The sequence below is a fragment of the Agelaius phoeniceus genome, chromosome Z, assembly GCF_051311805.1.
Source record: "Agelaius phoeniceus isolate bAgePho1 chromosome Z, bAgePho1.hap1, whole genome shotgun sequence".
Taxonomy (NCBI): domain Eukaryota; kingdom Metazoa; phylum Chordata; class Aves; order Passeriformes; family Icteridae; genus Agelaius; species Agelaius phoeniceus.
In genome coordinates this window covers 41,306,330-41,377,236 of record NC_135303.1, presented here as the reverse complement: position 1 = coordinate 41,377,236, position 70,907 = coordinate 41,306,330, and the positions used below count along the sequence as shown (strand labels likewise).

Below are 70,907 nucleotides of genomic sequence, written 5' to 3'. Positions count from 1 at the left end.
TTGTCAATGGCGGGCAGAAAACAGTATGCATGGCACTGGGGACAGTTTTAAGAGTGCTGCATAAGTGAAACTCTTCCCTGATCTCTAGCCTAGAGGAAATTGAGGTCACCCAGCAACATTTTAAAGCTTGGGGATTATGACACCAGTGAGGCGCAAATGTGCTGTCTGTAGATCCAAAGGTGTTCCTCATCTAATCAGAGATTTCTTGAGAATTGTCCTGACTTTCAGTCTGACACGCAGAGGGAATCTGCATCAGGACAATATGCAGCCTCCCACACGTCACATGTGGTGCCTGACCAGCTGCTCACTCCGCTACACTTGCTGGGCTCATGCCAGTGGTGGTCCTGGGGCTGGGAAACACCTGGACTTGTGTAGAGCCCTTCCAAAATGCTACCATGGCTGCAAAAGCAGGCAAAGAGCAAAAGCCCGGACCTTTCTCCATTCTTTTTAGTTTTTAACAGAGAAAGAAAATCACTGGTGGTTTTCCAGGCACTTGCTGCTAATGCTGAAGCAATTATTTGTAGGAGGGAGACAAAAACTGGTTTCAAGGGCAGAGGAGAAGAGGGGGAAAGAAGCTTCCGAACTTTGGAAAGCTTGTGGTGGCTCTGTTTTCCTGAGCCTGCCTTCCTCAGGTGTGCCCACCAGCTGGACCACCCATTTGGTCTCTGCCTCATAACTCCCTTTTAGCTGGGACTTGCCCATTTTGGTGCACTGGTTTCCTCCCCCCACCAGCTTCTATGTCGTCCCACATTGGGATTTTACGTTCTTTTCCTTCTTCCTGTGCGTCCATTAGAATCATATCCCTGTGACTGCCAGATGCCTACTGCAGGGAAGCTGCCAGAAGTGAGGCACAGGCCCCAAAAGCTTCTTTGAGGTGCCGTCATTGTGCAGCAGCAGTGTGCTGCATGTGCAGCAGGTTGGTTACTTGGCTTTTTCTCCCCACTCAGGTGTCATTCTTCCTTCAGCGAGCCCTACAATTTGCTGGTTGATGTTAGCCATGCAGCAAATGGGCAGGAGAGACAGACAATGGAGGGAAGTCTCCGGGATACCAGCAAAGCACAATTTCATCCAAAGAATTTGAGCAATTGTTCTTGGTTTTAGTCAGAAATGCTGCTGGGCAGAAGGGCACGTGGCCTTTGGTTTCCTCACATCCTGGCTCTTTCTCAGAGTCCAGCTTGGTGCACAAGGTGTATGGGCTTGGTGCCTGTTTTGTGTTACTCTTGGATCTTTTCAGCTGTGGGTTACGGACTGCAAGGGGGTTTTGTGCTGCTTTGGGACAGAGAACTTTCTGGGCTTTTCTTTTGCGTTAGCTGTAGAGAAGGTTTGGTTGCTATGCATGAATTCACAGACCAGCCCAGAGCAGCTGCTATTGTGATGTCAGCAGTGGGCTGCCACGTCACAGCCTTGTCAGCAGGAGGTTGTTCTGCTGCCTGCAAGGCCTCAGCATCCAGAGCAGCTCTTGGCACGCTCGGTGCAGGAGGATCACCTCGACTGAGCTGTTCTCAGCTTACAGCGGGTGTTCTTCTGCTTCTGTATTTTCTTGCACAGCCTGTGGACTCGTGCAAGTGTCCTGTTTTTCCCTTTTTCCCTTGCACAGTCTTAAGACCTGTGCAAGTGGGGTTTTGTTTCCATTTTTGTTTCCCGGCCTACGGACTCAAGCAGCACTGCTCAAGCGATGGAGCGAGTCCGTAGAGCACTCAGCAGCGCCTTTTCATTGGCGGCTTCTCGGAAAGCTTTTCATCGTTTGACTGGTAAATAGAAGATTTTTTTCCTTGTGGCAGCGTGTTGGAAAAACAAGGGCATCAAGATGCCATAGGTTTGGTAAAGTTCCTGTCAACAGCTTCAGCTGAAAAAGGGTGTCTCTGGCCCAGCAGGGTGTAGGAACTTCCAAAATGCAGACTGGGAGAGTTTGCAGGCGTCCTTCTAAAAACTGCGCTTCTCTGCAGAGCTGAGGAAAAGCATCTTTTTTCTGCATTCCCCCCTTAAAGGATGTGCCTGTCTAACTGGGCCCCTCTGTGTGCTACAAGAGCCACTGGCTTTGCACTGAAGGGCAAAGTGCCGAGCAGTTTGTGTGTGCTCCTGAAGCCTGGAGCTGGGCCTGTGCTGTGTCCCAGCAGAACTGCAAGCGCTAAGAGGGGTTTGCTGGAAGCTTTTGTGGGGAATTGTTTACAGCAACCATGAGGGACATGCTGCATGCAATGTACAAAAAGAAAAAGCAAGTCTAGGAAAGAGAGAAGAAAAAAGCTGCTTTAGCTGTAGGCTGGACAATGAGCTCCCATGCAGGCACTGACTGCTAAGGAACAATTTACATCTTCATGACCAAGTTCCTAGTTCCTTAGTGGCAAAGCCGAGCAAAAGGTAGACACAGCCTAGGGTATTGGCCTGCTGTCCTGCTTGCTGTGCTAAAGAAGTGTTGCTCCTGGAGGGATGTTGTGAAAGGAAAACACTCTCTGCTTGGGTGGACTTGTTCTGTGGGATTCCTCAGCAAAAACAGTTTTCTAACAGTGCCTGGTTCATTTTCCCTTGCCCCTGGCAGGTTGCATCAGGCGTGGAAGGAGTGAAGTCCAGGGTTCGGTGAGTGGGAAGGGCACCCTTCACATTCCTGCTGTCTGAGGATTTGGAGAAAGCTGTGGGCTTGGCCTGGCAGGCCGAAGGAAAGTCCTCATCAAAGTCTGCATGAACATGACCAGAAGGATTCCATCAGTTTCCTCCTTTTCCACTGAAGAGCTTTGAACTAATGAAAGTCAAGCTTTGCAGACAGGAGGCTGCATGCTAATTATAGCCTAGCTAAAGTATCTCCTTCAGAAGCATGTGCAATCCTGTCTAAACATTCGTCTCATTAGCCCACTTGAATTGTGTTTTAATGAGTGAGCATCCCACTTTTATCCAAATTCATGACTTCTCTTCAGGACATCTGGGGATAGAGCTCAGGAGAAGTCAGGTTCCAAATGACAGGTTCCTCCCTGTCCCTCATGCTGCTGCCTGTCTGCAGAGCAGCACCGCAGCAGCAGAACCTGCTCTGGCTCGCTCTCTTCCTCCAGAGGCTAAAGAGGAGGCAAAGGACAACAAAGGTGTTGTCAGTCCAGGGCCTGAGCATACTGCAGCAATCAGTGGCAGCTTTGGTTGGTTCAGTGCAAAGCTTTGGTGCAGTGCAGGGCTGCAAGTTTCTGAGCAGGCAGGACTTGCCCTTTGTGGCTGAGGATGCTGTGGGCTGGAGTCCTGCCATGACCTAGCTCTTCAGCCCAGCCACGGACCACCCACGTGAAATGGCATCTGAACTTTCACATGCAGGCATCATTGTCCTGGCATTCTCACAGGGACTGTGAACTTCCCTTGGTGTCAGATATGCGGTAGCATGATGTCCTTTAGGGCCACTGCTGTGAAAGGCAGCCCCTTTGTGCCCAGAGTCTGTGCAGGCTCCCTGCTGTCAGCAGAGAGGTCCCAAGGCGCAGTTCACAGCCTTGTGGGGTGTGGAGGAGCCACTGTTGCCTGCAGGGACCTACCCCTCTCCACGCCCTATCTAGGTAGCTACAGGCACTGCTTCAACTGCACCCTTGACTTTGACGTGACCCAAATTTGTTGAGAAGACTCCTGAGCAGCTCTGCGTGGCAGAGACAAAGTCTGTCTGTGAAGGGCTGGAATGCAGTTCCTATTGGCTGCTCTCTAAGGCCTGAAATCCTGAGGGGAAGCCACTTGAGCAGAGCAGAGCAGGGAAATGTTCCCTGCTTCTACTCAGACACTTCCAGAGCAACTCAAGGGTTAGTTGGGACATAAACACCACATAAATACCACATGAACAGCCCCACACATGAGCTTTTGCCTTCAGGTGAGCTGTGTCACTGCTTGCTGCTTCTGCCAGCTCTCAGGAGCCAACTTGCCTGCTCCTTATTGCTTGTTTGTGCTTTTTCCCCGCCCATTCCTTGCAGGCCCCACTAGGAGAGGTCCTTGCCAGTCAGGACTCCTCAGCCCAGGCAGGAAAGGTGGAGCGGCAGGAGAGCACGGATGCGGTGCGCGGCATCCAGGAGTTCAGGTGTGTGTTAAGCTTTCTCGCTTTCTCTCAGCAAGGGTGGGCATTGCTGGGCTTTAAGAAGCCAAGTGTCAAAGAACAAATTTGGCTTTCTCATCCTTTGACTTGCTCAGCACAGACAGCAGAAGGCAGCCCAGGGCAGGTCTGGCTGCTGACCCAGCTAGAGCAGAGCTGCCTGCTGGGACTCACTTCTTAAACCTTGACAAAAAGCATTCTGAACTAGACCAGAGTAAAAAGCAAGGGAGGTTCAGGCTGCCCTTAAGGACAGCAAAGCATTGAACTGCAAAGGCAGTCATGCAGCAGAACAAGCGCCTCAGAGAGCTTGTGCAGATTCCACCCCTGGAAATTCAAAAGTCCCAGATGGACAGAGCCTTTAGCAGCCTGTCCAGATGCTGACCTCAATTGCTTGGAACTGAAGACTGGGCTAGATGCTTCCTGGGGTCTCTGCCAGCCTAAACCATCCTTTGATAATTGGATTGGAAAATCATACCCACCTCCTCCCCAAGTTATAGCTTGCAGGCTCTTTCCTTATTTCACTAGTGAGAGCAATAGGAATTGTGGGAGTATTCATCTGGACTTCCCAAGTGTGTCTTAGCCAAAGAAAAGCTTTTGCAAGTCTGGTAGCCACTGTAATCAGAACGGAGCAGGCAGGAAGCTCTGTAATCAGCAGGCAGGAAGCTGCTACGCTGAGAGTACCTGAGCTTTCTGGAAATGTTCTGTGGAAGCTTGGTTGACTTCCTCAATGGTAACTCTTTCACCTGCACAAAGGACAAAGAGAGATACTGGTCTAGGGAGGGAATTGCAGCATTCTCTTGAGGTGGAAGTAGGGGGCTGTTGGAAGCCCCTGAGACTGCCTTACGTGGGACATGGTATGTAGTTGTGGTCTTGCAAGGAGACCGTGTTGCAATTAAAGGCTTGTTTGTCTGTCTGCTTGTCCTAGATGGAAGGAGTTGGCTGCATTTGAGAGAAAGCGCCACTCCTCACTAGAGACAATGTCTGAAGTGGTGGCACAGATGGAGGAGGAATGGCAGCCTCAGAGGGATCTGCTGAAGGAAGCCGTTCCTCTGGCAGTGCCAAAGGTACGCTCCCCTTGCTCCTAGGCAGCACTTGTGGGAGAGGGATTTGTCCTAGCAAGACCCCCCCCGAATGCTGCTTCTGGCAGCAAGCTGAGACAGAGACTGTGCTGTTGTTGTTGCTGTTCCTCTTGAAAAATGGTGCCCCCCCACTTCCAGGTTTGCCGCCCACAGCAGCCAGCCCGCAGGGGTCTGGAGAAGCTGCTCCAGGAGTTCTCTCGCCAGGTGTGCAGAGAGAAGGCGGTGCTGGCGCAAGAGAATGCTGCCCTGGAAGCCCGACTGGCAGCCACAGAGCGGGACCTACAAGGCCTTTCAGAGCAGCTGGCAGAGGCCAGGTAAGGGCAGGGAGGAGACCCTGGGTGGGACATTATTGAAAGTCTGTAATTACAAAGATGCTGGGCATGATGTCGGGATTTACAGCCTGCTGTGTGCTCTCCAGATGGTTCTCACATGGAGTATAAAGGAGACACAAGCAAAAAGAAAAGGATACTGTGATCTGAATGTTATTTTTCTGCCAGCTCAAGCTCTCACAGATCTTTTTGAGTACCTGCTTGGGAGCCCTTGCACATTCCTGTGACAAGTGCAAAGCAAGCCAACTTGGCACTGCATTGAGTACCAGGGAAACCGTGCAGATGTTTGCTAAAACTGGAAGTTTCCCTCTGTTTTGCTTTCTCCTTGGGTGCATCTGACCGTCAATCTTTCCTTGCCAAGTAGTTTGACATGGGATTTTTGGAATTCAAGGCTCTTCCATGTGAATGTTGTGAGTAGGGTGCTGATGCCTCAGATGGAGCTGGAGGGTCATGCTGAAAATCTTGAGACCCTTCAGAGCTCACTCCTGTGAAGTATAGTGCAGGACCTAGATCTGCTTACAAACAGCAGCAGCAGCAGATGGGAAAGGTCTTGTGACGTCTTGACAGTGTCTGGGGATTCTTGCTGAGCACTGATTCTTGCCCACTTGTCCATCCACCTCTGAAACCTGTCCAAGTCCCTTTGGCTGCTGCTTCTTCCTTTTTAAGGAGTGCCAAGATATTTGGGCACTGCTGGCTTAGTTAGCCAAAAATAAAGGTAGCGAGTGGTCTTGTTCGTCAAATTGCAGTCATTTAAATGGCAGGAAACGGTTTCTACCCTGAGATAGTTCTTCTTCAGATAAAAACCTAATTTGGCTTCCCTACTCATGCTGCTGAAAGCCGGAGGCTTCACTATATCGTTTGGTGAATTCCCTTAGTCCCTTTTACTCAGAGAGTGCCTGGCAAACAAAGTACCGGTCCGTATACTATGAATGGCACGAAACATTGACGAGTCAGCCAGGAGAGCACTGTTCTGTCCCCCTGCAGAGTGACTTGGAAGTACTGATGAGCTCAGGGCTGTGAGCAGAGGCTGGGCTTTTGCTCCTTTGCAGATACTTGGTGGGCACACCCATGTGTGATAGGTCAGGCAACAGCAATTTGAGCTTTGGCTGCTGAGATCAAACTCAGGGGGGCGTTCTGTGCTGGTCTAGGTCATGAGGAAAGGCTGCCCAGTCACCTGAAGAGGCCTGCTTTGCTATGTGAAGTGGTAAAATAGTCCTGCTGTATCTGAGTTGCCATGCAAGACGTTTTCCATACTAAGGTGTAGGATCTTAAGGCACAGGTTACTGGAGAAACTGTCCCTGTGTGCCAGGAACAATTGCTCTTCATCTTCACCCCTTGTAGGTCAGAGAAGGAGAGCCTGCAAAGCAGCCTGCTGGAGGCTCAGCAGCAGATATCGGAGCTGGAGATGGCCAGGAGCCGTGTGCAAGCCCAAGTGCGCGCAGCCACGCAGGCCCAGGAGGCCATACTCGGTGAGAGCCTCGTGCGCTTTGTTTCTGCTGATGGCCCTGCCTAGTGCAGCTGCTCCCAAGCCAGCTCTGTCCGCAAGGCTCCTGAGGAGTGAAGGAGCTGAGGGCAGGTCCCTCCTTGCCTGAAACGGAAAGGGCTTCACTTCAGCACATTCCTCTGCTTGTGGAGTCTCTGACTCTTGCCATGTGTCATGTTTGCAGAGGATGTGAGGGGCCTTCGTCGTGAGCTGCTGGCTCTAAGATCTCTCAACCAGCAGCAAAGTGAAGACGTGGCTCAACAGCTCCGCTGGGCAGAGGAGCAGTGCAGGAAGGCTCTGAGACTCTGGCAACCTGCTCAGAAAGTGGAAGAAAAAAAGCTCGTGCAAAAACTGGTAAGGAACAATATGCACCTGAAGGGTGCACAGAGCCTGGCACTGTGCTTCCAGGCTCCAGCCCTGAGCACCAGGAAGAAGAGCTAGGATGGAAGGGCTAGAGCTGGGTGGAGAAGCAGAAGGAAGTGGCTGAATAGAAGCGCTTTTGGGACTGGCAAAGAGGAAACCTGAGCGTGATGGCAGGTGCCAGTAAGATTTCTCTTGATGGAATATCAAGGACAAGCTGCAGGCAGAACTGCAGGAAGCTCAGAGGAAGATGAAGGCAATGGAGAAGAGGCACCAAGAAGAATTGCAAAGGATGCACAAGGTCCTGCTGCAGTACAGTCTGGCTGAACAAAAGCAGGTGAGTGAAAGAGCAGGAGGCAGTGCACTCATGCAACAAGTGGTCTCTGCCCTTGTTGCCTTTCCCCTGCAGAGCAGCAGGTGGATGGGGAAATGTCTCTGAGCGCCACACTCTGTGGTCTCCATGGCAGCTGGTCAGAAGGACACTTACTGGGCCACTGAATCTCAGCTGCTGCCCTGGGCAGCAGGGCTGGTGCCTTGGCCGGTGGGCCAGCAATCCTGTGCATGTATTTCTGCTGGCCTCTTAGAGCTTGCTTTGTTTTTTGAGGGGTTTGTTCAGGTGAGCATGGGGAGCCACACAGATTCTGAACAAGTTGTCCCTGTCCATGGTGAATGCAGTCTGCAGAACGGGGTGAAATGTACAGTCGTTCTTTCCCTGTCACAGTCTCTCCTATGGCTGGCTGTGACAAGCTGTAGTCTCTGACTGCTCTTTGGGTTTGACTTGAGGAGGAAGTGTTGACAGCTCAGCTTACAGCCTAACACCAGTGTTGTTCCTAAGGGCTTGCCTTTGAAATGTTGTGTCTGGGCCATCTCTGCTAGGCACCCTTCTGACACAAACAAATTTCTTGTCCCAGAGGGACGCAGGATCTGCCATCAAAGCTGCCGCAGCAGCAGCATCCTCTGAAGAAGCCTCCTCTCCGCAGCCTGAAAACCCGAGCGTAAGCAGTTCGCCCCGCTTGAGCCAGGAGAGAGAGAAGCACTTCCTGAAGCTGCTGAGTACGTCCTGGGGATTTCTTGTGCAATCCAGCAGTGTATTATAGTGTGTGTGCCTCAGCATGAGCTGTAGCACATGCTCCTCCTCACTCTGGTGTCAGACTGATATTTTGGACTCCCTACAGAAGCCAGTGTTGTGCTTGGGGGCAGCCAGGGAGCACTTGGAGGCATTCCTTTTGCCTTTGAGGCAAAAGGTGGGAGTGGGTGGGCTTTGCCTGAGCTTCCCTGTGCAGTAAAGACAAGAGCTGGGATTGTGTCCCGAGCAGCAGAAGTCATTGACTCAGTGAAGGTCATTGAGTCAGTGAAGGTGTGTGTGCTAGTCCTGCCAAACTGATGAGAACACTTGGCTTCCTAGATTCCCTTTAGACTCCTGACTTGTCACCAATCATTGAAGACTAAATACTTCAGCGAAATTGATTGGCTGTGCGGCTGATTTAATGCTGGTGTTATTTTTATGACTTTCAGTACTTCTACTATTCCTTCTATGGTTTGGTTTGATAAGAATTCTACATTTTGGTCAGCCTGACCTCCTTGAAGAGAACATCAGGTGACAGCATAAATAAGAGTGGAAGAGGTCTTTTTCAGTATGCACTACAAGTTAAAAAGTTCCATTCTTAGAACAATCCCAAGGTATCTGAGAGGAAGAGTTGTTTTGAAGTGCCCCTAAAGAAGAAAACCAGGACATTTTGTTACAACCCCTGTTTGATATTTTAGTTATGTCCTTAGGAAGACACATCAAAGAGACACATCTATGTGGCGTGGTCAGATAAAACTGCCCTGCAAGCAATTCTCAGGAGGAAGCCTGCAGCCCCTCTGTTGCATGTTCTTCCTGTACCAGGCACTTTGTCACTGCTAATGCCCAGCTGGTAAATATTCTTGGAATATTGAGCATTGGCCTCAATCCCGGCACAGATTCACGCAGTCTAGGAAAGCACACCAAGGCTTAGTGACTCTGCAGTACAACTGAGTTGCTTCTTACAACTAGTAAGAGCTGCCAGTGCAGCGCTGTCAGAGAATAACCGGTCAGGTACAGAACAGAGCCCAGTTCACTCAAGTGTCTGCATCTCCTGGGGAAAAGCCACTTGGGTAAGCATTCAGGCAGGCAGTCAAGTCCACACACACCACACTCACCACGGCAAGCTCAGCACACAGAGGCAGAGAGGCCTTTTATAAGGTCAGTTCCAGACAGGCTTTTTTGAACATGCCAAATGGGAACCAGAGGCAAAAGATGAGCCATGTCCTCTGCACAAGGTTCCAGTAGGGGCGGGTACGAGGGCGGTACCAAGGGGGAGGGCAAAGGGAATTGGCTCTCAGGAAGAAGGGGCCATCCACCAGGGATATCACAACCAATGAGGAAACAAGGAAAGAAGAAACCAGGGAAAGTTGGGACCTATGGGGAAAGGAAGTGGGATGTATCGGTGTTATGCAAGAGTCCATGAGGAAGAGTTTTCTGTCTGCCCAGGTGGGGTGGAACTCCATTGTAAGTATTCCTCCCTTCATGGGAGTGCTCTGGGGATTTCCCTGAGGGCCAAGGAATCAGAGGATTCCACAGTCAACAGCTTGTAACACAGCTGGCTCTGGCTCTGGCTTCTTCACAGTGGCTGTCAGTGGCCATTGGTGGGCTTTGCCCAGCTTTTTGTCATACCTGCCCTGCCACTGACAGTGGTGTGACTGCAGAGGCTGCAGCCTTCCTTAGCTGTGAGGTTTCAGCTGCCTTCACCTGGACTCGTGAGAGGATCAGCATCTCATTTGTGCAGGTGTCTGTGTCACGGCAGCGCCTGAGGAGCGGCGCTGTCCTTGTGGCCCGTCTGGGCTGTGCCCTGTGGGAAGATGGGGCCCGTGGGTGGTTTTAAGGGGCCGAGTGCGGTGCTAGTGACTGCTGCTGCCCAGGCTGAAGACAAGGCCTTGTAGTTCTTCACTACATGGGGAACGGGCAAAGTAGTCTTCAGAACTCACAAGAGAGTGTTTCTTGCCAAGAAAATGAAGGGTCCAGAGTTTTCAGCCCTCCTTCCCGTTTGTAGATGACAACCACTTGCCTTGGTGTCCATTCTTTTCTGGTCTCTGTCTGTTCTGATGGTTTTTCCATGGGCTTAGTTTCCCTTCAAGGCAACCCTCCAAAGGAGTGTGGGAGAATCAGACTCTGTGCAGGCCAGAGCTGCCTGTCTTGCTGGGGCTGCTGCTGTTGTTGTTGTTGTTCTTGTTGATGTTATTGTTAGCCAAGCGACCAGAAATTGCTCAGAGCCCCAGAGAGTGGAGCTGGGTTTCAGCTGTCCTGGAAGTCAGGATCTCTGTTTTGAAGTTTGCTTCTTGCAATTTGTTTCTTTCAGGGCGTGTTGTGAGTGTGGGAGGTCCGGAAAAGAAGTACATGGGATGGAGACCTATTGGCAGTGGGTGAGTGCAGCCAGGCTTACTTCTACAGAACCATGGGCCAGGAAGTTTGGTGGTGCAATATCCCATGGAAAGTCAGGCAAGCTGCAAGCATCTTCAGACTCTAGCTTTAGATTGTCCCTGTCTCAGTGCTGAGGCAGTACAAGGCATCATCAAAGATAATTGGATGATGACAATGTCTTGGCTGCCTCAAGGAGCAGGACCTGGAAGCCCTCCTGTCCCTCCAAGATGTGCCACCAGATTGCCTGTTTTTCTGGGAGACATGGTTTTATATGATTCCAAGTAATATGGCCACATTCATGAAGGAGGAAAACCTGAGAGAGCAGTTTCCCACCTGTTAGCTGTCAGATAACAGCTCTCAGTAGCATTTCTTAGTAGTATTTTGCTGATAAAAATATTCAGTGGTTGGGAAAATAACAGAGGCTGTGTGGTGTTGCCTGAGTTTGGCAGGTAGGATCAAAAGAGAGTGGCGAGAACACCCTGCAGGCCTGTGTGTTTCATTGGCTGGACAGGCACGCCACAGGCACAGACACGAGAAGGAAAAGGCAAAGAACACCCCTGCATGCATAATCTAGTGTGTACATTTGAGATTTGTAGCAGCCCTTTTCCTTCCTGTTGGACTCAGCTTTTCTCTGGGACACTCTGCATGGCAGAGGGCTGCTGGGCTGCTGGGCCATTGGCTGAAGAGCAGACAAAGCCCGGTGTTTTAGAGGCACTGCAGGCAGCAGAGAGCTCCTGCCCTGGGCTGCCTTTTGCTTCTGAGCACTGAACAACTTCTTTGTTCTTGCCACTGCTCTGTTTCTAGGGGTTTTGGAACTGTTTATAAGGCCTTCAACGCTGCCACAGGACAAGCGGTAAGTGCCCACGTGGATTTTGCAGCTCTTGAGTGCTTTCCCTTGGGATGTGATCTGTGGCCAGAGCTTTGGGCCGCCTGTCTTTGCTGCAAAGGCTGTCCCGCAGAAGCAGCCTGTCTAGAGGCAGGCTGCAAAATGCATTTTGGACAGACTTTGTCCTTCCCACCTACCTGAATGAATGCAAGGATGGCAGTAGTGTCTTTCAGAGAAGGACACCCTAGCTTGGACCTACTGGATAAATATGCATAGATTAGCTGATAGAAGGAACGAGCATTCCGGCCAAATTCAAACAAAATATCAGTTCCGACACACAGATATTTTGTTTTTTATCATATGGTTCAGTTGGAAAATATCATGCAAGACCTAAAGAAGGAGAGATCTTGTGCGGAGCACAGTCTTGCCTTTCAGTCCTAGGGAACCTAGTTCACTTACTCACTCACATAAGCACACACACACACACACACGCACACACACGCATAGATCAATGAGAAGAAGTTGATGCAGAGCCTTAAATAGTACAACCTCGTGTTGATCCTGTGTCAGTGACATTCCACTAGAGAGATGCTGTCTGTACCGCACAGACATGGCAGTGTCTTGGAGCATCCTGCGGCTCTTTGGGGCTAAAAGTTCCGAGTTCTGAATTCTGGTTTTTGGCTCTCAGCACATACATTTCATCTTTCTTAATGGTAAGGAATTAGATAAGGTAGTTCCTTATCCACCTGCAGCACTGGGCGCAGGAACTGCACTTGGAGGGAGGTCTAGGAGGCATCCAAAAGACCAAAGCCCTGTGCTTATAACCTGGGGCGCATCCACAGTGTACCACAGCAAGGGTTATTCATTTTTAAACCCATTAAATAATTTCAAGTCTTAACCTTCTTCAGGATTGTTCTTCAGAGTTGCAAAACCCAAACTGAAGAAGTTAGGATGTTCTAGGATTGTAACTTACTTTGAGTCGCTTTGGAGTTCTTCTTTGGACAGCACTTTCCCTGTCATGTATCTGTGTGTTTACTTTGGCACACAATGGAAATGGCAGCCGTCTCTGAAAGGCTGGTCAAAGCCCCTAGAAATGCTACCGTATTTCCAGTGGTTTCAATTTGTCTTCAAAGGAGTAAAATTATTTTTGGCTTGCAAGATGTGTGTAAGTGATGATAGTAGTGCTAAACAAAGTCTCTTAGAGAAGTCTGTGGGTGCAGAGAGTGCTGTTAGCGCTTTGTGGTTGATGGTTCAGAGTCCCTTTTGACCGAGGTGTCAAGGCATCCAGGCCTGTGAGTGCACGGAGAAAGAGGCTCTGGTGATGTCTGTCCCTTATGGCTTTTGATGTCATCGTAGGTGGCCATAAAGCAACTTAATCTCCAGCACCAGAGTTGTAAGAAAGTGTTGAAGGAAATCCTGGTCATGCGGGAAAATAGAAACCCCAACATTGTCACCTACATTGAAAGGTAAGTGGTTCTGGCAGAAAATGGATCTTTCAATTAACATCAGTCCACTCCTGTAGGAGGCATGGGAGGAGATTGCATTTTGTCCCCATCAGTGGTTCCTGGCATAAACAGCTTGAAGATTGATCTCAGAAACCTGGCTCTCTTACTAAGCCAGCAGCCTGTATGTTCACTGGCTGCACATTGTTTTGCTGTTTTGGGGCGTGATTTTTTCCAAGTGTTGGAGGAGAAGTGCTGAGAAAGCATCCCAGAGATGATTTCCCTTGCACCATTCCCACTATTTTCCATTGCCTTGCATGCCAAAAGACAAGGTTAGGAGGCACATAACTTGCCAGGTTTGAAATTGTTTTTCCTGTTGGTGACTGTCCTTTCTGCAAAGTTTTCCAAAGTGTGTTGGCAGTGCTGGACACCCACATGCCCTGAGTGAAAGCTGTGAAAACTGTGTCTCCTTGCTGCTGGAGCTGATGGTGCAGTTTGTGTATGAAGATGATGAAGCAGCTGCTGGGATGTGTCCGCTTCCAGATTTATCTTTGCCCTCACCAAACTGCCTTTTTCCCTTCTTGCCACCTAAGCCGTCTCGTTTTCCTCATTGAGGCAGCACAGATGGCAGGCACTGGATAGCCTGGGTGGAGTGTGTCTTCATTTGATTCTGTCTTCATTTCCCAGTGACCTGGAAACAAAACTCAGCTGCAGTCTTTCCTTCCATACGGCAATTTAGCTGTGCACATTCAGCTCCACGCTGTTGCTTTCATCTTGCAGCTACCTTGTCCATGACACTGTCCTGCTGGTGTTGGAATACATGGATGGAGGCTCCTTAGCTGATGTGGTCAGCCTGGGAAGCATGGCTGTAGGACACATAGCAACAGTGTGTCGGGAGGTAAGGGGTCCTGCTTGTGCTTGGGATGGCTTGGACGGGCTCAGTGAGTGATTCCATGTTCAGAGCTTTCTTTCTGTGTTGCTCTCATGCTTCAGAGAAGAAGGGGCATCTGCACTGAACTGCCTGCCAGTGTCCCTGCCCTTACTGTAGTCTGTTCTTTACTCTGAGCTACCGTTGTTGAACTCCCTGTCTCTTTTTCATTTTTATTTTCTGTTCTGCCCCGTGCCTTTCCAAGCCTTTGCCCAGAACCTTTCTGCATTGCCTTCTTTGCCTGTAAGTGCAAAGGTGCTGGTGTGCAAGTTTTCAACCAGCGGCAAAGCCAAAGAGAGACTCACCTGTCACAGGTCTCCACTTCAAAGGATGGCACAGCACCAAGCATGGTGCTTGCCGCTGAAAACTGACCAATGAGCTACTTCCAGGTTCTGTCAAGGCAGCCGTATAACCCTTGTCCTGCAGCCTCCCGCCCGACAGTGATCCCATTGGTACCCAAGGCAGGGACTTTTTCTCTTTTAGCAAACCCTTGTTTGTCCTCCAGATGGGGAGAGTGCATCCGCTGCAGCAGCGGTCATTCTGACTGCCTTTGCAGGGGACAGTCTCCAGCAACGACTGATGTTTCCCCTCAAAAGCTAATATGCCTCCTTTGGAAAGATCCTGCTCTCCTAGTGTTGCAGCAGCAAGCTCTTCCTCTTTCCTGCACTCGCTGCCCCCTTGATGTCTGTGAACCTTCAGGAGCAGCCTCCATTTGCGTGTGATGCAATCAGATCAGGCTGACTTTTGGCTTCCTGTTTCTTTTTTCTCTCGCAGTGCCTGCAAGGCCTGGCTTTCCTTCATGCCAACCAGGTGATCCACAGAGACATCAAAAGTGACAACATCCTTCTGGGCCGGGATGGCTCCGTCAAGTTGGGTGGGTATTCCTGGTCAGGCGCAGCGCTCCGGGGAGGCGGTGTGGGGCTGCTTGGGAGCGGCTGCCGGGTGCCCAGCAGTGGCGCTGGTGAGAGTGCAGGGAGCACTCTGCAAGCCCAGGGCGCAGCTGGAGGGTGCTGGGTGGTCTAGAGGGCAACAAGGTGCCAAGAGTAACTCTGGTTTCTGTGTGTGTTCCTTCCAAAGGGAGGGAGTTACAGTGTAAACGTCCAGGGGAATGAGGAAAAGCCAGGGTGGGAATGGTGGGTGGGTTGTTAAGTGGACAAATGTCCTTGGCTGCAGCCCTGAGGAAAGAGAGCCCAGCTGCTTTTCCAGCTCGATTCACCCACTTCATTCTGGGACTGAGAGTGAGGAAATCTTTTCCTTGGTTTCCTACTTGAAGCAGTGTTTGTTTTTCTCCTCAGCTGATTTTGGCATCTGTGCTCTGCTCAGTCCTGAGCAGAGTAAACGGAGGTCAATGGTCGGCACCACCTGCTGGATGGCACCCGAGGTGGTGAGAGGAGAGCCCTACGGCCCCAAAGTGGACACCTGGTCCCTTGGCATCGTGGGAATTGAAATGGCCAAAGGAGAGGCTCCTTATATTCGGGAAAACAGTGACAGGGTAAAGTGCAAATACGCTCAGATAGCCGTGTCCTTCTGGTCCTTGTCTATTAGACAAAATCCCATTCCCACAGCCTGAAGTGCTTCCAGCAAGGCCCACTTCTAAAACCATCCCTGGGGCTCCCATCAGCTGTCAAGGCTAGACCTGGTGCAGCTTGGAATAGCTGCGGCTGCACTGGGACCTGTCTTCCTTTGGGAGAGAAGGCTCATGTCTAACCGTCTGCTAAGGCAAGAAATTGCCACTGTAGATCGCAGCTTAAAAGATGGGGTCTAGGTGAGCACTGAAGGCTATGGAAGAATCACGTAGAATCTCCTGTTTCCTTTCACTTCAGGCCAACTACCTGATAGGCAAGATCGGGGTACCAAATCTGCACCAGCTCAGGCTACCCCGTGGCTTGTGTGAATTTCTGGGCTGCTGCCTGCAGATGGATGTGGACAGGCGAGGCTCTGCCAAGGAACTTCTGCAGGTACAAGGCAAAGGGGCTGCAGGCCAAACAGCTGTTCCCTGTCAGGGTTTGCTCCTTGGCAAAACTCCAGGCAATCAGATGGGCCCCCACATAGTAATCTCTGCTCTGGATGCTTTTCAAATGGAAACCAAGTAGGATCCAAGACTGCTTGAGGTTAGAAGGGACCAGTGAAGGTCATCTACTCCAAAGCCACGGCCCCTGGCAAGGACATCTTCAAGTAGATTCAGGTTGCTCACAGTCCCATCCAACCTTGAATGTTGCCGGGCTTGGGGCTCCTCCCAGCTCTCTGGGCAGTCTGTGCCAGTGTTCCAGCATTCTCCTCATAAACAGCTTCTTCCTTAGAGCCAATGTGAATTGAGTGTCTTTTAGCTTCAAACCGTTGCCCCTTGTCCTCTTGCAATTGGCCCTGCTAAAAGATATGTCCCCATCTTTCTTAGAAGCCCCTACAACTATGGAAAGGTGTCCTTGGGGCTTGCTCTTCTCCAGGCTAAACAAGCACAACTCTCACAGCTGTTCCTTAGAGGAGAATTCCCACCTTCTGGTCTTTTCTGTGGCCCTCTTTGGCTCTCAGGTGGTGTATTCAGGTTTACCTGGTAGCAAAGGAACCGAAGTATTGCAATGCTGAGGACGGGGTTTGAGGAACACAATGAAAGCAATCCCTGCCAAGTGGTTTTAGATTGGTCTGTGCAATAGCAGGGGCTGTGGGGGAGCTCACTGGGAGCATCTGAGGGCACCCAGCTTGTCCATCCCAGCCCACTCTTAGAGGTTTCTGCCAGCCAAACGGGGACAGCTGTGCAGGATTTGTGCCAGCCCCATGTGCTGCCTGGCCCGGTCAAGTAGATGAGAATCGCTGTGGCTTTGCTGCCAGGTCTTGTGGCAGACAAGGAGCTGCTGACCGGGCCACTTCCTTGGCTGTGCCTGCTGTGAAGGAAGATGCCAGCCAGCACAGGATAGGGGGTGCATGCCGAGGCAGACACTGCTCTTCCTACAAGCCAGAGCTGAGCACATCTGTGCCCTGCTGCTTGTGTCCTTGCTCCTGGCTTGCTGCTGAAAACCTGCATGTCCAGCGGTTCTGAGAACAACATGTGGGATCAATATTTTTCAGATCTCTTGGGGGAGTCTCTTGAGGAATGTCTTAGGCCCCACTTCTCTCTTGGTCACTCAAATAGCCCATGTCTAGAGCAAAGAGGATCTTGAATAAGTCTGTTGGCTTTCCTGAAAGGAACAAAACCTTTGGACAGCAAGCAGCAATCCCACAGTGATATCAGGACCAAAGTCCCAGCAAGTGACGCCACCTTGAGGAATGGACTAGTGCAGTTCTGGGCCATGTTTCCTGCAATAGCAGCATCCTGGACATGAAGGCAGATGTGCTGCTGGTGCCCTCAGTCCGATGTCTGTGTATTTCTGGGCACTAGAGGAATCCAGCCTGACCCTGTTAGCAACTCAGTTTGGAAAAGAATGGCTCCTTTTTCCTTTGTCTCTTTTAATTTGGTTTGTTTTGTTTCTTTTTCCCTTTGGGCAGCATCCATTTCTCCAATCAGCGGAGCCTCTCTTAAGCCTCTTCTGACAGGCTGATTGCTGTCATCCCTGCAGCAAGGAAATGCAGGAAGCAAAGGAGATGACAAGGACAACTTCAGCACTTGGAGAACAGAGCCTCTGAGAGCAGGTAGAAATCTTGAGCAGAGAGGGGCCAGGGAACAGGCAGCCATCAGAGCAGGAAAGCAAGGTGGCATCTCCTTTTCTCCCAGCTGCTGACACTCCCTCTAACTTTTGGATTAGAACAGCAAAGTCACTACTGATGTGCACTTTTCAGTTGGGGTGGTGGTGTGAGGCATGAAGCTTCCACTGATTCTTGGGGGAGATGGCTGGGACTTCATGTGGAAGTGTCTTCCTCCCCTCACCAGGAGCTGGAAGGGCAGCGTTTGCAGGCACAGCAGCTGCTGGCACAAGGGGCAAACCTCCTGGCAGAGGTACAGAAGGAGCAGGAGAAAAGGCTGCTTGAGACGAAGCAGGAAGTTGCCACCATGCAAGCTGAACAAGAAGAGGTGCGAAGCAGAGCCAGTCAAAAGGCAAAGGCTGTGAAAAGAGAGCTTGTGTGTTGTTTTGGACTGCTCTGCGCTCCTTATGGGCACTGTTTCTCTGGACACTGTCTGTCTGGGTGGCATTGTCTCTTAGCTGGCCCTTGGTAAACAGTGCTGGAGAGACCTTGGTGCCAAGAGGGCAAGGACCGGTCAGGTGAGAGGCTACCAGAGCGCAGGTTTGAGGAAGGCAGCAATGGTGTTGCAGGCCCAAAGAGAATGGGAAAGCCAGAGCTTTGTCTCAGAAGGAGGGAGGTCCCACAGGAAGCCCCCTGCAGAGCCAGGCTAGAGCCGTGGGAGTGGGCTGCCAGTCAGGCTGCTGAGGAGGTGCCTGAAGCTGCTGAGTACGTCCTGTGCATCCTTTGTCTGATCGAGCAGTGTACCGTGTGGGTGCCTCAGCATGAGCTGTAGCACATGTTCCTCCTTGCTTTGGTGTTGGACAGACATTTTGGACTCCCTACAGAAGCCATTGTGGTGCTTGGATGCAGGCAGGGAGCACTTGGGGCATTCCTTTTGCCTTAAAGGCAAAAGGTGGGAGTGGGTGGGCTTTGCCTGAGCTTCCCTGTGCAGTAAAGACAACAGCCGGGGTTGTTTTGCGAGCAGCAGAAGGCTGCAGCCTAGACATTAACTCATTGAAGGTGTGTGTGCTAGTCTGGCCAAACTGATGAGAACGCTTGGCTTCCTAGATTCCCTTTAGACTCCTGACTTGTCACCAGTCATTGGAGACAAAACACTTCAGAGAAAATGATTTGCTGTGCGGCTGATTTAATGCTGGTGTTGTTTCTATAACTGTTTGTACTTCTGTTATTCCTTCTGCAGATCACATGCCCCACCCCTGCCATCTAAATCCCCACTCTAAGGGCTTTTCAAATGAAAATGAAGGAAACGTGCAGCGAAGTAATCGAGGAAACAGAAGAGATGACCAGGACCACTTCATGATTACTTTCTGCAATGGCAGCTTGGAGCTGGACTCACAATAATAGTCCCATACACCCTCATGCCTGTTGGAAGGCTCCCTTCCATGTCAGCCCAGGAATAAATCAGGTTCTACATTTTCTTCTGAATTGGCCATTCTTTTTTAAAGATGGAAAGTCCCTCCTAAGGGCATTCTGGTGTGGCTTGGAATTGGGAACGGTTTCCTTCCTTTATCAACTCCAACCTACACTGCCTTTGGAATGCTGCCCATTGGCAAGTTTTTGCCCGGCCGAGGACTATGGGAGGAGGAAGAAAGTGCAAATGCATTTCCAGCCAAAAGCCAGTGAAGAGCAGGGCAGCCTGTGAGAGACGGTCTGAAGTTCCCCTCATTTGCCTCACGACCATTTCAAGGACCGACATCGGGACCCTGAGGAGCCTGATCAGAATCCTGGCCTGCCGACGGTGGATGAAAGCCAAAAATCCTGAGGCCCCTGTGTCACAGGCATCTTTTGACTGAAAATCCTTTCTTTAGGATTTTTCCTTCTGAGAAGCTATGAGTCCTCAGAGACAGAATGTAAACAATGGTATCTGCTGCTGTGGAATGCAACAGGTGCACCTGTGATTGGCCCATCTTGGATGTTTATAATTAATGGCCAATCGAGGACCGGGCTATCTCGGACAGAGTGCGAGAGAGCTGCCTTTGTTATCATTCTTTTCTTTTCTATTCTTAGCTTAGTTAGCTTCTGAGAAAACCTTTTCCTTTCTATTTCTTTTTAGTGATTATAGTGATAATGTAATATATATATCATAAAATAATAAATCAAGCCTTCTGAACATGGAGTCAACAGTCTCATCTCTTCCCTCATCCAAGAAGCCCTGTGAACATGGTCACACCCCTGAGCAGAGATCTGGCCTGCCAAGCGATTGTTCGCAGTGTCTACAGTGACTGCTTCCAGCAGGGCCTGCCAGGGGGCGAGGCCCCCCATGTGCTTGCACCTGCTTGGCGACAATAGCCCGGGAATTCTCCCACCTCTTGGCCTGGTTGGACTTCTCTGGGGTAACCTTTGGTAGTCCAAAGAAGACCCCTCATCTGCTTTTCAACCACCGTAACGGACGGACTGAGATGGAAGAAGCCTCTCAAGGACTGAGACATGAGACCCCTATTTGGAGAAGCTCCCCCCAGCTCCCCCTTCCCAAGGGCTGAGACTGAAACCCCCAACACAGGGGAGCTGTGTGGGGGAGCCAACCTGACCAAAGAGAGATATTTGCCTGCAGGTGTGGCCACTGGACCAAGAAGACATTGGTCCTCGCCAGCTGCTGAGAACATAGACTACCTGTTACATCTGTTCTTTATTGTATCTTTTTCCCCCTCAGCGATTTCAATAGAAGATCTGGTTCTCCCCACTCAGCAATGGACTATAACAGAACCTCGAGTTAACCAGAACCTTTGAGATCTTCCCGACGTGACTAGACAAACTCCATCAGCTGGATTACGAGGACTTTGTCTTTCTACACTTGCTAGCTATATCCCCTCTCTCTCTTTCTCTCTCCCCCTTTCTCTATCTTTTTCTTCTCCCTTAATCCCTCTATTGCATTTGCTGTGCTCATTCAATAAAGGTGCATTTGTTTGGATTAATACTGAAATCCCCACTGTGCTGTGTTTTGCACTCTGAGATCAGGAAAATGAACCATCACAATTCCCCACTCGCATGAACGGATCGTGACACAGCCAGAACATCCTGTGCAGATCCAGGCTTTCAGCTGTGCCCATAGATGCTTTTGGTTCCTGCTCGGTGTAGCTGGCACATCTCCAGAGCTCCCACAGCTCCCTCCTCCCAGGTGGCCGTGGCTAATAGGTATGAGGCTCTGAGAGTACAACCAAGAAGGTGGGCACATCTGCTGGCAGTACAGGAGAACAGAGAGGAAAGTGCCTGGCAGGACCCTGGCCAGCGAGGCAAAACACCCACTGTACCTCCTCTTTGTCAACAGTACAGGACTGGTGGGTGACATCACTCTTGGGGTTGTCTGGGGCTCAGCAATCATGAAAAGTCTGTGTGCTTGAGTGGCTTTGTCCCTCTTACTGTGCCTTCTGTTGTCCCTGTGCTCCGCGATGTCTGCCCAGGGCTGTGTAGCTGCATGGCACAGCTGAAGTGCAGGAGAGCCTCATTTGTCTGCCCTTTGAGATGGCTGCTTGTTGTCAATGGAGAGAGATGGGGAGACTGACTTGGTGATCAGAATCCAGTTTTCTTGTGGGATACAAGCACCTATAGACTATTTTAGGGAGACTAGTAATGTTTACTACAATGATTAGGTTGAAGTCACTTACACAAACATGCATATAACAACATCTCTTGCTTGCATTGTTCTATAGGATTTTCTTTTTCTAGTAAACCTGTCTAATTAAATCTTCTTGCTATCTAGATCTAATTTTCAAAGTTCCATTTGCTTTTGCCAAGGCATTTTATCTATCAATTCTCTCATGCTAATAAGGTCCAAAGTACTCTCTGTCTCGTGCACCCCAATGTCTCCCCCTTCTGTGTCAACCAAAACCACTCCTTTAATGGTCTTATTAATTAATCTCTGCACACATTGAAGCAAGCAAGGTATCAGGATTATTATCACAATTACCACATACATACCTATCCTAAAAAGAATCTTTTACTTTAAAACTCCAGCTACTAAATGGCTCAGGCTTGATGTTTATAAACTAAAGGCATTCCCAATGGCAGCTGCATTACTGGATTTAGAAAGGCTGCCAGAAGTGTAATTGTGCTAAAAGTTTTGATTCTTATACACAAGGTGATAGGGAGAAGCATCTTTAGACTGATTCCTTCCCATGTATTTAAAATGAACACAAAAATCCAATGTCACAGAACCCAGGAATTCTAATTCTCAGGGTTCCACGAATGGTGTTTCAGGAAGGTAAGAGATCCAATTTGATGTGTTTTGATCTACTTTCAAAAAAAATTTTTTAGTGTAAAGTTCTGGAGGAGCTATATTCTCCCCTATTTTTTTGGTTTTTAATAACGTGTGTGTTTCTCATGATGAACATGAAGGTAACATCAAGGCAAAACAATATGTAAAATACCAATAAACTTACTTAGACTAAGTAAAAATAAATCAGATAATAGATAGGATTAGTAGCATATGAAAAATAGAATGGTGATTTAAAACAATACATGATCAATTTCTTGAATATTGTACCATTACTTAGAGTCTGTAGTAATCGGCAAGCTTTATTTTTTTAAAGTGAGGGCTTGGAAAATCATTCTCAGCTAAGATTTCTATGTTCACCTTAAAAGGAGGTTTAGCTGTTATAGCTCTAAATTCGGTAAGTCAAAATTACTTGAATATAATTTTTGTGCAGAAAATTTTCTCTACTAGTTAAAGCTAGGACTTGGCTAGGGTCTAGGCTTTTAACTGGATGAGTCTTTTTAATAGATTTTAGAAACCTCTTAGTAACAGTAGTTAGAAAAATAATATATGTTTTATAAATAGTTATAGAACAATAAGTGAAGGTTTGTAAAGTAGTTGGCTTTCTCATTTATCGTTAGTTAAATAGTTAGTTAATGGTACCATAGACAAATAGCAAATAAATAAAGTAATGTTTGTTATAAAAAGACTGAGAATTCACATCACAAAATGAACACCATAATCAGGGTTACTTACTATATCAGTAAAAATAGTTTTTACTGATAAAAACAGTAAAAATGGTTTTTTTAATCGAGGTTATATTTCCCTAGACATATATGACATTAAAGCAAAAAAGTAGAAGAAGGCATTAAATAACTCCTAACTAATTACAGTCCTAATATGGAATTGTTTCTCATTCTTCAGTATTACTTATAAAAAATAAAATAGCAAAAACTGTTCTTATTTCTAGAGCAAAATATCTTATCTTGTAATTTAAATGAGCAAATTTTGACAAAAATTGATTCAGACTTTATGTCATTCACTTGTATAGCAAAGGAATTATGTCTTATAACTCAAAGAGGTATACTTCAACAAAACTTAAAATCAACTTCACTAAGACTTAATAAAGTATCTCTAAAAGAACTTAAAGTTAACATCACTGAAACTAAACAAAAATCAATCTTAACAAGAATTAACTTATTTAAACTCTATTATTACAAAAATGTGACTGAAATTTTGTCATAGAAGAGTTAAACATCAAAGTGAACAACATGTGAGTAAACAACTGTACTGAAATCTTTACAATAAAATTACCTTGTTAGAACTATGGAGTAAAAGGCAAGCACTTAACAAAGCTGGCAGTGGAATTAAATCTCAAAAAATCACTGCAGATAAAGTTCAAGATTTGTCTTGAATGTGAGCCAAAGAATCTTGAATTTATCACTTACCTAATTACTCTCAGTGAACCATGCAGTTTTGCTATGTTATTAATAGGTAAAAAGACACCACCTCTATACCAACACCTTTGAATTTTTCTAGTAACAATCCTGTTAAAAATCACAAGTTGGAAGATAAATCTCAATGCTGGCTGGTGCCAGGCCGGCGGGGCTGCAAGCCCTGCAGCAGCTTTTAAAGATTTCTTGTAGGATAGATTTAAGTTTGGCTTAGTAAGAGTAATGGCATATAAACATTGAAGGCTAAACTAAAAGAGATTTAGTAATATAGTACTAAATAGCTATACCAAAGAATTCACAACAAATACCTTGTTACAAAAAAAGGCAAGTAACTGGAAAATTGACCAGGGCTAGGTGTCCTTCAGGGCTTTAGATCTGTATGAACTGTGCCTTTTGATAGCTGGGCTGCTCCTTCCAATGCCTGAAAGTGCCTGGGGCACTTCAGCTGGGGACCATTGTGGGGGTGTCGAGTGTCCCAAATGACTCCTGTACAAAATTTAAATGCATCCAAATTCTCCACTGTGTTAAAAAATCTTACCCCCACAAAACCAGGGGGACAGACATCACAAAAGGTTTAACTGTGGCGATCAGGTGCTGGTATTTGCACCAAGTGTTGGTTTTGCAAGCTTTCCCTCCTTCCACCAACGCCGGAGAGTCCCTGAGTCGTTAATGGGCACTCATTGGGCTATTGGCTCCTTCAGATAACAGTCACACCGGCTCCTGTATTAATGAGTCCTGTTAGGAGTGTCTCTGCCTTTCAGAGTCCCCTTGCATTGGCATGTTGGACGCTCAGATGTAATACATTGTGTCCATAAAATCTGTGGGACCCCTGTAGAACCGAAACCCCCGTCCCTTTATTCAGCTACCAGGGGTGCAGGCAGGGGTGCTGCAGGAAAGGGTTTAAGTTGAGCTATATTGCTCTTACAACGGGCGGATGGGGGGGTCCAAGCCATCATCTTTATTTCCCCAAGGGAATCAGAGTCTATAGCCCCAGGGAGAACAAACAACCCTGTTATCGAGGTGAAAGATATGCCTATAATCAAAGTGTGCATATTCTGTCCTGGCAGTCTGAAAACTCCTGTGGGAAGCAAATGGACAGATGAATCAAGCAATGTTACTGTGTCGGAGGTTGCCAGGTCCGTTCCTGCGCTGCCTGGGGTGGCTGGTTGTAAGTCAGCAACAATTGCTCGGCGGGCGGGGGCAAGGCCGATTGGAAGTTCATGGTTGCTCCCAGCTGCTGCGTCGGCTGCGGAATTTGCGTCCTCGCGCGTCGCTGTCCCATGCTGAGAGAGAAGTTTCCCTGCAAAGGCTGGCCATTGGGGTGGAACTTGGAGCGACATCTATTAGCAAAGTGAGGGCCTTTCCAGCAGCAAGGGCATACACCCGGAGCTTTAGGTTTCTGAGTTCTTTGGCAGTCTCTGCGGATATGTCCACATTCCCCGCAGCCAAAACAAACCAGCTGTTTCCCAGGGGTTAATTTCATGGTGGCAAAAGCATCCACTATGCCTTGCCCCACAGCTTGATTTGTGACTGCTGTGGTGTGTTGCACGCTTGTATCATTTGGAGTAAAGTGGGTTCAGGTTCAGGGGGTAAAGATTTTAAAAGCTGCTTACAGTCCTGGTCGGTGTTCTCGACGGCCAGTTTGAGGAGTATAATCTCCCTGGCTTGGTCGCTATCGATTTGTCTCTCCAATATTTGTTTCCATTTGTCCACACACTGCACGTAAGGCTTCTCTCAGTAAGGTACCTTGGCCATTAGGGCTCCCAGCTGAAATAAACAGGGCAGAAGACTTTTTCTCCTTTTAATGTCTTTATTAAAAGTGATCAGCTCAAGACTGGACGGGTCTGCTGTCTCCGTCGTCTCTCCAAGGGTGACTTGGAGGAGGAGGATATGCACAGCTTTGTCAACTAGGAGCAAAGCTAAGAGTCCAGTCCTCGTGGGAGCCGTCATGGGCATGAGCTAGATGTAAACCTTTCTGACTTTTTTCTCTGGCTCCTGGTTTTGCGATGACTTTTCCGGGTGAGGGGCCACAAAGGTCTCCAGCATCTCTGCAGGCTCAGCACTTTGTTCCTCACGTTCAGACATCACTCTAATTTCTCAACTCTATATTGGCTCGTTGTTTTGGGGGTCTTTTCAGTACCTTTGGAGTAGTAGCCTCTCATGGCATGCTGGTCCTGAGGCTATTTTGCATGCTCCCCCTCCTACGTCTAGTCCCTTCTCCTCACTGTCTGGGGAGGTCCCCGCCCTTCACTGTCTCGGGAGAAAAGCCAGCGGGCCCTTTACTGATACAAAAAAAAAAAAACATTAACGACAACGACTTGTAATTATCGTAACATACAGGTAGTGCTTTAGCAGCCACAGTGGTCTGACTAGTTTTTGTAACCTTTTTCTCCCAAAAATAATTGGCAGATTTTTTTTTTTTATAACATTATGTGCTCCCTCCTCCACAAGGTGGTCAACAGTTAAGGCAGCCAGGGCTTGGCTTGCATGCCCTGCATACGTTGCAATTAAATTTTCCAGTCCTTTTTTCCATTGTGGCATAAATATAGCATATTGTGTCGGTGTGAGCAACAGATTTGCAAAAAACTTAACATCATGAGGAGTCATGAGGTGAGTAGTAAAGGTTGCTCTTAACAAATTACTAAAATATGGGCACTTCAGTCCATATTCCACAGCAGTATGGTGCAGTTCTTTAATTTTCTGAGTGATCTAGGAGCACCTATTGTGCATTTACGCCCATCGGGCCGAATTGCGCAAGGGCCACAAAGATTTCTGCAGCAGTGTCAAAGTCTCTGTCCTTAAGGGCTTTCCTTTTTATCCAGAACCAATTGTTATGCGTATCCAAAGGGATTAAGCTCCCATCTTTTTCAGGGTCAGGGTTGAAAGAGTCCAGCTCCCCTTCACTGCGAGAGTCAGTGTCTGTCGCATAAGCCGTAAGAGCCCGGCAGCTCTGGGATGGCCTGACACTCGCTAGGGAGGGCGTGCGGACAGGGGATGGGGAGCAGGATCTGGGCAGGTTTTGATCCGGCGCAGTTGCTGGGACTGTCTCAGGATAGCCTCATAATCTGTAGCCTCGCAGGCTTCCCTGCACCCTCCCAGTTTTTAATTGCGTCCATGACCGCCTTCCAAGCAGGAAGCATTCGGAGCTCTGGCTCGTGCACAGGCAGCATAGCAAGGTCATAGAGCTTTATACCGACCTTGTCCCAGGAGTGGGGAGTAAATACAGAAGAAGGGGTAGTGTTGGGGACCATGGGTGACACCCATCGTAGAAGTGACTTAAGGTCATGCTTTGGGATGGGGGAGCCACACCTGCCCAGAAGGACTAGCATGGTTTCATAGATGTCTCTCTCTTTGGACATTTCCTTTCCCATTCCTTTAGATCCCCTGGCTCACCTGTCAAGTTGCAGCAGACAGGGATTGCGGGCCCAAATGCTGTTCTCTCACCGTCACAGTCAGTTCCAGGGCCTCACCAACTGCCCGCCAATCAGGCCAACTCATTTCCTCAAACAGGGCACCAATTTTCGGCAATGGAGAGAGATGGGGAGACTGACTTGGTGATCAGAATCTGATTTTCTTGTGGGATACAAGTACTTATATACTATTTTAGGGAGACTAGTAATGTGTACTACAATGATTAGGTTGAAATCACATACAAAACTTATGCATATAACAACATGCTTTCAAGGCATTTTACCAAGGCATTTTATCTATTAGTTCTCTATGCTAATAAAGTCCAAAGTACTGTCTGTCTCATGCACCCCAATATACCACTGCAGCTTTGGAATGTTCCAAAGGGGCCTCCTTTAGGCTCAATATCTGCAGGCCATTGCAGAGCAGTGGGCCGCAGGCCGCTGCCTGAGCTCCGACACACCACAAGTGTGGCAGCCCAAGAATCAGCGCACGTCTCTTCCAGATGTTCTGCGACTTTCAGCTGCCAGAGAAACAGCAAGCAGGACCGGAGAAGCTTTGTGTCAAGAGCTAAGCCAGGGTCTCCCTCCACAAAGGGAGGTCAGCCTCCAAAGCAAGTCAGAGCAAAGGTCAGCATGTTCCCACGTCTCAAGAAGTGACTGCAGCCAACAATAGTCCTGGAAATTTATTCTCTTTGCTTCTTTTGCCCCTAAATGACATTGAAGAAGTGAGACTTTTCAGAACCAGCTGTGATACCACCTAGAAGAAGCAGACTTGCTTTCAGTCAAAGCTTTTGGGACCAAAACGCATCTTTGCTTGGGTTCCTTGGATGCCGCTTGGGTTGGCGCATTTTCTGAGTTCCCCTGGGATGCCTTGAGCACTGCCTTATGGGCTGGGAGGACATTTTCTGCTGCTTTATGAGTGAGGAGAACTTCCCAGGCTTTTCTTCCGCATCAGCTGTACAGAAGGTTGCCTTGCTGGGCACAAGAAAGCCACAGAGCAGCTGCTATTGTGAGGTCAAAGGAGCGGTGCCACGTCACAGTGCTGTCAGCACAGTGTTGTCCCGGTGTGCACAAGGCCTGGTCGTCCAGAGCAGCTCTTCTGCTCGCTCCCTGCAGGAGGATCCTTGTGCTCAAGGAGTTCTCAGCAGACGGCTTGCACCCCGAGAGGAGTCTTGGCTTTCCCTTGGGTGGCATTCAGCGTGCAAACCCGCACAGTGCTGCCAAAATGATTGGGCAAGTCTGTGCCGCGGTTTGCACTGTCTTTTCCGTTGTCTATTCCGGCTACTACCTGACCCAGCTGATTCGTAAGTAAAGGTTTCTCCTGGGGCTGGCATCGCCCAGCTTTTGCTTCACTCTGCTCTTGATGCCGCACTAGTGACGCAGTTTATTTGGGAACAAAATGGCCATGAAGGTGCCACCGCTTTGGTCAATGTCCCACCAGCAGCATCAGCTAAAAAGCGGGAATCTGTACTGGGTGGCAGGTGCAGAGTATTTGCAGTGCAACCTGCAGCGGTTGCCTTCCCTCCCCGAGAGAGTGCGTGGCAGCGGAGTCCGTCATTTCCTCAGCTTGCTGCTTCAAGCGAGACAAGCTGCAAATTGCAGACTCTGAGGGGAGATCCTCAGAAGTACTTCCACCAACTCAGTGGTTCTCTCCAGGAGCAAAGGAAAGAGCCTTTCCCTCCAAATTCTGCCCCTTAGAGGCCTTGGCTGCATGACTTGACCCTTTGATGGTGTGCCAAGACTGCAATTCCCTTGGTGATGCAGCACAAAATCCAATGCAGGGAGGGTTTGCTGCTGAGCCCAGCAGCTGTTCCTGGGCTGCTTCAGCAGGGAGCTGCCGCAGTCAAGGGGCCCTTTATGGAAGCTTTGCTGGGCTATCATCTTCAGCCAACGAATGGGAATTAGGGCATGCAATTTAAAAGAATAGAGATCTAAAATGCAGGAAAGAGAAGAGGAAAATGCTGCTTGAGCTGTTGGGCACAAGAGAAGCTCAAACTTTTGAAGACCAGCGGGCATTTCCATCACGGTGTTTCTATTTCTCTCTTGGCAAAAGAGGCCCAAATGTGGACAGAGCCTACTATAGCGCCCTTGTTGTTCTCTTGCTGGCTGTGGGAAAGAGCTGTTGCTCCTGGAGTCATGTTGGGAAAGGGAAATGCTCTGTGTTGGGACTGCCTCTTGCTGTGGGAGTCGCCAGCACAGGCACTTTTCTAAGGGCCTCTGGTAACTTTTGCCTTGCTCGCTGCAGGTCACCTGACACGCGGGTGGAGACCAGCCTGTCCTTTGGTGAGTGGCAAAGGAAGCTGAGAGGTTGCTGGCGTGTGAGAATTGTGCAGCAATTCTGCCAGCTTGGCCTGTTGCAGTCGAGTGTGGAGTGCCAGCGTGGGAGGCTGAAAGGAAGGCCAACTGCCCGATGGCATCAGCAGTAGCAAAGGGAGCCCTGGCTGTTTGCTGATATTCCAGTGAAGAGCCTTTCAAGAGACGAAAGGCAAATGGGACAGCTCCAAGGCATCTTGCTGCTTCTAGGCAGCAGGGAAGTTCAAATGCACAGCAAGATGGAGTAGCAGCTCGTTCAGCCAACTTCCTCGGGTTTTCATGACTCAGAGTCCCACTTGTATCAAAGTCTATGATTTCCCCTTCTTCTGGGTCCTTTCCCAGCTCAATAGAAAGCAGCTCCTAAGGGATTGGCTTTTGCCCATCTCTCTCACTTCTGTCTGTCTGCAGGGCTCAACAGCTGGCTCAGCAGCTCCTCCAGCTGCCTCTGTCATTGAGGAAGAGGCTGAAGAGGAGCAAAGGAACATCAAGCCTCCAGCTGCTGTCCCTCCACAGCCTGAACTTGCAGAGCCATTAAGTGGCAGCTGAGCTTGGCACTGCCTTTGGTGCAGGGCCAGGCTTCCCATTTTGGAGCAGCCCTTGTTGCTCTTGGCTGAAAATTCTGACAGTCTGTCTTCCTGCCATGACATAGTGCTGCTTCAGGCAAGCCAGGGAGCCCCGGCCAATGGGTTCTGAAGTTTGACATTTAAGCTGGGATGCTGAGAGGGCCCGAGAATGTCTCTTGGGATCAGACAAGAGGCAGCATTCCATGATTCTCAGTGTAGGAGTCAGCCCCTTCTGCCCACTGTCAGTGCAGGCTGCCCGTGGTCGGTAAGCGGACAGAGCGGCCCAGAGACGCAGCTGACAGCCTTGCAGGGGATCTGGGAGACACTGGGCCCTGGAAGGGACCTGCCCTCTCCTAATGGACTAATTTGCTTCAGGCTGTGCTTCGCTTCCAGCCGGTCAGAGCAGAGTTTGGAGAGGAGAATCCTCGGCAGCCCTGCATTGTAAAGGGCGGGTGGGTCTGGGCAGGGCTGGAAGGCGGCTCCAAAGGGCCGCTCCCTAAAGGCTGCCATAGAGAGAGGAAATCCGTGAAACAGATCAGAGAAGGGACACAGTGCGGGCTTCTGAGCAGACCGTTGTATGCCAGCTCCGGGCTGATTTCATTGCCCAGGAAAAGACAGAAGGAGGAAAGCAACAAGGCTCTGGGGCTCTGCTCTGATCTCTTTCTGGATCTTGGCAGCCCCAGCAATACCTTGTTGCCAGTGTCTTGAAGAAAAGCTGAAAACATGGAGCATGGAGGTGGCTGTGAGGGGCTGGATCCAAGTAGCCTTTGGGCTTTTCCCAAAGTTGCCTTTGAGAAGGGGACGTGGGAAACACCCTAGCTGGAGAGGCCTGGCGGTGGCTGACAGCACCTTCCCAAGGCCTTGCTTTTGCCGTGCACTCCGCGGGGCATGTGTGCCAGCCACCCTTCTGAGGGGCAATCCTTTCTTGTCCCAGCTCAAGACGGGCTCTGCAATTACACCTGGTGGCGCTGGACCAGCATGGCCTGCAGCAGCCAGCTCACCCCCCGCTGCTGGCACTTCCTGCAGCAGAGCAGCCCAGCAGCCCGAGATGAGGGAGGAGCAGGGCCTGAAGACACTGAGTACGTCCAGTGCATTTCTTGTCTGCCAGAGCAGTGTGTTGTGTGCGTGTCTGGGTGTAGGCTGCGCCAGAAGTTGCCCCTCGGTCTCAGAGGCACTTAGGCCTCTCTGCAGAAGCTGTTGTTGTGCTCTGAGGCAGCGCGGCAGCGCTCAGGGAGTCCCTGCTGCCTGTGAGGGCGGCTGGGCCTGGCTTGGCTATGCCTGGGCTGCCTTCTGGGCCAAAGACAAAAGCCAAGCTTGTTTCTGCTTGAGCAGAAGGCTGGCACCTAGCAAGTGCCTAGGCCCCAGGGAGCTCTCTGGCCCCAGCTTTTTTCTGGCTCTCCTTCTTACTCCTCCTCCAGCTCAGACACTTTGTGCCCCTGACAGTGGACCTGCCAGTGATGGTGGGTGTGACTGCAGAGGCTGCAAAGGCCCTTGGTTACCTCTTAGGGCCCCCTTCTTAAGGGCTCATCATTTTGGCTTATTGCATGGGATGCTGCACTTGAAAGAAATAAAGGCCTTCTTGGAAAGGCCACCTGATGAAAGGTCGAGAAGACGGCCCTCCCACGTGTTGGTCTCAGCTGCTGGAGGCCAAGGGACCGCAAAGGGCCCAGAGCTGCCGGCAGTGGGGCTGTCTTTGGGATGCTCTGGGGAGTGGCGTCTCTGTGTGTGAGTGAGCGCCCTGCACTGCTTTTGTCTTACAGGGAGCATCGCGAGTCTGGGCCAGCCAATGAGCAAATACACGGCATTTGAAGAACTCGGACGAGGGTAAGAGTGACATCGGCTCATTTTACAAAAGTGTGGGCCAGGTCTTTGGCCAGTACAATATCAAGCGTGAAGTCAGGCAAGCTCCAATCATGGTCAGGCTCTGGCTTGACCTCCTGTCGCCTGCCTGGACTGCTCGGTCAGAGCAATCCAAAGGCCTCATCAAAGACAAGTTGATGCTGGCAGTGTCTTGCTTGCAGCAATGAGGAGCAGGAGCTGGGAAACCCCCTGCCCGGCAGCTTTCTGGCCTGAAAGAGCACCTTGCCATTCAAGAAATGTCAGATTCTCAAGGACAGTCTTCTGACTCCAATTGTTCTCACTTTTTTGACACACGCATGCACACCCGCACAAGAAGAGAGCTCCCCCTTAGGTTTGGAAATTACCTGGCTGGGTGCGTGCCTTGGAGATTTCCAGCGGCCCTTGGTCTTCATGCTGGACCTTAGTGTTCCCTTGGACAGCCTGCCCCGCATGGCAGAAGACTCACGGGCTGACGTGCTGCTGGCTGGAGAGATGCCGCAGCCAGCCATTTTCTAAGGAAGGCGTCCAGGCAGCCTGGGGAGATCTGCTGCCTGGGCTTGCTTTCACTGCCAAGGGATAAAGGGCTCTTTCTGCTGCTTTGACTTTCTAGGGGGTTAGGAGCTGTTTATAAAGCCCTTGACACCAGCAGCGGACAACAGGTAAAGTGCCAACAGCCCCATGCCATTTTGCAGCTCTGGAGCGCTTTCCCTGCTGCTGTGAGCTCTGCCTGGAGGTTTGGATGGCTGCTCCATGTCTGCAGCAGTGGCTGTTCCTCTGAAGTGCAGTCTAGGCTCAGGGGGCAGAATGCATTTGGGATGGCCTTTGGTGCTTCTGCTAAGCTCTGCTGTCCAGTGACAAGGCACTTTGGCACAGCCCGCTGCCTCATTGCACCAGCACTCGCTCCGTGCTCCTTGTGATCTCCAGCAGGGTGCGTCTTCTCAAGGTAAGGTCGCCAATGTCATTGCAGGTGGCAATCAAGATCATGTCACTCGAGGAGGAGATGTCTGAGGAGCTGGCTGCCAATGAAATCCTGGCCATGAGGGACAATAGGAATCCCAATATCGTTACCTACTTAGACAGGTTGGCGTATTCTCATGTCAATGTAGCTTTAGCTCGTGCAAGCCAGAAGAGGCGATGCCCTTTGGTCACTGGCAGAGAACGGAGCTGGTGATGATTTCTCTGCCCATCTCCAGAGCGTGGGAGGAGGTGGAGCTGGTGTTCAATAATCTCTTGTGGCACATGTAGCTTGGAGAGCAGTTGCAAAAACCTGGCTCAGGCCCTGGGGTGACTGAGGCTGTGCCCACTGCTGTCTCTCCATGCCGTGGTTTTCTTCTTTCAGCTACCTGGTGGATGCGGAGCTCTGGCTGGCCATGGAGTTCATGGACGGCGGCACCTTGTTTGATGTGCTCAGGGCAGTGTACCTGGAGGAAGGACAGATAGGCGCTGTCTGTCGGGAGGTGAGGGATCCTGCTTGTGCTTCCCCAGGCCTGCCCAGGATGCTGCTTGTCAGCTGGAGGTTAAGGAGAGCTGAGATTTCTTGCTCTCACCTTTCTTTTGCTGCTGCTGCTGCTGCTGCTGTCACAACACACAGGAGAAGAAAGAGCATGGGAAGTGAACTGCCTGCCGGTGTCCCCACACTCCTCAGGCTCGGTTCTTGCACTCTTCCATCCTGTCTGTCCTCTGGCGCTGGTGCTCGCTCTCTCGCTTGGTTTCACTTGCTTCCTCTTCTCAGCTTTGCCTGGGAATGTTTGCCTGGAGCCTGTCTGTCTGTCCTACATTGCTTGCCACTGGAAGGCAGCATGCAGGTGGCAGAATTTCAAGCTGAGGGCAAAGAGCTGTCCTCAGCTTCAAAGGATAGCATTGCAGCCCAGATGGCGAGGGATTCTGGAACAGCTTGAAGGTGCTGCTTCCTCCTCTGCTGCCACTAGGCTTCCCCAAAAATCTTTGCCGTGCCGCCTCCCAGCCAAAGGTGACGCGCTTCCTACCGAAGGCTGGTGGAACTTTTGGGAGACCAGATGCCTTTGCTTGGAAATCTAGAAAAAACTTCCAAGAGTGTTGCAGCAGCAAGCTCTTCTTGGTGACAGCACCATGGTGCTGCACCCTCACTCACAATTCCCTGAGAAAGCCGTCAATCCCGTTGAGCTCTTTCCTTGCTGGTGGGATGAAATCAGATCCTGCACGTTAACTTTCCCTCCCTCCTTTTTCTCTCTCAGTGCCTGCAAGGACTGCATTTCCTTCATTCCCGCCAAGTCATCCATAGAGACATCAAAAGCAACAACGTTCTTGTGGGCATGGATGGATCTGTCAAGTTGGGTGGGTATCCCTGCTGGGCTGCAGTATTTCCAGCATATGCCTTGCACTCACATTTTGGTGACTGCCACTTGGGCAGAAGCGCCGCTTGGCCAGTGCGTGAATTGTCAGGGTGTTTTTGAAGTGGCCAATGCCTTATTTGCCTGGCTGCAGCCACATGGAAGGAGAGCTCAGCTGCTTTTTCAGCTAGATTCAGCATGGCCTGGTCAGGCCTGGAGTGGGCAATGGTTTTGGCCCCTTTGCCAGTGGTAGCTGGCTTTGACAGGCTTTGTTTTTGTCCTCAGGTGACTTTGGCCTCTGTGCTCAGCTCAGCCCTGAGCGCAGCAAGCGCAGCTCCAGCGTCGGCACTCCCAGCTGGATGGCACCGGAGGTGGTGAGAGGAGAAGCCTACGGCCCCAAAGTGGACATCTGGTCCCTGGGGATCATGGGGCTGGAAATGGTGGAAGGGGAAGCTCCTTACCAGCGGGAAGCCCGCCTCAGAGTAAGGTACAGCTTAGCAAGAGGGCTCTGTGTGGAGAGAGCTCTGTGTGGCTAGCAAAGGAGCAGGTGGAGTGTCCTCTTGCATCCATGTGCTGTAGGTTTTTGAGCTGATAGAAAGGAACGGGCCCCCAAAACTGCAGCACCCCAGGCACCACTCGGCTCTCCTGCGCGACTTCCTCCGCTGCTGCCTGCAGGCAGACGAGGACAGGCACTGGTCTGCCCAGGAACTCCTGCAGGTAAGAAAAAGCAAAGGGGCCAAAAGCCCTGGGAGCTGAGGACACCTGCAGGGAGGGATGAGGAGGAGTGTGGGCCACGTGGCACAGACAGCTCCCAGCACAGGAAGGTGCAGGGGGACATGCTGCCCTTGGTGCTCTTTGTGTGTCTTCCTGGTAGCCAGGGAATCCTGCTTGAGCCCGTGAGGATGGGATCCTGGAAAGTAAGAGTTCCTTTCTTTCTTCTTTTTCCTCTGGGGTAGCATCCCTTTGTGACCTCAGGCGATCCTGCCTCCAGCCTGGCTGCTCTGATCATCTCAGCCAAGCAAGTGCAGGAAGACTGGAGAGGAGACACCTGTGCCTGAGGAGGTCCTTGTGCCCCGCCAGCCGAGAGGAGGGAAAAGGGGATGTGTCATCTCTAGGCAGAGCTCCAGCCATCCCCCGAGTATTAAGAGGAGCTGTGCCGTAGATAGGAAACGTGATAGTTTTGATATTTGCTCAGTTTAGCTGTTAGGTTTGGTTAGGTTAGGTTAGGTGTGTTGTTGGGTTCAATTTAAAGCTCTGTTGTTCTTCTTTCTCAAAAAGATGAAAGTTTAAAAAAAGTAGGAAATATAGGGATCAGCTTTTAAGGACTATAGAATGTGGATAGCTTAGATAATAGAGGATAATTGTTTAGCTTAGAATAGAGTGTTGTTAATTTAGGGAAGCTCTGAGGTATCTTTTAAGTAGAAATGAAAGAATTTTCATAATAAGAATTAAGCTGTGAGAGGAAAAGCTGGGCTGCAGCAGAGCTGGACCCTGCAGGCACTCCAAGCTGTCAGCCTGAACAGGCCACCTGCAGGACAGAATGATGAAGATGGAGAAGTAGTGAGGGGATACTTTGTTTCAGCCAGAGAGGCAATAAAAGTCTAAAATATCCAGAGTATTGTAAGACTCCCTTCCTTGCCAGGCTGCAGCTAAGTGGACAGTCCCTTTCAGAGGCCCAAAGAACATAGTGAGGTAAGCAGCTTTGCTTGCCTTAATTGGGAAAAGCAAGTGCGGGAGGACTGGAGAGGAGATGGCTGTGTCTGAGGAGGCCCTTTTGCCCCGCCAGCTGAGAGGAGGGAAAAGGGAATGTATCATCTTTAAGCAGAGCTTCAGCCATCCCTTGAGTTTTCTAAGGAGCTTTGCCATCGATAGGAAATGTGTAGCGGACATCTTTTCACTAAAAATCTTTTCTTTAGGATTTTTCCTTCTGAGAAGCTATGAGTCACAGAGACAGAATGTAAACAATGGTTATCTGCTGCTGTGGAATGCAACAGGTGCACCTGTGATTGGCCCATCTTGGATGTTTATAATTAATGGCCAATCGAGGACTGGGTTATCTCGGACAGAGTCCGAGAGAGCTGCGTTTGTTGTCATTCCTTTCTTTTCTAGTCTTAGCTTAGTTAGCTTCTGAGAAAATCTGTCCTTCTTTTACTTTTTAGTATAGTGATAATGTAATATATATATCATAAAGCAATTAATCAAGCCTTCTGATCATGGAATCAACATTCTCGTCTCTTCCCTCATCTAAGAACCCATGTGAACACGCTCATAGAAATGTAATGATTTGAGGTTTCCTTGGCGAGGCTTTTTTCAGTTAGGACTATAGAGCGTAGAAAGCTTCATTCCTGATGAATTGCTTAGATAAGAGAAGAGTATTGTTGATTTAGGGAAGCTCAGAATTATCCTTGAAGGAGAAATGAAAGAATTGTCCTAAGAAGAATGAAACTAGCAAAGAAGAAGCTGGGATGCAGCAGATGTCCTGTGAGCTGTCAGCCTTATCTGGCCACCTGGAGGACAGAATGATGGCAATGAAGATGGTGAAGTAACCAGAATGATTTATTAAAAGTACGGATATTGATCCAGTACCGATATCCAACTGTGTCAGACAAAGACTCTCTAACAGTTTAATGCTAGAAAGTGTATGTTTATTGCAACACTGGGCAGCGTGCAGGACAACTCCCAAATACACACCGCAATTTACAGGTGATTACAGAGTCCTTTTATCTATACAAGTATAGAATACCCAAAATACAAATGCATAGTCATAACTTTGTTACATCCCATTCCCTGCTTCGTATGGTAATTAGTTCAAAAGCTATTAAGCATGTGCAGTTTGTTCCTTTAAATGGGTATGTGGTCCCTTTCATGGGGAGGGGTCCCAAAATGAGGAAGTAAATGAAGTCTTCTTTGTTCTGACCTTCCTACCTTTTCAATGCAAATATGACAAATGAACCCTTGGTAGAACTCCCATTCCCCGTCTTCAACTGATTTCCGAACAGAAGAGGCCTACAATTGTCTTGTGTTCCTAAAAGCTATTTATCAGTCTCTATAGTCTTCATTATAAACACAGCTAACCAAACATTATGTTGACAAGCAATCAATTATTAAACTTCTAACTCTTAACTTCATCAAGGCCTACCCATTTTTTTAAATTAACTCTAATAAAGCTTATCTCTAACTAAAACCTCAGCTCCTCCAAAATCCCTAAATTCGTTAAATTTTATGTCTCATTCCCCACTTCTTCTTTGGAATGAGTAAATTCTTTTACTCAATATGCAGATTCTTCTTCATCTGCCCAAGATATGTGCCTAGTGTCTCTCAAGACAAAACCATCTGCTTTTGGTAGTGAAATTAGGACCATCATCTGTCTTACTAGCTTCCAATTCCAAACAAGTATTGCAATCAACAAAATTAAGCCTATAGTAACTAAAATAAGCAACACAATAATAGGATGAAATAAAGCATTAAGTATGCCAGTCGCTGTTGGTGACCATCCAAAAAGCACATCCCACCAATGATGAGACAAGGGTTCCTCAAATCATTTAAAAACTCCTTTGATGGTTTCTGTGTCATGGTGTATAGTGATTAAGGTCTTTTTCCCTGCATCTCTAATCCCTTTCAAAATTTCTCTCAGTTCTTGATGCTTCAACAACTGAGCAGCTATAGTCAAATTCATTCCTATGGGCACAGGCACTATTTCTTGCACAGTAACTAAGCTGGCTTTTATATACTGGTGTGACACTACAGGTGCCCACTAGGAGAAGACACATCCTTCAATTTTGACAAATTTACAGACATATAAATTAAACTGAGTCTCATTCATGCTTAGATTGTCTATCATTACAGTGGGGCATGCTGTCCTGAGACAGACACAAACCTTGTCCTATATATACAAGCAAAGTTGTCTGATTCCCTGAATGCATTTGAATGTGGCAAATGCTTTGGTCTGTGTCCAAACATGTGTCTCTATCACCTTCTAATGTCCCCTCGCAGTTGTTTCCTCACAGAGCAGGGCTCTAGGTTGATGGTTTGCCACTTTCCTCTAATTTCTTGTGCCCATGTTCTATGTTCAGAAGGATACAACACAGTCCCCTCATGGTTTAATCTCAGGGGAACTGCTGGGTGAATTAAACTCACTGATGCATTATGTATTGTTAAAACAAAGGCCATTACTTTACTAGTCATAGGGTTATAAGTGAAATTAACCAAAGTCCACCAAGCTTGCAGATCCCTTTCCATATTGGATGCACCATCCCAAAAATTTTGTGGAGTTCAGTAGGGAATATTCCTTCTCTGCCTTCCCTGATGACTGCAGTGGCCACTGACTGCATCCATAGTTGTGCATGAGTACACCCAAGAGGTAGCGAAACGTTTTCACTGGCTGTGCCTAATGCATTAATTATTACCTCATGATCCTGTTCTTCAGTGTTCTCCCATTCTGGTAACACTTTGGATAACTTCCAATGGTTGTCACCTATTGCTAGTAGGGAGGATAGAAAAGGTTGCTGTAGTTTAACCAAGTCACTTCCCATTGTGGTTAATTTTTTCAGCAACACTTCTGAATCGATGGTATTTAGCACTCTCAGTCCAGTCTCTAGCAGCCCAGTGAGATCCCTTTTACTCTTAAAGTTAGAGGGCAATCGTTTCTGAAGCCAAGTGGTCCAGTCCATGAAAGGATTTCTGAGAAATGGGGCACACTCCGGTCAGATGTCCAAAGCATTTACTTGTATTCCCATTCCTACTCGCTTCAGAGACCATTCTGGATTAACCAGCAGTCTCTAAATTCCTGTTTTCTTAATAGCATACGGCCCAATTCTAGGAATCATAGGAACTGTAGGCTCCTCTTCTACTTCTGGAATAATTGGCTTTTGGGCCAATAACAGCTTTCTTTTGCATTGGTGGGGTAGTTCTGGTCTTGTTCTTAGGATATTCAGTACACACTTGAGTGATGTTAAAGTCAAGATCATACCTTCTTACTGCACACCCCTCTATTTTTAGTCTAAACTCTGGACACTTACTCAAACATTTGTCACAGCATTCAGAGCTAATCCAAATGAGTTTCACAGGTGGATGGTAAGCCTCATGGAAGCCATCTTGCACAAATGCATAGTTACATCCCTAAACATTTCTCCCTTCTCACAAACGTGCATTCGTGACCTTTAGAATCTCATTTATGGCCTCAGGAGAGTGGGAATCGTAGGCCCTCCCTTGGCACCAGTATATTCCAGTTACGTTGTACCCCATGGTATTGCATTGGCTCCTGTTCCAACCACGGCAATGGATATAATGGTTACGACCTTCTCCATTATGTCTATGATTTCTCTAAGTCCATTTATTCGCTGTTCCGGGTGAGCTTCAGCCTCAGTTCATTGTCGCCTGGTGTCACTTTGCGGACTCTCTCAGGGGCTTTCTTCACTTGGGAGTGATGGGTCCAGGCCTTCTGTTCTTTGATTTTGATTGTAGTAAAGGTGGTGAGGAGCACTTGGAATGGTCCTTGCCACTGCAGTTCCAGGGTCTTTTCTGCAAAAGATTTAACATATACATAATCCCCAGGTTGTACATCGTGTACTGGTCCATCTAATTATCTGGTTTGAGCTCCAGCCACATATTTTTCAATTTCTCTCAGTTGTTTATTCAGGGCTACCATATACTTGTGTAGGGTTTCCTCCCCTACTTGTGTAGCTGTGGTTCCTTCTTGAACTGCATATGGTCTCTCATAATATTTCAAAGGGGCTCAATTTTTCTTTTGTCCTTGTTTTTTTCCAAATTTGCAATAATGCTAATGGGAGAGCCTGGGGCAAGGTAGGTTTGCCTCCTGTCCCAATCTTACAATTTGCTGCTTAATCAAATGATTCATCTTTTCCACCTGCCCACTTGATTGAGGATGATATGGAGCAGCTCCCAGTCTATTCCCAGGTGGTGGCTAATTTGTTGCTAAATTTTGGAAATAAAGTGCGGCCCTCTATCTGAGGATATGGTGGCTGGAACTCCAAACTTCAGCATTATTTCTTGCAACAGCACTTTGGTTACTGTGCGCCGGCAGTTCATATACAGACACAAATGGGACGGGGCTGCTATGACAAGCGTCTTGAGCTATTTATTTTCAGCATCAGTCTCATTACAGGGTTAAGGCAATGAAGAGATGCTAACAGCAATGAAGGGATGCTAACAGCTCGCTGGTCAGGCAGCAGGCTAAAGAAACTTAATGTTACAACATACCATAAAGCTGTCTTAGCCAATTACATAGAGCAAAAACATACTGACAGTAGTTCTATCCAATCACTTTAAGCACACGTAGCTTTGGTTAAAACAATGGTGACCTATTCTCACATACAATAGCCCGTTTATAAGAGACAAAGCACAGAGCACCATTCACATTTAACCTTCTCAATATCTACTAAATAAACTTGGTGCAACTTAGAAAGCTAAACTACACAGCTCTATTGTTCTATTTCCCATGTCTTCACTACAGCTTAGATATCTTTTCTGCTGCTTTAGCACTGTTCAGTATTTCGGCTGTAACTGAGGCCTGTCTTCTGCAGTTTTCCCAAAACCTTCTGATTTTATGGATTCCCACAGTTATCTCTCATGCCTTAGCTGTCCTAGTAGGGAAAGTTTCTGGCCAACCTGAAAAGGTATCAGTCAATACCAGGAGATAACGATATCCCCCCTTCCTGGGTAATTCTGTGAAATTGATTTACCACTGTTGCCCAGGTCTGCAACCTTTCCCAGATTGTCCAACTTTAGGCTTTGGGATGTTTTTAGGATTAGTTTGGAGGCAAAGGCTACACTGATGAGTTATCTGAATTACTGTGCCCTGTAGGTTCCTGGCCATAATTTTCCTTTCAGATGGTTATAGAGGGGATCTACTCGCCAATGTGTTTTTTCATGTTCCTTTTGCACTAATGACTACAGCAAGTAGGAAGGCATTACAAGTTTCCCTTCCTCTGTTACAGGCCATCCTTCTTGATTATAATCTGCTTTTTCTCTTTTAATAAGTTTCTTATCCGTTTTATTGTACACTGGCTTACCTTCAATATTTTGAAATTTTTCCATCTGGGATCAATGTTGCCTCAATTGTCTCCTCAAATACCTCACCTTTGGCTGTGTCTTTTGCCTCTCTTTCTGCCAGCATGTTTCCTTCTTCCAATTCAGAGCTCTTTTGTTGGTGTGCCTTAATGTGCATGACGGCTGCATTCTTAGGTAGTTGTACTGCATCTAGTACTCTCAGTATCTCTTGTGCATGTTTAATATTCTTCCCTTGTGAATTCAACAGTCCTCTCTCTCTCCAAATGGCTCCATGTACATGAACCACTCCAAATGCATACCTTGAGTCTGTGTAGATGTTAATCTCTTTTCCTTTCGCCAGCTCTAAGGCTCAAGTTAAGGCAACTGTTTCAGCCTTTTGTGCAGAGGTGTTTGCTGGCAAAGGTCCAGGGACTCGATTACCTCTCTGCTTGTGGTAGCCACATACCCAGCATGCCTTTTTTCACTGATGACATAGCTGCTTCCATCAGTAAACCAGGTCTCAGCATCTTCAGGTGGGGTGTCCTTCAGATCTGGGCAGCTGGAGTAGGTGGCTTCAGTGGTCTCTAGACAGTCATGGATCACTGGTTCTCCCATACTCCCGCTGAGGAAGGAAGCTGGGCTCACCATGTTAGTTACCACGATTTCAACATCATCTTGTTCTACTAGTATAGCTTGGTACTTCAGAAACCTCTGTGGGACGAGCCAATGTCCCCCTTTTGCCTCAAGGACTGCAGACACCATGTGGGATATTAGCACAGTCATCTTCTGGCCTGGGGTGAATTTGCGCACTTCTTGGATGTTCACTGCCACTGCTGCAACGGCTCTGAAACACCTTGGCCATCCTTTAGCTGCCGTGTCCAGCTGTTTGGAGAGATAAGCCACTGCTCTCTGGTACAGGCCTAAGTTCTGTGCTAATATTCCGAAGGCAATCCCTTCTTTTTCCTGGGAAAACAGGAAAAATGGTTTACTCGCATCTGGAAGTCCCAGAGCTGGAGCTGACATGAGGGCCTTCTTTAGCTGGTTGAGGGCTTGGGTTGCTTCTTTTGTCTACTGAAGATCTCTGCTCCCTTCTGTGATCAGGGCATATAAAGGTTTAACAAGCAACCTATAGTTATAAATCCATGGCCTGCACCACCCAGTCATGCCTAAAAGGGTTCTCAGTTCTTTCACTGTCTGAGGTCTCAGGGTCTGGCATATTGCTTCTTTGTGATCCTGCCCTGAGGTCCTTTGTTCAGCACTCACTTCATAGCCTAGGTAAACAACTGTTTGCCTCACCATTTGGGCTTTCTTCTGGGACACTTGATACCCCTGTAGGCCCAAAAAGTTTAGGATGCTTACTGTTCAGTCCACATGTCTCCTGGGTCTGGGCAGCTATCAGGAGGTCATCCTCATACTGGAGCAACTGTCCTTCTCCTGGTGGAGGTTGCCAAGACTCTAAATCCTTGGCAAGTGTCTCCCCAGATATAGTGGGGGAGTTCTCGTACCCCTTTGGTAGTACACACCATGTGAGCTGGTTCCTCCATCCAGTTTTGGGATTCTCCCATTCAAATGCAAAAATCTTCTGGCTGGCTTCATGGAGAGGGAGGCAAAAGAAAACATCCTTTAAATCTAAAATGGTAAGCCAGGCTAGTTCAGGGGTAAATGAGTTAACAAGGTATAGGGAAGGATTAGCAACTACTGGATACAAGTCTGCAGTTATTTTGTGAACAGCCCTCAGATCTTCTACTAACCTGTATCACCCATCAGGCCTCTTTACTGGCAAAATGGGAGTGTTAAAATCAGATTGGCATTCTTTTAACAGTCCTGTTTGCAAAACGTTTTCTATGATTGGGCTAATCCCTTCTCTGTCTTCCTTCTTTAGGGGGTATTGTTTACCCCTCACTGGTCATTCTCCTTCTTGGAGCTTGATTTCTGTGGATAATGCATTCTTTGCTCTCCCTGGTATATTAGAAGCCCATACCCCAGGGAATACTTGATCCATTATTTTCTTGAAGTTTTCCTCTTCTTCAAGAGAAATTTCAGTTTCTTTGGTTATTAACATTAGGCTTAACAACTCCACATATTGTTGGTCCATTACCTCTAAACTAAACTAATTTCTCTGTTTTTAAATAGTATTTTTGCATCCAGTTGCTCTAGCAGATCCCTGCCCAAAAGTGCAGATGGAGCATTAGGCATATATAAGAGTCAGTGAATTCCCCGTTGCTTTCCCAATTTATACCTTAATGGTTTGCAAAAATATGCTTTTTCAGATTGACCAGTAGCCCTCTTTACTATAACGTCATAATTTGTTAGAGGTATTAGGGCCTTATTCAACACTGAAAATGTTGCCCCTGTGTCCACTAAAACTTCCACTTCCTTTTCTTCATTCCTCAGTTTAACTATAACCAGAGGGTCCCCTAGGGTAGGGCTCTCCAGTCCTCCTCAGTCCTCCTTCATATGAACAACCACCCTTTCTCCTCTCCAATCGCCATTTCTCTGTCCATCATCCCTTCTTTGTTCTGGGCACTGGTTTTTCCCGTGTCCAAATTTCTTGCAAAATGCACATCTTTTCCGAGTCAGGGTGGTCCTTGTCTTGGTGGGTCTTGCTCATGTTTCTCCCTTTCTCCCTCCCTTACTACTGCTACTAAATTCTTCATCCCTTACCTATACCCTTCTTCCCGATTACTAAAGACTCTCCATGCTTCATCCAATACAGTCTCCAAGTCCTGGCTATTTGGGCCCCGGATCTTCTGGAGTTTCCACCTGATATCTCCTGTGGATTGTCCTAAAAATAAATTGATTAGTTGTTGTGTCCCTTCATCCGATCCAGGGTCCAGGGTGGTATATCACCGCATTGTGTCCCGCAGGTCATCTAAAAGTTCAGAAGCTGTTTGAGAGGGACCTTGTTTAGCAGCATATAAGGCTGACCAATTTATGGTTTTAGGAATTGCTCGTTCTAGTCCTTTCACTATAAAGTCTCCGTATCTCTTAAGTTGTGCTAATTCATTGGATTCATTGGGATCCCACATCAGATCCTGAAGAGGAAATAGATCTTTGATATACTCTTGTGCTGGCACACAAGCATCTTCAGCTAAATCTTTGGCTACCTTCAAAACCAACTGCTTCTCTGTTTCTTTCAAGGCATCAAGTAGTAACTTCATGTCTGCCCAATCAGGTGAATGCTGCTTAATCATAAACTTCAACCTTTTAGCAACCCCTGTTGGGTCATTCTGATAACCCTTAGCAGTCCTTTCCCAAGCCTCCAAATCCATTGAGAAAATGGAGACCTTAATTATCTTTGGTTCCCCATTAGGGGTTGTAGCTTGCCTTAAGGGTACTTGTATAACTCCTTTAGTTTGTTTTCTGGCTATTTGTGAGTTCATTCTGGTTTGCTTTCTGCTCCTTAATGCTATCAGACCTTGTGGAGAAAGCTTGGGGCTTGGTTCAGATTCATCCCATTCACTATCGCTACTAGGCAATGGTGGGTAAAGCCTCCATGGTTCCCTTGAGTCAGGAGTTGGTGGGGAAACCTCTACCTCAATTACTGTTTTTCCCAGGGCAGATGAACCAGAAGATAAGTTAGGGCAGGCTAAAGTTGGTGAGGGTTCTGATTTTACTCATTCCTCTACCCTCCCTCCTTCCTGTTTTCTAGGGGGTGGTAAAAGTGCCTCTACCATCTCTTGTTCTAAGATCTCTGTTGGATGCACTTTACTTGGGTGTGAGCATCTTTCATTTATTGAGCATGTGCTACAACACCGTTTGAGCTTTTCCCTGTTAGCTTTATTATCCTTTTCAAGAGCCAGTACCAGTGGATCAGATGGTGGCCTAATCCCACAATCCCTTTGCCACTTGGGGTGACTTTGAAGGCTGATATCAGCATAAGTCACCTCTTGCCACTTCTGCTCACGCCTAAGGAAAAGCATTAACTGTAATAGTGTCTCACAGTCCAGTGTACCACTTGCTGGCCACTTCAGTCCTCCATCAGGTCTATCGAGTGTCCACCACTGTGTGCAAAATTTGACAAGTTCTCTTTTAGTTTCACTCCCACCATAGCCCACCAGCTCTTTCTAGTGTGTTAAGATACACCCTGGAGGTCTTCCTCTGGGAATCTCTTTGCTCTCATTTGCCCCCAAAGCTTAAGATTTTATTTTTCACAACGGCTTTTGACCTTATCCCAGTTCTTTAGTTTCACTTGGGTTCCCTCTGGTACAAAAATATGCTGGCCACACTCAACTCTAAGAATTTCCATTGGTTTCTTTAAGGTTCCTGAAACCCCATTTTCCCACAACTCAAATATTTTACTGCTGCTGTGGGCCTCCCGACCAATTGCCAACAAAATCCGTATAGCTGTCTGGGTAGTCTTTTGTTCTTTTGTAAGACAGGGAGCACAAGTTCCTCTCTTAGGTATTAGCTACCTATACCTTTGTGGGACCCACAGACTGCACACGGAAACACAATCCATGGGTTACAGTAGCAATCTTCCTCTGGGCAGGGGAATACCCCTGAACCAAGCTCTGGATTCTTGTGCCTCCTGTTCCTGGTCATCTAGTTGTGCTAGCAATCAAAAGGGATAAAACAGCTTGTTAATTAATTTTTCTCTTTCCTTTAAAAGAAAGGCTTAGCAATATGTCCTTCAAAACCGGGTTCGAAGCAGCAGCTAAGGAAAGAACTCACAGTTAGACAAAAGTAGGGGGGGGGAAACCTCCTTTTTCTTCAATCTAAGAAAACCACACAATATAGTCAGGCACTCTACCCAAGGTGCAGGTTATTCATTACTTATTAAATCAGGTCCTCTGTTATGCTTTGCTCTGGGTATATTACCATTAAAATACATTTAAAAATTGTAAGTAACTTTTCATACACTGTAGCGAGTGTGCAGCTGAAAGCCAAGGCTATCTCTTGTCCCACTGTAACCAAAGAACAGATGGGAACCTTGCAAAGTATCAGCCGAGTTTCGGCAGAAATTTCACGATTCCGCACTGCACCAAGAACTGTGTGAATCACTACTATAACCTGTTCCAAAGCTTTTCGGATTCCCCACCAAATTTCTCTCACCCTAAGATCAAAAATGTTACAAACCACGGAGTTCAACTGCGTACCTCGGCACCAAAGAAACCCCTCGGCTGCCTCTCCCAGCAGTAGTTCAGGGCGCTCTGCTTTCTGCATTCAACCAAAGCCTGAGTTTCTTTTCCTGGCAGAGACCTGACTCCAAACACAAATAGTCTAGGCTCACAAAAAAAACAGCTAGGGGTTTTTTCATGACCCCAAACACACTCAACAAAAAATTTAACAAGGTCTTGCTAAAAATCACACAAATTTTGGCCAGTGCACAGCACACAAATCCCTCCACAAGAAGTGGGGGGGGGGGGGAGGGTAAGCCACCAACAGTTTAAAGTATTACCACACACTCCAGCAACTGCAAACCTCACATAAAAGTAAAAATCATCAAAACACTCACTTGCCAAACTCTCTCAGGGGTTAAAAGACATATCCCGAGGCTACAAAGCCTGGACTCCCCTCCGGTTACCCGAGAAACAAATGACTCCCAGATAACCAGGACTCTTTTAACTAAGAAGTGAACGAATTTAGCTCACTCAAAGCCCTTTCCACCTAACAATACATCAAGTAAAATTTTACAGCCAAAAACACATACGACCCAGGCCCACACACAGCCTAATTCCCCTCTAACACGCAGTCCAAGCACAGTACAAACACTTTAAATCAGTCCGCTCTCCCAAACAAAGTGTCCCTCCACAAATCAGGTGGGGGTTTCAAAAACCTTTTGCAACTTCAAGCTTATAAAACTCTCAAAAACACTTACAAAGGTTAATAACACACCCCAAATCAGACAAATTATAATACTTACAACACAAACTCTCACAAACCACAGCAAATACGGTACATAAATAGTTTTCTACAAACCAAACACACAACATCACAAAACCACCAAACAAACATAGATCTGTTTACAATACACACACAGAGTGGGGCCACAACCAAGATTGTCTGCAACCCACAACGGGACCCTTCGTGTCCCAAAAATTCGGACTAGCCACTCAAATGATGGATCACTGAGGTGCACCTTGAGACTACAGACTGAAACTGGAGCCACCACTGCTCCGATCCAAATTCACAACACTGCTGCCGCCGTCTCCACTAGGAGACACAGACTACCAGACCCCTGGGTCCCCACTACGGCACACGGATCCCCAGATCCCCACTACGGGACAGAAGTTACCAGACCACTGCAACGAGACATCTCTCGTGTCTTATTTACTGCTTATATAATAAGGTACCTTTCCCCAAATAGAAACATACATTTTGTTTCCAGCAGGTTCTGGTCTTTCCCCAGGTAGTCAGTGGGATCACAGGATCCTTCTTCCCGGAAATTTCTGGTGGGTGCCCAGAAGAGTCCCGGACCCTCACTGGCCCCATGGCCAGAGAGAGGAGATTTGCTACCTGGCTCGCCAGATGATTTATCAAAAATATGGATATTGATCTAGTACCAATATCTAACTGTGATGGACAAAGACTCTCTAACAGTTTAATGCTAGAAAGTGTATGTTTATTGTGACGAGTGCAGGACAACTCCCAAATACACACCGCAATTTACAGGTGATTACAGAGTCCTTTTATCTATACAAGTATAGAATACCCAAAATACAAATGCATAGTCATAACTTTGGTACATCCCATTCCCTGCTTCGTATGGTAATTAGTTCAAAAAATTTAAGCATGTGCAGTTTGCTCCTTTAAATGGATATGTGGTCCCTTTCATGGGGAGGGGTCCCAAAATGAGGAAGTAAATGAAGTCTTCCTCGTTCTGACCTTTCTACCATTTCAATGCAAATATGACAAATGAACCCTTGGTAGAACTCCCATTCCCTGTCCTCAATTACTAGTTAACTACTAACTCTTAACTTCATCAAGGCCTACTCATTTTTTTTATTATTTTTTTTATTAACTCTAATAAACCTTATCTCTAACTAAAACCTCAGCCCCTCTAAAATCCCTAAATTCCTTGAAGTTTATGTCTCAAGAAGATGCTCTGATGGAGCCCTTGGTTTTAGCAGGACTGGCAATACAAACTCCAAAGCCTCCAGAGCCCTGGAACGTTCCCTCCTGTGTCACGGCGTGCCTAAGCTGCTCAGTGCCTTGGAAGCTGTGTGCTCCCGACAGGCTGTCCCATTCCTGGCTTTGCGCTGCTTCCAGGCGGCCCAAGGCCCTCCCCCTTGGCAGAGGGGCCCCGCCCCGCCCCGCCCCACGCACCCCCTGACAGCTGCCCCACACCGCCCTACCTGCCTTGCAGAGATGTTATTCCCCTGTGCCCTGGTGTCCCACAGTGCCAGTTGCAGCTCAGAGCAGGGCAGGAGGAGGGACCAGGCCCTGCTTGTCCCCCCTTGCTGGCAATCACTTGGTATAGAAGAGTAAAGGAGGGCTGAAATGGGACATCCTCCTAACAGTGGCCTCTCTTAATTAAACCTTTGGGGCACCAAAGTGCTCTGCCCTGAGGGCCCACACTGGGCTTTCCATGCTAAGGTGCCATGCTTCCTTCTCTAAGCCCTACACATGGCTGGTTGCTGTAAGCTGACTTGGAAATGGGGAAAATGAGATACTTTCAAATGGAGGGAACTCTTCTGGGTAACAAGTGCAGTGTTTCAGCAAGAGAATTTCAAGGTAGTTCTGGGCCCGTCAGCAATTGCATAGATTTTCAGATGCCACCCTCAGCATTCAAAGTGGGAAGAGCCCAGGTAAAGCTCCTTTCAAGGCCCTGTGCTGTCCACCATCAGAGGACATGTCTGCGCTGAGTCACCAGGAAAGCAAGCTAAGCCAAGGCTCATGGCGTAAACAGAGTTGATTTGCAGAGGAGTTGCGTGCACTTTTTTCCCCCTCCCACCAGGATTTTGTTCCACTTTCAAGATGCCTCCTGCGTCTGCCTCAAGATTTTGACAGAGAAGGGAATGACTGCATCTCATTTGTACTGGGTTTTGGCTATCCAAATTTCTGCATGGAATCTTACAGGGAGCATGGAGCTTGGGCAAACATCTGTCCCACTGTCAGCAATGGAGAAAGACAGGGAGGCTGACTCAGTGATCAGAATCCGATTTTATTGTGGGATACAAGCACTTATAGACTATTTTAGGGAGACTAGTAAGGTGTACTACAATGATTAGGTTGAAATCACATCCACAAACTTATGCATATAACAGCATCTCTTGCTTGCATTGTTCTATAGGATTTTCTTTTTCTGCTAAACCTGTCTCATTAAATCTTCTTGCTATCTAGATCTAATTTTCAAAGTTCCGTTTGCTTTTGCCAAGGCATTTTATCTATCAATTCTCTTATGCCAATAAGGTCCAAAGTACTCTCTGTCTCGTGCACCCCAATATCTCCCCCTTCTGTGTCAACCAAAACCACTCCTTTAATGGTCTTATTAATTAATCTCTGCACACATTGAAACAAGCAAGGTATCATGATTAATATAATTATTATCAAAATCACCACATGCATACCTATCCTAAAGAAATCCTTTAGCCAGGGAGCTAGACCCCAGCCACTAAACAGGTTATCTAGCCAAAATCCAGATTCTACTCATAGTTTAAACACACTATCCTTCAGCTGTTGTTTGCTTTTATGGATAGATTCCAAGTGATCAGAAAGGTTCACGCAACACATTCTATCAAAATCTTCGCAGCCATGACCTTGTGCTAGGAGCAAAAAAATCTATTGCAGCTCTATTTTGCAAAGTAGCATGCCTTATACTCCACACATCCATTAATAGGTTTGACAAAGCAGAGCTAGTGGCATTTGTCTGTTTTGCCAGCCAGCAAGCCATCTCATTTAATCGGATTAAGGCCTTTTTTGCAGCCAATTTTGGCAAAAGTAAATAGGCCAAATTCATTTGGGTCTCAGACCACAGAGACACTTCATCATTGCAGTATTTATCAAATGCATGTAAACTGCACCTTATTCTGTGGGGATATTTGTGCTGTAAAATCATGGATGTGTTAGGTGTTAGCACAGTCAATCGTCCCAGACTACAGGAACCTCCTTGTACGTGCGAAGGGATTGCAGCCCAGGCCTGATCTCCACAGACCAAAAACATTCCTGATGGCAGCCTTAGGGGGGGCATTGCTAGATTTAGAAGGGCTGCCAGAATTGTAATTACACCAAAAGGTTTGATTCTTATACACAGGGTGATAGGGAGAAACATCCCAAGCTTTAGACTGATTTCTTCCTGTGTATTTAAAATCAACACAAAAATCCATTTTTACAGAACCCAGGAGCTCCAATTCTTGGGGATCCAAGGGTGCTTCAGGAAGGTAGGGGGTCCACTGATCTCATGCATCAACAGGATTTGAACTCTGCACCACACTTTCAGTATTTTTTGGTATTGGCCAATTGTCTAATGGCAAGGCCGACTAGACAGGTTGAAAATGGATTTTCTGGGGATGCAGTGGCCAAGCATAGGGTATCTTGTTTTGTTGCATTGGCTAGAGTTATCCAAACATTTGTTTTGGGTTGGTCAACAGGCCAAGCAAGCTGTGTTAGTAAAACAAAGCAGCGCTAACTAGCATAAGCAGAGCATCCATTTTAACTCCATTCTATGTTGCAGCAAAAAAAAACCCTTTTTTGATTTTAATTTCCAAGCATATCTTTTAGCACATTCCCTTTTTGTCCTCTCCCAAGCTTGTTCAGGGACTGGCCAGATATAAGGCACTACATTTTTTTATTTGCACTCTACTTTGCAAAGATGGCTATTTTCAGCTTCCCTCAAAACTTCCCTCCTGAGAATAGGGAGGCGAGGGCTATCCCTTTCCTCGTGGCCTACTACAGTTAAAAATTCAATGGCTTTATACTTGATTTGGTAACTCCACGTCATAACATGATGCACACCATGCTTTTGCCAAAAGGGCTCTGTGATACCACCGATCTCCACACTTTTTACATTGACATAAAACCCAAGGTCCACAGTTTCCTTTGCAGGTGGGACAGAAGATGTTGGTCATGAGCTGCAGTCTCTGTGTGGTTCCTCCTCCCCCTCCTCTTCTGAGAGCTGGGTAGCGGCCTGGTCTCTGTCAGGTGCTGTTAGAGGTTCCCAGAATGGTTTCACATTTCTTGCAGGGATCCAACGAGGTCCCTTTTCTGTAGAAACACAAGCAAACCGCCCCCTCCTCCCCCCCCCCGCCTCCCGCCATGTGACCAAAGGGTAGGGGCCAAGGATTTTGCCAGATTCTAGGTCACGGATCAGTACCAGTGGTTTTTCCTTGCAGGAAAGAGATGTGGATGATGCAAAATGCCTAGTCATAGGGGGATTTAAATCCATCATGGAACAGTTAAAAAAATTAAAAACATATAGGGCTTTCTGTAGTCTTTCAGCAGGTGTATCTCTGGCTCCTGCCTTCTGTTGGGCCAGGAGATGCTTGAGGGAGCCATGGGCTTGCTCTATAATGGACTGCCTGCTGGGTGAGTGGGGTATGCCTGTCTTGCGGGTAATTCCCCATAAAGAGAAAAAATTTGCAACTTTATGGGAAATGTATGAGGGGCCATTATCTGTCTTAATCTGTTGCAGAATTCCTAATGTGGCAAAGGCAGCAGTGAAATGATGACAAGTGTTCTCTGCTGTTTCTCCTGTGTGGGCTGAGGCAAACAGAGCACCTGAAAAGGTATCAATGGAAGCATGCACAAATTTCAAACGACCAAATTCAGGAAAGTGTGTCACGTCTGTTTGCCAAATTTGTAGGCTCTGTAAGCCTCTCAGGTTGACCCCTGTGCATTAGGAAGAGAGCAATGCTGACAATCAGGACACGTAGCAATGATACCAGAAGCTTGTTCTGGAGTAAGCTCAAAAAGCCTTACTAAAGCCCCAGCGTTCTGGTGAAAAAATGAGTGATTTACCTGAGCGTGCTCTATTTTGTTTGGTAAAACATGTTGCACCAAATAGGTTAACAAGTCTGCCTGGGTGTTGTCTTCTGTAAGAAACCCAGGCAAATTGGAATGCGACCTTATATGCATAACAAAGTAAGGAGCAGCCCTTTGATCCAAAAGAAAAACTAGTAGTTTCAACCAGTAAAAAAGAACATAATTTCTAACTTGTTTTAAGACAGAGGCTTCTGCTCTAGGCACAATTTCGGCTACATAGGCAGAGTCCGTTATTAGGTTAAAAGGTGAGCTGAATTTCTGAAACACTCTGACTACAGCAGCTAATTCTACAATTTGTGGAGACCCTTCAAAAACAGCAATATCAGATTGCCAGGTTCCAGTATCAGAATCCCTCCACACAATCACTGATTTATGGGTTTTCTCAGAACCATCCGTGAATATTGTCATAGCTTGCAAAGGAGTCTCACTTCTCCGTGGCTTTGGGACCAAGTTAAAAGAACAGCTTAACATCTTGTGCCTAGGTGGATGGATAGATATCTGCCCTGGGTAATCTGCTAAAGCAATTTGCAATTTCTCAGATTTCTGTAGCAACCAGTCCAAACAGAACTTTGTAAGAGGTAAAAAGATGCGGTCAAAATCCCTTCCAGCCAAGTAGGTTAGTCTTTGACGAGCTTTGACAATTAACACAGCCATAAGTTCATCTTGCATGGAAATAGTCTTGGGCGTATTGTTAGGCAAAAAGACCCATTCAATAATTAACAGATGGTCTGGTTTTTCTGAGTCCCACTGAAATATCAAGGCACGTGCTTGCCTATCAGGGTTTAGAATATTAGCCAAAGTGGTAACTCTGGAGCCCAGCAAGCTGACTGTCTCTGTGAGATAGCATCAGCTACCTTTTGAAGCACAGCTTGTGCCTTTGTGTCCAAATGTCTAGGTGATAAGAGAGGTCAGGCTCTCTCTTTAGCTGGCCAAACAATGGCTCCAATTCTGCATTTGAAATTCCAAGCAAGGGATGAACCCAGTTCATAGTCCCTAGTAATTTTTGTGCAATCGTGCAGAGTTTTGATTTCAGCTAAAATTTGCAAAGGTTGTGCCGAAACTGAGTGTGTTCCAATGCGCCAGCCCAGATATTTCCATGGGGAAATACGGGTCTGTAGTATATGGTAGAGATAATTCATGCTATAGAAGTAGATATATATATGTGTGTATAAAATATTGGAAAGATCAAAAGTTATGTTTCTGACCACTCTGGCTAGGAAGAGAGTTCTATTCTTATTTTAACCAGTTCCCGGACCAGTTCCTGGAGTAAGATAATATCAGGTCTTTTTGCGTATGAATGGAATGGTCCCTGGCTGTTATGGGCGATTTCCTCTGGCTCCAACTTCGGGAGATAGCATCAGGACCTTCCCAGAATGGAATGTCTGGAGGAGCTCACAAGACATACATCTGGACATTACTTCATCGAGGTACTCAGAAACTAGTACATGTGAATGCATCTTCTGCCTGGACACTCAGACATTCCTCTGCATCTCTGAGCTCACCTTTGTCTGTTTCTACATCTGTATGGATTCAACTATACATAAGAAGGAACACAAAGAAATATGTGGTCATCCCTGCCCCAGGCAGAGTAAACTGTACATAAGCTGGCCACTGGAAGCACTTGGGGTGTACCTCCGGGGAAAAGCTGTCTCTCTGTCAGCCGGAACCCTAGGTCACCCACCGCTGTTCCCGGGACTGATGCTGTCTTGGCTGTGGTAATTTTTCCTTTTTTTCGAAATTTCTATTTTTGTTATTGATCTCATAAATCTTTGTTAAATTTTTCATAAATTTGGCTACCGATTTGATCATTTATAACAGGTCTTTTTAACCTTTTCAGAAGCAATGGTCAGAGCTGGCAATGTGACAGCCTGGCTGACATCCAGCACAGCTTCTTCAATTCCAATCACAGTTTCTGCAGAGATCAAAATATCATCCATGTAATGATACAACAGAACATCAGGCATACGTTCCCAGATCGGACATAGGGTCCTTGCAACATAACGTTGGCAAATAGTGGGGCTGTTGCGCACGCCTTGCAGTAATACTGTCCAATGATATCGAATTAGTGGTTCCTGCATATTAATGGTTGGCACAGAAAAGATGAATTTTGGCGCATCGTCTGGATGCAGTGGAATATCAAAGAAACAATTTTTTAAATCAATCACTGTCAAATGCCAGTTTCTGGGGATCATGGGAGGGGAAGGGACCCCCGGCTGGAGGGCTCCCATTTCTTCTATTACTTCATTTATTTTCCGCAAGTCATGCAACAGCCTCCACCCCCCAGATTGCTTTCTAATCACAAACACAGGGGAATTCCAAGTGCTATTAGACGGGACCATATGTCCGTTTTCCAGCTGTATTTGTACAAGTTCTTGTAATATGCACAGTTTATCTAATGACAGGAGCCACTGGTTCACCCACACAGGATCAGAAGTCTTCCAAGTCAGTTTGGCGGTGTCGCACATCCCAATAACCCCTATATGAAAATTTGAATGCATAAAAATCCCCCACTGTGTTAAGACATCCCTTCCCCACAAAACCAGAGGAACAGAAAGCACAAAAGGTTTTACTGTGGCTATCTGCTTATCAGGCCCTGCTATCTGCACTAAGTGTTGCCTCTGCACGCTTTCATGGTTCTCACCCATGCCCTAAAGTATCTGAGGCACAGCCATCAGTGGCTACTCACCGGGCTATTGGCTTTTTGAGATAACAATCACATTGGCTCCTGTATCAATGAGTCCTGCCAGGATGATGTCTTTACCTTTCAGAGTCCCCTTGCATTGGCATGTTGGACGCTCAGAGGTAATGCATTGTGTCCCTAAAATCTGTGGGACCCCTGTAGAACTGAAACCCCCCTCCCTTTATTCAGCTACCAGGGGTACAGGCAGGGATGCTGCAGGAAAGGGTATAAGTTGAGCTATATTGCTCCTACACAGGGCAGATGGGGGGGTCCAAGCCATGATCTTTATTTCCCCAAGGGAATCAGAGTCTATAACCCCAGGAAGAACAAACAACCCTGTTATCCAGGTGGAAGATCTGCCTGTAATCAAAGCATGCATATTCTGTCCTGACGGTCTGAAAACTCTTGTGGGAAGCAAATGGACAGATGAATCAAGCAATGTTACTGTGTCGGAGGTTGCCAGGTCCGTTCCTGCGGTGCCTGGGGTGGCTGGTTTTAAGTCAGCAACAATTGCTCGGCGGGCGGGGGCAGGGCCGATTGGAAGTTCATGGTTGCTCCCAGCTGCTGCGTCGGCTGCGGAATTTGCATCCTCGCGCATCGCCGTCCTGTGATGAGAGAGAAGTTTCCCTGCAAAGGCTGGCCATTGTGGTGGAACTTGGAGCGACATCTATTAGCAAGGGGAGGGCCTTCCCAGCAGCAAGGGCATACACCCGGAGCTTTAGGTTTCTGCATTCTTCGGCAGTTTCTGTGGATATGTCCACATTCCCCGCAGCCAAAACAAGCCAGCTGTTTCCCAGGGGTTAATTTCATGGTGGCAAAAGCATCCACTATGCCTTGCCCCACAGCTTGATTTGTGACTGCTGTGGTGTGTTGTAATGTCCCCAAGCGGTGGCACGCTTGTATCATTTGGAGTAAAGTGGGTTCAGGTTCAGGGGGTAAAAATTTTAAAAGCTGCTTACAGTCCAGGTTGGTGTTCTTGACAGCCAGTTTGAGGAGTATAATCTCCCTGGCTTGCTCGCTATCGATTTGTCTCTCCAATATTTGTTTCCATTTGTCCACAAACTGCAAGTAAGGCTCTTGTGGACCTTATCTGATATTCATGAAGGAACTGTTGCGGAGTTTTGGCATCAGGAACCTTAAGGAATGCCAGGCGAGCTGCCCTAATATCCTGTAGGGCTTCTCTTGGTAAGGTGGCTTGGCCATTAGGCTTGGTATGCGCCCCCTCCCCCGCAAGGTGGTCAACAGTTAAGGCAGCCAGGGCTTGGTTTGCATGCCCTGCATACATTGCAATTAAATTTTCCAGTCCATTTTTCCATTGCGGCATAAATATGGCATATTGTGTTGGTGTGAGCAACAGATGTGCAAAAAATTTACCATCATGAGGAGTCATGAGGTGAATAGTAAAGGTTGCTCTTAACAAATTACTGAAGTAGGGGGACCCCAGCCCATTCTGCAGCAGTACTTACGGCACAGTTCCTTAATTTCCGAATGATCTAGGGGCTCCCATTGTGGATTTTCGCCCCTCAGGGTGAAATGTACAAGGGCCACAAAGATTTCTGCAGCAGTGTCAAGGTCTCTGTCCTTAAGGGTTTCCTTTTTATCCAGAACCAATTGTTACGCGTATCTGAAGGGAGTAAGCTCGCATCTTTTTCAGGGGCCAGGGTTGAAAGAGTCCAGCTCCCCTTCACTGCTAGAGCCAGTGTCTGTCGCATAAGCCATAAGAGCCCGGCGGCTCTGGGATGGCTGGCGGTGTGGCGGTGGGACTGGGGGTGGCAACCAGGCTCTATCCCTGGCACTCGCTGGGGAGGGCGTGCAGATGGGGGATGGGGAGCAGGATCTGGGCAGGTTTTGATCCGGCGCAGTTGCCGGGGCCATCTCAGGGTAGCCTCACAGGCTGTAGCCTCGCGGGCTTCCCTGCACCCTCCCAGTTTTTAATTGCGTCCATGACCGCCTTCCAAGCAGGAAGCATTCGGAGCTCTGGCTCGTGCACAGGCAGCATAGCAAGGTCATAGAGCTTTATACCGACCTTGTCCCAGTAGTGGGGAGTAAATACAGAAGAAGGGGTAGTGTTGGGGACCATGCGTGACACCCATCGTAGAAGTGACTTTAGGTCATGCTTTGGGATGGGGGAGCCACGCCTGTCCAGAAGGGCAAGCATGGTTTCATAGACGTCTCTCTCTTTGAACAATTCCTTTCCCATTCCTTTAGATCCCCTGGCTCACCTGTCAAGTTGCATCAGACAGGGATTGCGGGCCCAAATGCTGTTCTCTCACCGTCACGATCAGTTCCAGGGACTCGCCAACTGCCCACCAGTCAGGCCGGGTTTTCTTCCTCACTTGGGCCACCGAATGTCGGCAATGGGGAGAGATGGGGAGACTGACTCAGTGATCAGAATCCAATTTCATTGTGGGATACAAGTACTTATGTACTATTTTAGGGACACTAGTAATGTGTACTACAATGATTGGGTGGAAGTCACATACACAAACTTATGCATATAACATCTCTTGCTTGCATTGTTTAATAAGATTTTCTTTTTCTGGTATACCTATCTAATTAAACCTTCTTGCTATCTAGACCTAGTTTTCAAAGTTCTGTTTGCTTTTGCCGAGGAATTTTACCTATTGTTCTCATATGCTAATAAGGTCCAAAGTATTCTCTGTCTCGTGCACCCCAATAGCTGCTCACGGCAGCCTTTTCATTCTGCAAGCTCTGTCTGGAGAGTGAGTTCCCCCCCTGTTTGGTCCTGGAGACCAGGGCCTGTCATCTGCAGTCCCAGGTGGCACTGGGCTGCCCAGTGTCTCAGGCTGGTGTGACCCTAGCGCACACAACAGGAGACAGTGGTAAGCGGTTGTTCCTAAAGTCACATTCTTCAGGGACAATGTGCACGTGTGTCCTTTGTCCAGCCCAGCCCCAGACCTAGGGATCAGATGCAGGCACTGCTGCTGCTGCTGCCGCTGAAGTCAGTGAGGATTTGGTAGTTGGTTTCCATCCCCACAGAATGGGTCACTTATGAAGTCAGGTGCTGATGGTGCCCTGCAGATCTCTGGGCTGCACGGCTGTGAGGGAACTGTCCCTTGTTGTTATTCTTCATCAGAGAAAGCCCTGCTGGCAAGTTTGGCGTCTATGGAATATTATTCCCAATATTTCTGGGTGGGACGTGCCTGGCCTTGTCTGACCCTTGCTGCTGGGCCAAAGGCGGCAGCTGTGCTGTCTCACCTCAGAGATACCTTTGGCCGGCTGGATGCTGCAGCTAGGCACTCGGAACAAATCCAGGCATAGTAGAAACTCAGTTTACCTCTGGTGGAAAAGGTTCAGGCGACAGTGAAGAGAAAATGGAGAGGATTCTATAAAGAGTTTTCATCCAGAGTTTTATTCCAGGATGATAGACCTCTGAATCTTGTAACAGCTCCCAACAGAATCCCAACTGCATGGTCCCATCTCCTTTTAAGCCCGGGGACAGGGGGAGGGGAAAGCAGAGGTTGGCACACCTAGGGGGTTGGGATAGGTGAAACAGGAAATGGCATCACACTGCAACATGCGTCCACAGAGCAAACCGGGAGTGCACGAGTCTCTTCCATCTGTGTCTGTGGAGAGTGGTGACCTTTGAGATTAAGTGGGACAAAGTCAATTGCCTGTGGTCCCTCTGTGTATCTCCATGTTTGGTAATGCTGCTTGTTTGATAAATCTGCCCGTAGCACAGCAGCAGGGGAAAAAGCCTCTCAGCTCTGCAGGTGCGATAAGCTGCCTCTGATGCACAGAAAAACTGCATGTTGTCTTTATGAGGCAGAGAAGAACTGGTTTAGCAGTGAGAGAAGGTGGAATGATTCTTCTGATCTTTCCTTCTGTCTGGTACAGGCAGATCTCTGTGGCTCATAGGTGTGCCCCCCGACCGGCAGCAAACGGGGGAATCCCCGGCGCCACAGCCAGGTGGGGCCATGAGATGCCAGGACCCACCGGGAGCACAGCCCTGGGTGGGCTCACCTGCAAAGTGTGGGCAGACTGTGTCTTGATGGTAGGTGCCACAGGCAAATCCATCAGTTTTGCCTCACTGGTGGCCAGGTCACGGAGGATGATCTGCGGTTTGATATCCCACTGCAGGACCCCACAGCTGCTGCAGTCTTGCACAGCCTCAGCACCTGGAGGAACAGCCCCTGTACCACCTCCTCCAACACGGAGCCCCCACGCCAGAAGGAAATCAAAGAGGTCCTGCGACCGCTCAGGGCACTCCATCACCAACAAGAAGTTATTAGGGAGCTCACATCAATCCATGAGCTGAACAACACCATGGAACCCAGTGGACACTTTGTCCAGCAGCTCCATCTCCCTGGGTACGTAGGTTCCGTCGGGCTGCAAGACCACAAAGCTGTCAGTGAGGCTGATGCCGTGCCAGGGGTCTAGAAGCCCTCACCCAGCTCAGGATGATCTGAGCCCTGCACTGAGCTCACGCCGCTCTCCCTCCAGGCGTCCTGGCGGCTTCCACTCTGCTGAGCCTGGGCTTACCCTTCCTGTCTTGTGCCGGGTTCTGACGCTGGCCCCGGTCACTCACCAGCTTGCCCTAATGACGGATGCGATCCCGCAGCACACTTTTGATGGCCACCTGCGAGCCAAGGGGAGCAGCAGGCTGAGCTCGGATCCCGCCCTGCCGAGCCCCGTCCTCCACCTCCGCCGCCCACCGCCATCCCCTCCACCCACCGGGGTACCGTCCGCTGTCCACGTCCCCGAGCAGATGTTGCTGAAGCCGCTGTGCAGCAGCAGCAGCAGCAAACCCAGCAGAATCGCTCTTGCAGGGCCTCCTGCGCTTTCTCTGCGGGTGAGATGCGGCTGTCGGCGTTTGGGCTGGGGTTGGGAACGGTCCCCGGCACCCCCCTACGGCTCCCCAAGCGCCCCGGGCCGGGCTTCCCCATCTGAACGGGACACCGGCGGCTCGGGGCAGGCGGCTGCTCTCTCCAGCTGCGGAGCTCGGTCTGGGGAAAGCCCTGCCGACTCCTCTATGGACTTCATCATTTGAGCAATGCTGCTCCAATCCGCAGACCATGAAACAAAAAGGGAAAAATCACCCACTTGCAAGAATGCCCAGAGTGTGCAGTGAAAAGAGGAAAAAAATGGACCCTTGTACAAGTCCCAGACTTAGATGCAACTCAAATGGAAAAATAAAGACGCTTGCATGACTTTGCAGGCTGTGCAAAAAAAGGAGAACGGAAGGACACTTACACTAGTTCTCAGACTGTACAGCAAAACAGGGGGAAAAAAAAGGGACACCTGCACAAATCCCCAGACTGTACAAGAGAAAGGAAGAAAAAGGGAGACCTGCATGTGGCTGCAGACTCTACAATCGCAGAGAACAAAAAGGATGCCTGCACACACCCTGCTGGGCAAGAGACACCCCCTTTTTACCTGAAGCTTTTGGCAGGAGCTTTGCCAAACATTTGGCATCTTTATGCCATTTTGGTTTCAATATGCTGCCCCAGCAAAAAACTTCTACTTACCCGTCGCACCATTAAAAACTTTGTGCGATAACACCAACAAGAAAGCCCTGCCAACTGCTCTGTGGGTTCACTCCATCATTTGATCAGTGCTGCTCGAGTCTGCAGGCCAGGAAACAAAATGGAACAAGAACCCACTTGCACAAGTCCCCAGACTGTGCAAGGAAAAGGGGAAAAAGGGGACACCCGCAGCAATTGGCTGACTGTAGAAGAAGAAGGCAAAAATAAAAGACACCTGCACATATCTGAAAACCCTACAATCGCAGAGGATGGAAAAAAGGATGCCTGCATTTGTCCACAGATTTTACAACAGCAGGCGACACAAAGGACTCCTTTGGCAGGGCGCACACTGTCCCAAAGCAGCACAAAACCTGCTTGCAGTGCATAACCCATAGCTCAAAGGATCCAAGAGTAACACAGAACAGGCACCAAGCCCACACCCCCTCTACTTTGGCCACCAGTGCTTCTGACTAAAACTAGTTCCCTAAATTGGAATGCCTGTCATTCCTGCCCATTTCCTGCATGGACTAACATCAACCAGCACATCCTAGGGCTCACTGAAGGAAGAACGACTTTCTGCTGGGGAAAAAATGCTGACCTACAAACCACCCATATGTGTTTGCAGGACACTGGAGCAGCGTTTGTGTTGTCAATATGGCAGGGACATGTCCTCTGCATGGGGCAGTGCCCATGTCCTGTGCATGGCAATCGGTGCCCTTGGAGCAGCCCTCACAGTGGGGCTGCACCCATGGGCGCATTTGCCCGTTCTCTCCACTTCCACCAGCTCCCAAGTCAGCCCTTCTCTTGAAAAAGTTCTCTATCCAACACTGAGCTCGTGGTGCCTTTGCAAAAACCCACTTCCTTTGGCTTGTGGGAAACCTGCAAGTTCAGATTCCTCCGTGGATGTCGGTTTGAAATCTCTGTCATGCCCATTTTGGATACCTGCTGCACAGTACTGCATTTTTCAGTCATTTGCTGCACTCTCATTTCTGGCCTGCAGGAGCTGAGTCAGTTGATCCTGGTTTTCCTCAGCTAACTTAGTCTTTTCTTTTCTGGCCTGCACAGCTCACTGAACCCCAAACTCCTCATCTACCGAGGACAGCTGCAAGCACCAAATGGGGCAGACGATCCCAAGTGCAGGTTCTGTGGAATTCTCCTCCATCATTTCATTCTAGACCTCCTCAGAACATGCCTCAGGCGCCAGCCTCACGGGTAACAGGAGAAGGCCGCAAGTCAAGAGCAGCAGTTCAGCCAATGGCTACAGGAAGCAGAGGAATTTGGAAGGCAGGTGAGTGCTGGACATGGTGGAGCCCTGCCAAGCTGCCTGCTCTTGTCTTGCTGCTGAAATCCTGAACTGCAGTGATCTTGAGAGCACTACTTGAGCCTAATTCCCACTGGAATCAGCATTTCTTACATGGATTGGCATTTGCTGAGGAACTGCTTATACTGCTCATCCTCTTGGCAGCTAACCCGGGCCATGTGTTAGAAAGGAGGAAGCTAAGTGAGTCTGTGGCGTTTCCTGGCAGGAACAAAGCCCTGTGACAGCAAGCAGCATTCTCAGGCTGCTCTCAGGGGAAAATCCCAACAAGCTGAAGACACCTGGGTAAAGGACTGAATACGATTGTGAGCTATACTGGCCTGCAATAGCAAGGTCCTAAACATGAAGGTAAGGGGCACATAGTGTCCTCGTGTCCACTTTCTGCATCTTTCTGGGAAGCCGAGGAATCCTGCCTCCGCCTGTGAGGAATTCAGCCTGGGAACTAATAGTTCCCTTCTGGTTTGGCTTTTGTCCTTTCTTCTTTTGGACAGCATTGCTTTGTAACATCAGCTGAGCCTGTCCCCAGGGTGCCTGATTTGACCCTGTCGGCAAAGGAAATGCAGGAAGCCTGGAGAGGAGGCACCTGTGCTTGAGGAGGCTGGGTGGCCTGCTAGCTCAGCACAGGACTGGGAATGAAAACAGCTAAATCCTGCACTCCATGGGAAGGTTCCCTTGCCGGTCAGCGTGCGCTGAAGCTGTGCTTTGCCCTGGCGCTGTGCCTTGCGGATGGACAGTCCCGTGCGTGGCTGCGCAGCTGCCCGAGGCTCTCCTCCCTCACAGAGGGGCCCCGCCCCGCCCCGGGCGCCCCCTGGCGGCTGCCCCGCCCCGCCGGCCCCGCGCAGGGGCGCTCCCTTCCCATGGCGCCGCCCAGCGGCAGCCGCCCCTCACTGCAGGCACGGAGGAGGGACCGGGCCCTGCTGCTCCTCCTGTCACGTGTCTCCTTTCTTTTCCAAGACAGAAGAAGGCTCGAAAGGAAGCGTTTTCCAGCTGTGTCCCTCTGCTTTACTTGGTGGGGGCCGACAGTCTCCCCTGAAGGTGGCCCTAGTGCATCCATAAGTGCTGGCGCAGGAAAAGGCCCCTTCCTTCTCCCACCAGCTGTCATTAGTGCCTCAAAAGCACCGCCCAGCTCTGGAAGGAGAAACAGCCCAAGGCACAGTGGTGCCATCCCTGCTCAGCCGGGGCTGTCTCGCACAGCAGCAGCAGCAGCAGCAGCAGCAGCAGCAGCAGCAGCAGCAGGGCTTGCCTTGGCTTCACCTGGGAAGCCAGAAGCCTCTGTAAATCAGCACGTTCCCAGGCTGCATCAGCTCCTGATGCTGGGTGAATCCTGCTAGCTCTGACCATTTCCAAAATGTTATAGAGGCAGAAGTGTAGACATACATGCAGAGCAACCAGCGTCCAATAAATGTGTATAACTATGGGGGTTTCTGTGGCATTATTAGGGCTTTCATGCTGATAGTGCCTCCTGCACAGCCTGTGTGCAATGCCATTGCTGGGCCAGCTTCCTCCCCAAGCTGTCACCCCCATTCTCTGGCTGCGGTTGCATCTCAAAGCACAGTTGCCCAAGTTCCTGAGTTCCAGCTCTCAGGCTGGAGCACCAATCCGTGCTGTTGCACATGAACAAATGATGTCTCCACTTCACTTTGCTGACAGAGACCACTTTTGCTAAGACTATATAGGATGTAGAAAGTAGAGGAAAAAATTGGTTGGAAACTCTTGGGGCGGGGGCAGGCTGCTAGAGCTTTCTGTAGCTTTCCTTTGAGGAAACGGCAGTGTTTTGTCAATGGCGGGCAGAAAACGGTATGCATGGCACTGGGGACAGTTTTAAGAGTGCTGCATAAGTGAAACTCTTCCCTGATCTCTAGCCTAGAGGAAATTGAGGTCACCCAGCAACATTTTAAAGCTTGGGGATTATGACACCAGTGAGGCGCAAATGTGCTGTCTGTAGATCCAAAGGTGTTCCCCATCTAATCAGAGATTTCTTGAGAATTGTCCTGACTTTCAGTCTGACACACAGAGGGAATCTGCATCAGGACAATATGCAGCCTCCCACACGTCACATGTGGTGCCTGACCAGCTGCTCTCTCCGCTACACTTGCTGGGCTCATGCCAGTGGTGGTCCTGGGGCTGGGAAACACCTGGACTTGTGTAGAGCCCTTCCAAAATGCTACCATGGCTGCAAAAGTAGGCAAAGAGCAAAAGCCCAGATCTTTCTCCATTCCTTTTAGTTTTTAACTAAGAAAGAAAATCACAAGTGGTTTTCCAGGCACTTGCTGCTAATGCTGAAGCAATTATTTTTAGGAGGGAGACAAAAACTGGTTTCAAGGGCAGAGGAGAGGAGGGGGAAAGAAGCTTCCGAATATTGGAAAGCTTGTGGTGGCTCTGTTTTCCTGAGCCTGCCTTCCTCAGGTGTGCCCACCAGCTGGACCACCCATTTGGTCTCTGCCTCATAACTCCCTTTTAGCTGGGACTTGCCCATTTTGGTGCACTGGTTTCCTCCCCCCACCAGCTTCTACGTCGTCCCACACTGGGATTTTACGTTCTTTTCCTTCTTCCTGTGCATCCATTAGAGTCATATCCCTGTGACTGCCAGATGTCTACTGCAGGGAAGCTGCCAGAGTGAGGCACAGGCCCCAAAGGCTTCTTTGAGGTGCTGTCATTGTGCAGCAGCAGTGTGCTGCATGTGCAGCAGGTTGGTTACTTGGCTTTTTCTCCCCACTCAGGTGTCATTCTTCCTTCAGCAAGCCCTACAATTTGCTGGTTGATGTTAGCCATGCAGCAAATGGGCAGGAATGACAGGCATTCCAATGGAGGGAACTCTCCAGGATATGAGCAAAGCACAATTTCATCCACAGAATTTAAGCAATTCTTCTTGGTTTTAGTCAGAAGTGCTGCTGAGCAGAAGGGCACGTGGCCTTTGGTTTCCTCACATCCTGGCTCTTTCTAAGAGTCCAGCTTGGTGCACAAGGCGTATGGGCTTGGTGCCTGTTTTGTGTTACTCTTGGATCTTTTCAGCTGTGGGTTACGGACTGCAAGGGGGTTTTGTGCTGCTTTGGGACAGAGGAGAACTTTCCGAGCTTTTCTTTTGCGTTAGCTGTAGAGAAGGTTTGGTTGCTATGCATGAATTCACAGACCAGCCCAGAGCAGCTGCTATTGTGATGTCAGCAGAGGGCTGCCACGTCACAGCCTTGTCAGCAGGAGGTTGTTCTGCTGCCTGCAAGGCCTCAGCGTCCAGACCAGCTCTTGGCACGCTCGGTGCAGGAGGATCACCTCGACTGAGCTGTTCTCAGCTTACAGCGGGTGCCCTTTTGTTCCTGTATTTTCTTGCACAGTCCGTGGACTCGTGTCTTGTTTTTCCCCTTTTTCCTTGCACAGTCTTAAGACCTGTGCAAGTGGGGATTTTTTCCATTTTGTTTCCCGGCCTACGGACTCGAGCAGCACTGCTCAAGCGATGGAGCGAGTCCGTAGAGCACTCAGCAGCGCCTTTTCATTGGCGGCTTCTCGGAAAGCCTTTCGTCGTTTGACTGGTAAATAGAAGATTTTTTTCCCCTTGGGGTAGCATGTTGGATCAAAAATGGCATCAAGATGCCATAGGTTTGGTAAAGTTCCTAGGGGTGTCTCTTGCCGAGCAGAGTGTAGGATCTTCCAAAATGCAGAGTGGGAGAGCTTTGCAGGCATCCTTCTAAAAACTGTGTGCTTCTCTGCAGAGCTGAGGAAGAGCATCTTTTTTCTGCATTCCCTCCTTAAAGGATGTGCCTGTTTTACTGGACCCCTCTGTGTGCTACAAGAGCCACTGGCTTTGCACTGAAGGGCAAAGTGCCGAGCAGTTTGTGTGTGCTCCTGAAGCCTGGAGCTGGGCCTGTGCTGTGTCCCAACAGCGTTGCAAGTGCTAAGAGGGGTTTGCTGGAAGCTTTTGTGAGCAATTGTTTACAGCAACCACGTGGGACATCCTGCAAGCTTTTTACAAAGATTAAAAGCAAATCCAGGAAAGAGAGGAGAAAAAAGCTGCTTTAGCTGTAGGCTGGACAATGAGCTCCCATGTAGGCACTGAATGCAAAGGAACAATTTGCATCTTCATGACCAAGTTCCTAGTTCCTTAGTGGCAAAGCTGAGCAAAAGGTAGACACAGCCTAGGGTACTGGTTTGCAGTCCTGCTTGCTGTGCTAAAGAAGTGTTGCTCCTGGAGGGATGTTATGAAAGGAAAATGCTCTCTGCTTGGGTGGACTTGTTCTGTGGGATTCCTCAGCACAAACAGTTTTCTAACAGCACTTGGTTCTTTTTCCCTTGCCCCTGGCAGGTTGCCTCAGACGTGGAAGAAGTGAAGGGCAGGGTTCGGTGAGTGGGATGGGCACCCTTGACATTCCTGGTGTCTAAGGATTGTGGAGAAAGCTGTGGGCATGGCCTGTTGCAGTGGAGTGCCAGCCAGGCAGGCCAAAAGAGAGTCCACCTTAACGTCTGCATGAATGCTACCAGAAGGATTCCATCAGTTTCCTCCTTTTCACCTGAAGAGCTTTGAACTAATGAAAGTCAAGCTTTGCAGACAGGAGGCTGCATGCTGATTGGTGCCAGGCTGAAATATCTCCTTCAGAAGCATGTGCAATCCTGTCTAAACATTCGTCTCATTAGCCCACTTGAATTGAGTTTTAATGACTGAGCATCCCACTTTTATCCAAATTCATGACTCCTGCTCAGGACAGCTGGGAATAGAGCTCAGGAGAAGTCAGGTTCCAAATGACAGGTTCCTCCCTGTCCCTCATGCTGCTGCCTGTCTGCAGAGCAGCACCGCAGCAGCAGAACCTGCTCTGGCTAGCTCTCTTCCTCCAGAGGCTAAAGGGGAGGCAAAGGACAACAAAGGTGTTGTCAGTCCAGGGCCTGAGCATACTGCAGCAATCAGTGGCAGCTTTGGTTGGTTCAGTGCAAAGCTTTGGTGCAGTGCAGGGCTGCAAGTTTCTGAGCAGGCAGCACTTGCCCTTTGTGGCTGAGGATGCTGTGGGCTGGAGTCCTGCCATGACCTAGCTCTTCAGCCCAGCCACGGACCACCCACGTGAAATGGCATCTGAACTTTCACATACAGGCATCATTGTCCTGGCATTCTCACAGGGACTGTGAACTTCCCTTGGTGTCAGATATGCGGTAGCATGATGTCCTTTAGGGCCACTACTGTGAAAGGCAGCACCTTTGTGCCCAGAGTCTGTGCAGGCTCCCTGCTGTCAGCAGAGAGAGAGGTCCCAAGGCGCAGTTCACAGCCTTGTGGGGTGTGGAGGAGCCACTGTTGCCTGCAGGGACCTACCCCTCTCCACGCCCTATCTAGGTAGCTACAGGCACTGCTTCAACTGCACCCTTAACTTTGACGTGACCCACGTTTGTTGAGAAGACTCCTGAGCAGCTCTGTGTGGCAAAGTCTGTCTGTGAAGGGCTGGAATGCAGTTCCTATTGGCTGCTCTCTAAGGCCTGAAATCCTGAGGGGAAGCCACTTGAGCAGAGCAGAGCAGGGAAATGTTCCCTGCTTCTACTCAGACACTTCCAGAGCAACTCAAGGGTTAGTTGGGACATAAACACCACATAAATACCACATGAACAGCCCCACACATGAGCTTTTGCCTTCAGGTGAGCTGTGTCACTGCTTGCTGCTTCTGCCAGCTCTCAGGAGCCAACTTGCCTGCTCCTTCTTGCTTGTTTGTGCTTTTTCCCTGCCCATTCCTTGCAGGCCCCACTAGGAGAGGTCCTTGCCAGTCAGGACTCCTCAGCCCAGGCAGGAAAGGCGGAGCGGCAGGAGAGCAGGGATGCGGTGCGCGGCATCCAGGAGTTCAGGTGTGTGTTAAGCTTTTTTGCTTTCTCTCAGCAAGGGTGGGCATTGCTGGGCTTTAGGAAGCCAAGTGTCAAAGAACAAATTTGGCTTTCTCATCCTTTGACTTGCTCAGCACAGACAGGGGAAGGCAGCCCAGGGCAGGTCTGGCTGCTGACCCAGCTAGAGCAGAGCTGCCTGCTGGGACTCACTTCTTAAACCTTGACAAAAAGCATTCTGAACTAGACCAGAGTAAAAAGCAAGGGAGGTTCAGGCTGCCCTTAAGGACAGCAAAGCATTGAACTGCAAAGGCAGTCATGCAGCAGAACAAGTGCCTCAGAGAGCTTGTGCAGATTCCACCCCTGGAAATTCAGAAGTCCCAGATGGACAGAGCCTTTAGCAGCCTGTCCAGATGCTAACCCCAAGTGCTTGGAACTGAAGACTGGGCTAGATGCTTTCTGGGGTCTCTGCCAGCCTAAACCATCCTTTGATAATTGGATTGGAAAATCATACCCACCTCCTCCCCAAGTTATAGCTTGCAGGCTCTTTCCTTATTTCACTAGTGAGAGCAATAGGAATTGTGGGAGTATTCATCTGGACTTCCCAAGTGTGTCTTAGCCAAAGAAAAGCTTTTGCAAGTCTGGTATCCACTGTAATCAGAAAGGAGCAGGCAGGAAGCTCTGTAATCAGCAGGCAGGAAGCTATTATACTGAGAGTACCTGAGCTTTCTGGAAATGTTCCGTGGCTTCTGGAAGCTAGTTTGACTTCCTCAGTGGTGACTCTTTCACCAGCACGAACGACAGAGATGCTGGTCTAGGGAGGGAATTGCAGCATTCTCTTGAGGTGGAAGTAGAGGGCTGTTGGAAGCCCCTGAGACTGCCTTACGTGGGACATGGTATGTAGTCGTGGTCTTGCAAGGAGACCGTGTTGCAATTAAAGGCTTGTTTGTCTGTTTGCTTGTCCTAGATGGAAGGAGTTGGCTGCATTTGAGAGACAGTGCCACTCCTCACTAGAAACGGTGTCTGAAGTGGTGGCACAGATGGAGCAGGAATGGCAGCCTCAAAGGGATCTGCTGAAGGAAGCCGTTCCTCTGGCAGTGCCAAAGGTACGTTCCCCTTGTTCCTAGGCAGCACTTGTGGGAGAGGGATTTGTCCTAGCAAGACCCCCCCCCGAATGCTGCTTCTGGCAGCAAGCTGGGACAGAGACTGTGCTGTTGTTGTTGTTGTTGTTGTTCCTCTTGAAAAATGGTGCCCCCCCACTTCCAGGTTTGCCGCCCACAGCGGCCAGCCCGCAGGGGTCTGGAGAAGCTGCTCCAGGAGTTCTCTCGCCAAGGGCACACACTGTCCCAGGTGTGCAGAGAGAAGGCGGTGCTGGCGCAAGAGAATGCTGCCCTGGAAGCCCGACTGGCAGCCACAGAGCAGGACCTACAGGGCCTTTCAGAGCAGCTGGCAGAGGCCAGGTAAGGGCAGGGAGGAGACCCTGGGTGGGACATTATTGAAGGTCTGTAATTACAAAGGTGCTGGGCATGATGTCAGGATTTACAGCCTGCTGTGTGCTCTCCAGATGGTTCTCACATGGAGTATAAAGGAGACACAAGCAAAGAGAAAAGGATACTGTCATCTGAATGTTTTTTTTTTTCTGCCAGCTCAAGCACTCAAAGCTCTTTTTGGGCACCTGCTTGGGACCCCTTGCACATTCCTACACTTTGCACGAGTGCAAAGCAAGCCAACTTGGCAATGAATTGAATAGCAGGGAAACCGAGCAGATGTTTGCAGAAAACGGAAGTTTCCCTCCGGTTTTGCTTTCTCCTTGGGTGCAGCTGATATTCAATTTTTCCACGACAAGCAGTTTGACATGGGATTTTTGAAATTCAAGGCTCTTCCATGTGAATGTTCTGAGGAGGGTGCTGACGCTTCAGGTGAAGCTGGAGGGTCATGCTGAAAATCTTGAGAGCCTTCAGAGCTCACTCTTGTGAAGCATAGTGCCAGAGCAAGATCGGCTTACAAACACCAGCAGCAGCAGAAGGGAAAGGCCTTGTGACTTCTTGGCAGTGTCTGGGGATTCTTGATGAGCGCTGATTCTTGCCCACTTGTCTGCCCACCTGTGTAACTTGTCAAGGTCCCTTTGGCTGCTGCTTCTTCCTTTTTAAAGAGTACCAAGATATTTGGGCACTGCTGGCTTAGTTAGCCAAAAATAAAGGTAGCAAGTGGTCTTGTTCATCAAATTCCAGTCATTTAAATGGCAGGAAACGGTCCCTACCCTGAGATAGTTCTTGTTCAGATAAAAATCTAGTTCTGCTTCCCTACTCATGCTGCTGAAAGCCAGAGGCTTCACTATATCGTTTGGTGAATTCCCTTAGTCCCTTTTACTCAGAGAGGGCCTGGCAAACAAAGTACCGGTCCGTATACTATGAATGGCACGAAACATTGACGAGTCAGCCAGGAGAGCACTGTTCTGTCCCCCTGCAGAGTGACTTGGAAGTGCTGATGAGCTCAGGGCTGTGAGCAGAGGCTGGGCTTTTGCTCCTTTGCAGATACTTGGTGGGCACACCCACGTGTCAGGCAACAGCAATTTGAGCTTTGGCTGCTGAGCTCAAACTCAGCTGGGCTAGGTCATGAGGGAAGGCTGCCCAGTCACCTGGAGGGGCCTGCTTTACTATGTGAAGTGGTAAAATAGTCCTGCTGTATCTGAGTTGCCATGCAAGACGTTTTCCATACTAAGGTGTAGGGATCTTAAGGCACAGGTTACTGGAGAAACTGTCCCTGTGTGCCAGGAACAATTGCTCTTCATCTTCACCCCTTGTAGGTCAGAGAAGGAGAGCCTGCAAAGCAGCCTGCTGGAGGCTCAGCAGCAGATATCGGAGCTGGAGATGGCCAGGAGCCGTGTGCAAGCCCAAGTGCGCGCAGCCACGCAGGCCCAGGAGGCCATACTCGGTGAGAGCCTCGTGCGCTTTGTTTCTGCTGATGGCCCTGCCTAGTGCAGTTGCTCCCAAGCCAGCTCTGTCCGCAAGGCTCCTGAGGAGTGAAGGAGCTGAGGGCAGGTCCCTCCTTGCCTGAAACAGAAAGGGCTTCACTTCAGCACATTCCTCTGCTTGTGGAGTCTCTGACTCTTGCCATGTGTCATGTTTGCAGAGGATGTGAGGGGCCTTCGTCGTGAGCTGCTGGCTCTAAGATCTCTCAACCAGCAGCAAAGTGAACACATGGCTCAACAGCTCTGCTGGGTAGGGGAGCAGTGCGGGAAGGCTCTGAGACTCTGGCAGTCTGCTCAGCAAGTGGAAGAAAAAAAGCTCCTGCAAAAACTGGTAAGAAACAATACACACCTGAAGATTTCAGGCAACTTTGGAGGGCTGGCTTAGCAGAAGAGCAGCCTGAGTATGTGACATGGCCGTAAGCATCTGCTGTGGGCTATGCCTTGCTGAGCCAGGCAGCAGGGGGCTTCAAGGGCTCATAGTCCAAGGTCTGTGAAGACCCAGAGGATAATGCTGGGATAGTATATGCAGCCACAGGTTCGGGATGGGCATAACCTGGAGGCTGGTGGACCCACCACCCAAAGCATGGCAGCGAAGGGGCAGGATCTTCCCCACAGCCTCGTGCAATGCAGCAGATGGCTGCTGAGCTTGCTGCCAACTGCAGTGCCAGCAACTGGGTTCCTTGCTTTCTGTCCTTCCATGGTGGACAGAGGTCTTCCCTTTGAGCCTGAAGCAGATGCACCAGGCCCCATGTTGCTGGTGTTTCAGCTGGTGGCCTGCCTAGTGACTGGGTCATCGAGGTGCTGGCCTCGTCCTCGTCCTGCAGTCCATCTGCAGCTCTTCCTTGATCAAAGGGCAGGGGGACTTTGAGAACAGAGCCTCTGAGAAGAGGCAGAAATCCTGAGGAGAGAAGGGCCAGACAACAGGAAGCCAACAGAGCAGGGAAGAAAGGTGGCATCTCCTTCCTTCCACCTGCTGACACTCCCTCTAACTTTTGGGTTAGAACAGCATTGCTGGAAGGCACAAAGTCACTACTAATGTGCACTTTTCAGGTGGGGGGGG

The 70,907-nt window shown here is 48.7% G+C and overlaps 1 pseudogene; it reads right to left on the bottom strand.

The window, feature by feature from the left end:
• Positions 1-41,063: 41,063 nt before the first annotated feature.
• Positions 41,064-58,524, bottom strand: LOC143692258 (uncharacterized; annotated as a pseudogene).
• Positions 58,525-70,907: the final 12,383 nt, after the last annotated feature.